Genomic DNA, 72,089 nt, shown 5'->3' with positions numbered 1-72,089 from the left:
ACAAATCCCGCCGGATTATGTGGGCCCTTCCCATCATCAACCCACGGCACCAGAGGTCACGGCTCCATCGGCTGCCTTGACAAGTGCGAGTGCACACTCTGCCGTTCCTCCGAGTACATTGGGGACTACTGGTGCACTATCTATGCCGATGGCGACCAACCCACAAATTTCAGTTGGGCAGCATAAACTGACAACAGATATGTTGGCATCGGCAATGTCGGGATTAACTCTTCCTCCCAACTGGTGGGGTTATGGTATGCCTCCAGAGTTGACGCCGGGAACATCACAGATAGCTGACATGAGGGGCAAAACTCCTATGACATCGGCACCTTCCAATGTGCCGGTGAACCAGAGTCCTCGGTATACCACAACTACTACTGCAAGGCCTCACACTGGAAATCCTCAAGATTCAATGTTCCAGATGCCCAACGCATCGGCAGAGTCAATGCTAATGCAACAGAGGCCTATGGCCCAGTCGGGGTATGTCAATTCAACGACGGTACCCAATTACCAATCATCGGCAGCATCTATGCCGATGAACGCTAATAATGGATGGCTTGGACAGCAAGCCTGTCCACAGTCGCCCCAGCAGGGTTATCAGACTACGGGGTTCCAGCAGGGGCAGGTTTATCCCGGGTTCCAAGGTCAGGGAATTCCCAACCAGCCAATAAATTTTGGACAGCAACTCGGAGGACAGCAGTTTGGTGGTTCGCAGGTTGGAGGACAGGTGACCAATACGATGTTCCATACAGGTCACATCCCAAACAGACACATGGAGGTTCGCCACCAAGCGCCAGATCCGCAACAGCCTCATCGGCAAGATGCCGATGCTTATTGGGCCGATAAGATTGCTGAAGTAATGAGGGAACAATTTGGGATAAAACCCAAAGTCAACACTTATTCTTATCGGACACCGTATCCTCCAGCGTACGATTTGATCCCACTTCCACATCGGTACAAGGTACCAGATTTTACAAAGTTTTCCGGACAGGACGATACGTCAACCATGGAGCATGTCAACAGGTTCATTATTCAATGTGGAGAGGCTGGTAACAGGGACGAATTGAGGGTTCGTCTATTTTCGTCATCACTGTCTGGATCGGCCTTTACTTGGTTCATATCATTACCTCCCAACTCAGTAATTACTTGGGCCGATCTAGAGAAGCAATTCCACAGATACTTCTTCTCGGGGGTTCATGAGAAGAAGATCACCGACTTGGTTAAATTGAGGCAACGTAATGATGAGTCGGTTGAGGGATTTGTGCAGAGGATACGAGAGGTCAAGAATAAATGCTATAGCCTGGTTCTGGATGATCGGCAGCTAGCCGATTTGGCTTTCCAGGGTTTGTTGCCACATATCAGGGATAAGTATGCATCTCAGGAGTTCGAAAGTTTAAGTCATTTGGTGCAGAGGATATCTGATCAAGACATCAAGCCTTTCGAGCCTAAGAGGGCATGGAATAAGAAAGTGTCATTTGTTGACGAAGCAACAAGCTCAGATTCCGACGAGGAACCAGTAATCGGTTTGGCAGAATGGGTAAAAAACAAGAAGCCGATGTCTTGTCCTTTTGGGCAGAAAGAACCAGAGAAGTTTGCCTTTGACACCGCCAAGGCCGATAGGATATTTGACTTTCTACTTCAGGAAGGTCAAATCAAGCTGTCACCTAACCATGTGATCCCGTCGGCAGAAGAGTTGAAGAGGATGAGATATTGCAAGTGGCATAATGCAACTTCACATGACACCAACGAGTGCAAAGTATTCAGACAGCAGTTGCAATCGGCCATAGAGTCAGGGAGAATCAAGTTTGACAGTTCTAAAGCCCAAAAGCCGATGAAGATAGACCAACATCCTTTCCCGACAAACATGTTGGACGCCAAGGGGAAGGCTAAGGTCTTAACATCGGAAACAGCTGAGAAGAGTGCATCGGTAGATCCTCAGCATCAAGTTACTACTGCCGATGCAAGAAGTAAGGGCTTGGTCCAGGAAGGAACTAGCTCAGGAAGGCTTCCTCGATCTGGCATCGTCATAACTCATAGAAGGCCTCGAGAGAGATGGCAACAACGGGAAGATCGGTATCGGCGCCAGCAGGAAGATTATCAACGAGAAGAAGAAAGACGCCGACAGGAGTGGAATCGGCACAAGGATCATTGGAATTGCCCATTCTTCATCCATTGTTGGGAGGAAAATATCAAGCTCCCTACTGTCAGAGACTGCCCTGAGTGCAACGGTTATGATCGGTACGATAGGAACGATCGGCGTTATCATGATGATGAACGGCGATTTAATGGGCCGATCAGAGGAAGGGCGTCAGTTCATGATCGGCTTGGGGGCAGGCTTAGCGTTCGCGATCGGCTCGGTGACCGTGTCCAGTATTTTCCCAGCAACCAGGAAGAGCTTGAGGAGATGGCTAATGCGCGGGTTCCCGATGAGTTTATATTTTGCAGAGATGCTAACACACATCGTATGGAGTCGAGGGAGAATCGACGCCCGGCAGTAAGGCAAAGGCCACTTCCTCCATGGTGCCCTCAAGGATTAACCAAGACACAGAAAAGGAGGTTGCAGCGAGAAAGGCAGGAGGAGTTAAATAAAGGAGAAAGTTCTGAAAGTCGGCAGCCGGCAGACACTAAGAGGGAAGGTCCATCGGCAGGCGTCAACATGGTATTCATGTTGCCGATGGAGTTTCTTGCACCAGCCAGTGACGATGAGTTGGGATTTTCTGATCAGATAGCGCAGTTGGCTCTGGATCCGATGACGGCTATCTTTGAGAAACCTGCTGATAACGAGAGGCAGCATCTTAAAGCTCTGTTCCTCAAAGGAAGGATTGATGGGCAGCCAATGACTAAGATCCTGGTTGATGGTGGAGCTGCTATTAATATTATGCCGTATGCAGTATATCGGAAGCTTGGGAGAGGGGATCAAGATTTGACCAAGACCGATATGATGCTCAAAGACTTTGAGGGAAACGTGTCTCCGGTCAAGGGGGCGATATGTGCAGAGTTGACCATCGGCAGCAAAACCTTGCCGACAACCTTTTTCGTGATCAGCGGGAAAGGTGCCTACAATTTATTATTAGGGAGAGATTGGATTCATGCCAATTGTTGTGTCCCATCTACAATGCATCAGTGCTTGGTTCAGTGGGTAGGTGACAAGATTGAGATCGTCCCAGGGGATTCTTCTTATGTTATCGCATCGGCAGAAGCGGATACTTATGAAAAGACTAGGTGCATTTCAGGAGAAGTTTGGGAGAAGGATTTTCTCAAAGTTGCCGATTATGAGATTCCACCGATCCAAGCAGTCGGTTCTGACGACGGTTTTTAATGGATAGATTCGCCGATGATGGAAAATTAGGCCAGGGATTCACATCGGCCGATGATTTGGTAGAGGTAGATATAGGTAGTGGTGATAATCCTAGGCCTACTTTTATTAGTGCTAAATTAGATTCTGAGTGTAAACGGCAGTTAACTAATTTGTTAAAGGAATATAAAGATTGCTTTGCTTGGGATTATACAGAGATGCCTGGTTTGGACCGATCAATTGTTGAACATCGGTTACCCATCAAATCTGGATTTTGGCCACATCAGCAACCAGCCCGCCGATGTAATCCTAATATTCTACCTGATATTAAGGCCGAAATCACTAAACTTATTGAAGCTAAGTTTATTCGGCAGTGTCGGTATGCCGAGTGGATTTCCAATGTTGTTCCGGTTTACAAGAAGAACGGGAAGCTTCGGGTGTGCATTGATTTCAGGAATCTCAATAAAGCTACGCCGATGGATGGATACCCAATGCCTGTCGCCGATCTACTGGTTGATGCTGCGGCTGGCCATCGGGTCATCAGCTTCATGGATGGTAATGCGGGTTACAATCAAATATTCATGGCAGAGGAGGATATTCCAAAAACCGCATTCAGGTGTCCTGGTCATGTTGGACTATTTGAATGGATAGTCATGACTTTTGGGTTAAGGAATGCTGGTGCCACTTATCAAAGGGCTATGAATTTTATATTTCATGAGTTCATCGGCAAGATCGTAGAAATTTATATTGATGATGTGGTGGTCAAGTCTGGAGATTTCTCGAAGCATCTTGCCGATTTACGAAGAGTGCTGGAGTGCACAAGGAAGCATGGATTGAAGATGAATCCCAACAAGTGTGCATTTGGTGTATCGGCAGGGCAGTTTCTTGGTTTCATGGTACATCAGAGGGGTATTGAAATTAGTCGAAGATCTATTGATGCCATCAATAAAATAGTGGCCCCTACCAATAAAACCGAGCTCCAATCTTTGATCGGCAAAGTGAATTTTATCAGAAGATTTATATCGAATTTATCTGGGAGAATTCGTGCTTTCAGTCCTCTTCTGAAATTGAGAGCCGATCAGGAGTTTGTCTGGGGAGAAGAACAGCAGTTGGCTCTAGACGAAATCAAAAAGTATCTAGTAAATCCTCCAGTTTTAGTTCCACCTCAACAAGGGAAACCCTTCAAATTATATTTATCTACCGATGGATCGGTTATCGGCTCAGCTTTGGTTCAGGAATTTGAAGGGAAAGAGAGAGTAATTTATTATTTGAGTAGGAGGTTGATTGATGCTGAAACCAGATATTCGGCCATTGAGAAGTTGTGCTTATGCTTACCTATTGTCGGCCGAATGTGCTGTTGTTTGCAGAGATGACGTGGTCCGATACATGCTATCTATGCCGATTATGAGTGGAAGGATCGGTAAATGGATTTTAGCGCTGTCGGAATTCGATTTGCGTTACGAATCGGCTAAAGCGGTCAAAGGGCAGGTTATGGCCGATTTTGTGACTCAACATTGCGGCCTAGTGGAAACCTTGGAAATTGCACCCTGGACGCTCTTCTTTGATGGATCTACCTGTGACCGGGGAGCAGGAATCGGCATTGTGTTAGTTTCTCCTAAGGGGAGGAAGTATGAATTTTCCTTACCGATTGTTGCTACATCAACTAATAATCAGGCTGAGTATCAAGCTCTGATCAAAGGATTGGAGTTGTTAAGAGAGGTTCGTGCTGATGCTGTTGAAGTATTCGGGGATTCCATGTTGGTTATAAATCAGTTGGCCGGAAGCTATGAATGCCGAAGTGAAGTTCTCATAACCTATTTCGAGAAAAGTATGCAACTGTTAAAGGAATTCAAGAACTTCCGATTGGAGCATGTTCCCCGATTGCATAATGAGGACGCTAATCGGTTAGCCTAGCATGCCTCAGGATATCAGCCAATGATTAATGCAACATCGGCAGTCAGTGCCGGTGACTGGAGGAAAGAAATTGTTGACTATCTAGAAGATCCATCTAAGAAAGTTGAAAGACGGGTTCGATTTCAAGCGACCAAGTATGTGCTCCTTGAAAATGAATTGTATTATCGAACTATCGACGGAATTCTTCTCCGATGCTTGGGTGATGATGAAGCCAGAAGTTTAATGGGGGAAATCCATGAAGGAGTGTGTGGAGCGCATCAGTCAGCTTTCAAGATGAAGTGGATGATTCGAAGGAATGGATATTTTTGGCCAACCATACTTGAAGATTGTTTTAGATATTTCAAGGGATGTCAAGGTTGTCAAAAGTTCGGTAATATCCAGAGAGCACCCGCATCGGCTATGAATCCTATAATAAAACCTTGGCCGTTCCGGGGGTGGGCCATCGATCTGATCGGTCAGATTTATCCACCATCTAGCAAAGGGCATAAGTTCATTCTAGTTGCCACTGACTATTTCACTAAGTGGGTCAAAGCTATTCCCTTGAAGAAAGTCACATCGGCCAATATGATTGATTTTGTGAAGGAGCATATTATTTACCGATTTGGGATTCCCCAAACGATTACTACCGATCAGGGCACCATGTTCACGTCAGGGGAGTTCGATGAATTCGCAATCGGTATGGGAATTAAGGTGTTGAATTCTTCTCCTTACTATGCTCAAGCCAACGGGCAGGCCGAAGCGTCTAACAAAGGAATTATCAAGCTTATTAAGCGAAAGATTGAAGAAAATCCTAGGCGGTGGCATACAGTGTTAAATGAAGCACTGTGGTCTTATCGGATGGCTTGCCATGGATCAACCAAGGTGTCACCCTATCAATTGGTGTATGGACATGATGCGGTGTTGCCTTGGGAGATTAAGGCTGGGTCTAGGCGATTATCTTTTCAAGATCAATTGGCTGCCGATGATTATGCCACTTTGATGACCGATGAGTTAGATGATTTAGCAGGACATCGGTTAAAGGCCTTAATGAGTATAGAAGAAAATAAGAAGAGAGTTGCTAGATGGTATGATAAAAAAGTGAAGGCTAAGGAGTTTGCCGATGGGGATTTGGTATGGAAGTTGATTTTGCCAGTCGGGACTAAAAGTTCAAAGTTTGGGAACTGGTCTCCTAATTGGGAAGGTCCTTATCGGATAAGACACTCAGCTCCTGGTAATGCCTATATTCTAGAAACTCTCGAAGGAGTTGAATTTCCCAGAGCATTAAATGGCAAATATTTGAAGAAGTACTACCCCAGCATATGGATCGACGCATAAAAGTTTAAGTGCCGATAACACTCCTATCGGCTGGATTTAAATGTTCAAGGGCAGACTTAATGTTTCAAAAGATGCCGATAACAGTCTTATCGGCTAGACTAAAAGCTAAAAGCGGAGAAACAAAGGTGTGTCGCCGATGAAAGCTTCAGATGCTCAGCAGCGCTTGGATTGCGGATATGGCGCGCGGCCGAATCTGGTTGGCTGTCTCTATCTCTTTGATATCATCATCGGCAGAACCTTCGATCGGCTTCAGCTTCCTCTTCAGTTGCAGCGCTTTGCGACCATGGACGTTTCGTTCCTGTTCAAGATGCTTGATGGTCTCCGGCAGTTGACTCTCTTCTTGCTGGGCTTGGGACAGAGCGTCTTCTACTTGCTTGAGTTCAGCCAGCAGAGCTTCTCTTTTTGCCGATAGATCAGACACTTTCTGCTTCAGTGCATCACCTGAGGACTTTAAGGTGCCGATGTTCTTATGTTTCTCATCGGCTAAGAGTTTTTCTTTCATCATCTCCTCAGAGAGCTGGATTAGAGCAGCTCTATCGGCAAGGCGTCGAGTAGCTCTCTGGTACTGTAGCTGGCGGCTTTCTAGATGTGCAGCGTGGAAGAGTGTTTCTTCAGCATCGGCAGGAATTTGGCCTCTAAGAGTCTTGAACAGGGCCTTGGCTGGGTCAGAATCGTTGACCAGTTGAGTTGTGTCTTGATGAAGTATGGCCGATAGCTCCTCCAGCTTAGCTCTGGTTTCTGCCGATACAATTCCAACTGCCCGAGAGGAGCTTGCTTCCTCGCCTTCTTCTTCGAAGATATCAATAGCGAAGGAGAACAAGCTGTTGGGAGAATCTTGTTCCTGAAAATGAAAATGAAATAGGTCAATTTTATGGTCAAAACTTCGGCAGACGATACTGATGGAAAAGTGGATGACTTACTTGCTTCAAGGCGATTTCTTGCCTTTGACTCAGAGAGGCCGATGGAGCTGCAGGTTGATCGGCAAATGTTGCCGATAGAACGATATCGCCTGAAAGAAGACAGGAAGGATTATAAGAATAAATGAGAATAAGTTTATCGGTAGGAGTATTGTTGAGATATGTTACCCGGAGGAGAAACAACAGTTGTTTGAATTGAGGAGACCGCCGATGATGTAACTGTACCTGCCGGGCCAGTTGTTTGTTCACCTACATCAGTTGACATACCTGCCGTTTGAGGTTCTTCCTGTTGGGGTTCTTCCATCTGTGGTGCTTCCTGTGTTGGTTGTGGAGATAGTACTTGCTGTGCCTGGACGTCTGGAGAAGAAGGGGAAGATTCCACCGGGATTGAAAACACCGGAGGAGGAGGAGGAGTTGCCACTTTCTGGCGCTTTGTTCCAGCCTTAGCACCGTGGATGCCCTTCCTCTTTGGCTGGCTAGACTGGGGGGCATCGGCGCCTTGGCGTTTGACTTTCGCCGATGCACCAGTTTGCTGCGACAACAAAAAGGAGTTTATGAGCACAGACAGCCGATACAAAGATAGTCAGCGTAAATGAAAAAAGGTTTTAACAGATTGCCTTGAAAGCTTGCGCCAGAGTGGAAGCAGTTACCGGTGGAGTTTTCCTGGTGGTAACTTTCTTGAGACGCGCACCCCGGTGCACGATGGAAGCCAGAGTGGGAGCATTATGGCCGATTGAGGAGATCGGGCCTGATGGGAATAAGTCGATCGGCTTGCCACTCCTGCTAACTGATGGGGGGTGTTGTCAATCTGCAAAAGGAATACAGGGGTAAGTTACCGATGGGAGTGATATTGGAAAATGAGACATCGGTTCAAAATACTTACAGTGTCATCAGGGACTTCATATTCGGGGTCGATCATGCCGCGGTATGAGAGGGCCGATCTGCAGAACAGATTCTCTTTCCATTCTGTCCACCATAGTTTGTATGCCTGGGTGATAAAGGCGGCTGGAACCCATTCTGACAGATCTACATCCGTATCGGCATTTGGTGGTAGCTGGGCTACTCGAGTCCACTCGAGGAGGTTGGCGATGGGTTCTCTCGGCTTTATTACATCGGCATAAGGAAGTGCGATCGGCAATTGGCCGAAAGCTAGCTGGCGAGCTAATGCCGATGGATTATAAAATTCATAGGTTTGGGGAGAGGTTTTCGTGCTGCCGAAGAAATTCACTGGTATGGCTCTGGGAGTCACGATTGCCATCATCACCTCATTGTCCCTATCAAGAGCTTCGTCAAACGGATTGAAGGTCAGAGGGAGCATGCTATCTGGGTCGTCATAAGCCAGCCATGGTCGTTCATCTCTGGCCAGACCCTCATACAGCGTCTCGAAGAATCGGCCGATCTGATCCGGAGTGTTCCCTGAACCGGGTAAAACTATAACAGCTTCGCCAAAGTTCAGGGGGGCACGTGTTGCCGATTCCTCTTCACCCAACACATGGTTCTCGGCTATATCTCTTGGGAAGTGCTGAGAGAACAAGTTGAGATCGAGGCGCTTGTGCAGGTGCAGATTGAGCCACATATTAATAAACCACCAAGGACCTCCCAAGTTGCCGATAGGTTGGCCGAGCAGGAGTTTCTGGACTACCTGATGAAGAAGGTGATAAACAGCGCCGAGCAAATAACGGCCGAGAGGAAATTGAGCACCGCTAGCCAGTCTTTCTGCTGCCGATAGATAGACAGAAGTCGGTCCTGCCGATCGACCACAGAATACAAACTTGTCTAGCCACATGTTCAGAAAGGTGGTTTGCTCCTTTATGGTGACAGGCCCTCTCCCGCGGTACTTCTGGATGTACCCTGACCAACCGCCGATAGCGCGAGTCTCCACTTTGGCACTGGGGGCGGTATCAAAAAAGTGGGTGCTATCGGCAGAAGATATATCTAACCCAGTAAGCATGGCTACATCGGCAAGGGTAGGAGAAGCAGGGCCGTGGCCAAAAACAAAAGCGTTGAGAGTGTCTGACCAAAAGTAAGATGCAGCTATCAGCAATGACTCGTTCCTGTGCATATCGGCAATGGACAGCCTAATGCATTGAGCTAATTTCCTCTCACCCCATTGAACTTCATAAGAGTTGCTGACCCTCAAGAACCAGTCTTTCCACCCTACAGTAGGGCTGGGCCAAGAGCGAAAGGTGTCCTTCCATAGATCTAAAGCAAAGTTTTCAGCTCTAAAGGGAATCCTGTTGGTTTCTGCATTGATAAGGTCGGTTGGATCTGGATCCCCTAGAGGGCCGAGGCATTGAAGATGTGGTTGATCGGTAGGAATGACAATTTTGTTGGATAACTCCTAGTGTTTTGGGGAATAAAGATACAAAGAAAAAGGAGAAGGAGAATATTCGGTAAGATAAATCGCAGATGAACAGGAATGCAGGAAAAAGGTACAGCAGATGAGATGGAAGTCTGACCTCAGGGACGACGAAGCCAACGGCCATCTTGTCGTGAAGGGGACGCTGGAGGGCGCCGGAGTTGATGAAGAAGAATGCTTGTCGGAGATCTTGAGGATTGAGAATGGCGCCGCCGCTGGAAAAGTGAAGTTGGATGGCAGAATGATGTAATGGGGGAGGAGTACCCAAGAAGGAACTATTTATAGGACAAGATGGACAAGGGCAAATCTGACTTATTTCTTTGCCGCATCCGAGAAGCCCGAGGGTACTCAAGTGGATATGGTAACTGTTCGCACGATAATCCAGGGATTGTGCAGGTGATTTGACAGGAAGCGGTCATTATCTAAAGATATTTTACTGTGCGCGATCTCCTGGTCGGTCCATCGGTGATATTCTATAACGGTCGTCCTGCCGATGGGCGGATAGAGGGGAAGTAACCGTTTTTTGCGAATCTCCTGGGCAGAGCATCGGCAGATCTTTGTAACGGTATTGTTGCCGATGTACGACTAAGAGAGATGCCCGTTTAGGAAGTTGGAGATTTCGAGGGATCTGCGGAGGATTAGGATCAGAGTTGTCCAGATTGAGGTTGTCGGTTACCAGATTAGGAGCATTAATTGCGGAGAAGACATCATTACTGCAGAGAATTTCGGAGCATTAATAGTTTTATACTCCGAAACTGGGGGGCATGTGTTGACACCATTTTTGGGCACGTGTCCAGGATGGCAGGACAGGGTGGCAGTACGATGCGGGTTGCTGGTAAGGATGGTTGCCGATGAGGGAAAGGTTGAATGTGACTAAGTCCTCAGGCAGTAATATGGTGCCGATGACCAAGTAAAAGGGTCTGCCGATGACTATGGCAAGGGGATTGCCGATGACGCGAAGGAGGAGTCCGGAAGCTGCCAGTTGTCATGTGGAGGAGTTTCGGTTTGTCACGAAGGATGGTTTTATTATTTCCTTAGTTATTCGCATCGTTTTGTATACGGGTTCCGTGTAATTTGGAATTCGAATTCTAATCGTGTCTGGTCGTAGCTCTTTGAGCAGGGTATAAATATAAGCCCTAGGACCTTGTAATCAGGACATCTATCAATCAATCAAATACACGGTTTTACTCATATTCCAGCATCTACTTTTTCGACGACTTCGTCATACTTTTTCCTTTTTACTACGAGTTCTTAGGAATTCGTCGACTTAAGCTCGGCGTGTTCTCAAGTTCCGCGTGAATACCTCTTAGCCGTGACATCCGGGCGCATCGCTGTTGTCAGGACTAAAGTATTCGAGTTACCACCTTTGCCGATAGTAAGGTTAAATCGGCTGGCACGCCTTAACGTTTGAATCGGGTATTAGCCCTTTGTGTTTGCAGATCAGTTTTGCATCAACAGGGAGTTGATTCACTAAGAGTTGTCTTGACTAGCACAGTGATCAATGTGTCAAATCTCTTGGGCAAGATTCTCAAGAACTTCATAGAAAATTGACTATCTTTTACTTCTTCCCCAAGTGCCTTGAGTTCATTCACTATGATGTGCAACCAATGAAACATCTCCGGCACACTTTCATCTTCTTGCATCTTGAAGCTTGAGAACTTTTTTTGGAGGATGTATGCCTTGGCGCTCTTAGTTCCCTTGGTGCCCTCGAATGTTTCTTCTAATTTTGCCCATGCATCATGAGCAATCTCAATGTTCTTGATTTACTCAAAGGTCTTGTCATCAAGAGCTTCATGAAGAGCACTAATGGCAATATCATTGCATTATAGCTTCTTCTCTTCAACCGGTGTTGGTGCATTCTCATTTGCAATCTCAAACTTTGTTTTGGTCACCTTCCAAACTTCTCTATTGATTGACTTGAGATGGGCAGTCATCTTGACCTTCCAATAAGCATAATTTGTGCCATCAAAGTAAGGTGCCTTCTTGGTGTTGTTGATATGCAAACTAAGAGCCATTTCTTCACCGTAGGTTGTTAAGCCTCAAATAAACGGTGTCTCAGCTCTGATACCACTTGAAAGGTCCAAATGACTAGAGGGGGGTGAATAGCCTATTTAAATTTTTTACAAACTTCAACTAGACAAGTTGATTAGTAAAATAAATGGTGAAGCTATTCTAGCACTAGCACAACTAAGCTATGCAAGCCACCTACACAAGTCTAGCAAGAAAGCTAAACACTAAGTTACTACAAGAAAGCACAACTAGAAGCTAGCTATACTCCTAAACAAGATAGCTAAGCTAAACAAACTACACAACTAGCAAGGTATGCACATAAGTAAAGGAGAGGGGAGTGATTGTTATACCAACATTGTAGAGTAGATATATAGCCAATCAATTAATCACAATTACAAGAGAATCCTTGGCAAGAGATGACACAAGATTTTTTTACCGAGGTTCACTTGCTTTCCAGTAAGCTACTCCTCGTTGTGGTGATACACCCACTTGATGGATCACGAGCTAATTGGCAATCCAAAGCCAAACCCTCAGCGGGTGTCGCATATCCACTCACAAGATGGGGATCCTCCAAGCCACGAGCAATCCACTAGAGTAGCCAATTGCGATATCCCGCAGGGAAGGCTCAAGAACCCCTCACAAATCACTTGGTGAGGCTCAAAACAATCTCCAATCACGAGCTCAACACCACCGCTGCTTCAAGCCGTCTAGGGCATCAGGAAACACCCAAGAGTAACAAGAAATTCGTAGCAAACTCAATAATCAAGTGCTACTAGATGCAACTCTCAATGCAATGCACTTCAATCTCACTCAATCTCACTAGGATTATCAATCAAGCAAGGAGATTAGTGGAAGGAGTGTTCTCTAGCTCAATGTATGCCTCAAGTAATCAAAATGTGCAAGAGAGAACCCCCAAAGCTGGCCACCTTCTATTTATAAGCCCCCTCAAAGAAATAACCGTTGGCCACTTTCATTGGACTGTAGTCATGCACACTGGACGCTCAGCAGGGTACATCGAACGATCGACCCCCTATGTCTGGTGCTCTGGGGTTGGCCACGTGTCCTTTGAATCTCGCACGTCAATCTCTAACGGTCATCTGCGGACCACCGGACGAGACCAAGTGAGCACCGGACGCGTCTGGTACTCACCGATCTCGTACGCAGAGAGTTCTGCAAACCGCGACCTCACCGGACTCGGAGCACCGGACGGTCCGGTGCTCACCGGACTCATGTGCAGAGAGGGTTGCAAGACGCCCTCACACCGGACGCACACCACCGGACGCACTCAAAGCGTCTAGTGCTCTCAGTCAGACAAGGGAAGCAGGGAGCGCAGGGCCTGCCAGTGATCCCCATGTAGATCACCCGATAGAGTAGCAACACACGCTTTATTTTGTACCCAAGCAACCCAAGCCGAGGAAAGAGGGCTATGTAGTCTGTGCAGGAGTTTGAGTAAACATATGTTCTGGACTCCCATGTCCTTGATTCCCAGCCCTCCCAACTCTTTTGGTCTGTAGACGTTGATCCAAGCCACCAGGTAGCTAGCGGGGGATGTGTTTCCATTCTTGTCTCCTGACCAGAGGAAAGCTCTTCTTCTCTTATCAAGCTGATGAAGCACGGCTGGAGGTAACTAAAGTGAGCTCATGAAGTACACAAGCAAGGAGTCAAGCACCGAGTTCACAAGCACAGCTCGTCCCATAGGGTTTAGCAAGCTTGCCTGCCAACAACTTAGGTATTTGTCAGTTTTTTTGAATGTACGGCATGAACGCAGAAACTGGCAGCTTATAGATGGATAACGGCAGACCGAGGTAAGGCTGAGGAAAACCATCCCGTCTACAACCAAGGAGCTAAACATGTGGGCCTTTCTTTCTTATTTCCTGATAACCCCCTGCAGAAACAGATAAACAACAAAACTCGTGGAATTCTGTCAGATCAAACCCTAATTCTAGGTGTTGTTTGTATATTGGTCCTTTCCCTTGTTTATTTGATAATTAAAATTGATACTTAAGAACCGTCAACAAATACCCCCATACTTAGGCTTTTACTCGTCCTCGAGAAAAGGATGGTTAAGAAAAATATCTGGGGTTAAAACATTGTAAAGCATTCTCTTCATACCTGCAGGGTGTTGTAAAAATTCACTGTGTACCGTAGTCAGGGAAATATATGGTTAAGAGTAGAGGTCCTTTCTTCTCAATCCTGTTATTTGGAGTTTTTTTGTATATTTTTTAAAAGAAATTTAGCATACCTTTATCCTCATAGGTTCTCTCAGATCACTCATTTATCTTATATCTCACTGAGGCTATTTTAATTTGCAAAATTTCTCAAGCATACTTACCTTGTATTTATTGCCTGATCAAAAACAGGATCCGAGGAGAGGAATGTCATACTCTTAGATCAAAGACTTTGGAAATTAAAAACTTGTCAACTCTTACTGGCATATTGCTTATTAGAGGGACCATGGGCTATCATTTTCTTTCTTTTCTCTTTTTCTTTAAGTGGATACCGAGGTACCCCAAATTCTACTGTCGGACACTTGTCCATTTTTCTGCGAGGTTGTCGAGCACTTGCTCCTTTTTATTTCCTCGAATTATTCATATTTTTGCATAGCCCATGCCTCTAACGCAATAATACTTCGGAAGAGTGAATCTTTCTAAAATAATGTCTTGATCTTAGGAGCATGATAAATCTCTCAACAAGGGTCTAACTCATTTTGAACAAACTTAATACAGAGCAGATAGCTTTTATAATTATCAATTGATACTTTCAGGTTTAGCAGGCATATAAAACATTGAGGATGGTAGCTAGAATTTTTAAAGATTTTGAAATAAATTCTCCAAGCAACAATGATATCAAGAATAAGGTGCTCATACTCTACCATCTCACATTCCACAATGGCTTAAGCAGCACAGGGTTTTAAAATGATTTTTTCAATAATTGCAGGTTTTCAGGAAATATCACAGAGTGAGATTAATCATGATTAGAAACATTTTGATCTTTTTAATTTATCATGTCGGAGACAGTATTCTGCATAATCCAATATATATATATATATATGTGTAAAGTGTGCAGAGTATGTACCTAAATCGTGGAGTGGTGTAGTCGAAGTACATTTGGCATGTCGAGGGATCTCCCCCATACTTGTTTTCTGCTTTCTTGCATAAAAATAAGTAGAGACACACAAGACATAATAATAATAATACTCTTTATTAATCTTGAGGCATTTATTACAAATGACTAGTAATGAACTGAAGATAATAGTAAATCTAAACTGAATTTAAAGATAAATAACTAAGATGCATTGTCTCAAGATCTAATCTAGATAACTTAGCGGCGCTCTAACTCCCTGATTTTCTTATTGGCACTAGCAAGATCATGCCTAAGACCTAGTATAATGGTGTTCTGGTTAGAGAGCTGCCTAGTGATAGAGTTAACCGAGGACTGGAGCTCTATGATGATCCTATCTAGCCTACGAACGTCCTCATCAATATCTACTATAGTCTTGCGACGCTTAGGAGGTGTCTCAAGAGCATTGAGAGCGTGCTTCGGGGCTGCCTTTGGAGGGATAAAACGGACTTTGGCTGCTCTAATCCCCTCAAAGTAAGGCCTCTCCTCCTCCGTAGTGTAGCGAATGCTACTGATCTCGCTGCTCTGGTTGGTCTTGACTCCAACGACCCTCTCATTGGGTCTAGGTGGAAGGATCCTAGTGCCGACTGGCACCTTGACGGTGGTTTCCTTCTTGGTTGATGGTCCCTTGAGAAGTAGGGGCTGCAGCGGTGCAGTGAGAACTGGTTGAGCATGGTAGGATTAGGCGGAGCTGCGCTGGCGTAATGGCATGGCTTCTAGCTGTCGCTCTGTGTTGGTCGGGACGAGAGCGTGGGCGTCGGGGTCTTCCTTGGGCTTCTTGTTGAGGTCGTAGGGGACGACTTCCCAATCGTCGTGAAACTCTTCGGCCATTGGAGTAGCGAGGGACTAAGCAAGCTCTAATTGAAGAAGGAGAGAAGGCTTGAATAGATTGGTGTTTGAAAACTGACGTCAGGGGTCTGTTTATATAGGGGTGAAAAAGTGCCTCTAGGGTTTGCTCGGGCTACTCCCGCCGCCGTGCGTGCGAACTTTCCATCTGTAGGATTATTTGGTTTACCATAAATGTGTTTATCGCGACGGAGGAAATGTGGACTGAGAGGGGGCAGGGGCTGGGCACCAGCCCTCTTCATTAGGGCGCCCGCCCTGTGCCTGGCCCCTCTGTGGGCCCGCTTCCTCGAGCGTGCTTCTAGATGCAGACTTTATTAGGAAAATATATACATGGCCCTAAAACGTCAGATTAAAAAGGTCGGGCTCTAAATCTCCATGGGAAGGTAAAAATGGATCACGTCTATCTCTTTTAATTCTTTATTGGGCTCTAAAAATAATTTAAGACGTTGACCATTTACCTTGAATAACGTACCTTCATCATTTTGAAGTGTGATAGCTCCGTGGGATGATGAATTGATTACCTTGAATGGTCCTTCCCATTTACTCCAGAGTTTTTCATGCCCAAAAAGCTTCACCCTGGAATTAAAAAGTAATACCTTATATCCGGGTGTGAACTCCTTCTTCTTGATCCTCTTGTCATGCCACCTTTTGACTCTTTCTTTATAGATCTTCGAATTGTGATATGCTTTCTCTCGCCATTCTTCCAGTTCTGATAGTTGCATTCTTCTATAATCTCCAGCGACATCTAGGTCCAAATTCCATCTCCTTATGGCCCAGTGTGCTTTGAACTCTAGTTCAACAGGTAGGTGGCAAGTCTTCCCGTACACCAATTGGTATGGAGACATTCCAATTGGGGTCTTGTATGCTGTCCCGTATGCCCAGAGTGCATCAGGTAACTTGTCCTTCCATGTTGTTCCCATCTTATTGACTGTCTTCTGAAGAATATTCTTGATTTCCTTATTGGAAGTCTCTGCTTGGCCACTTGTCTGAGGATGATAGGGGGTAGCGACATTGTGACGGATTCCATGTTTTGATAGATATTGCTTGAAGCGTTTGTCGATGAAGTATGCTCCTCCATCACTTATCACTACTCTAGGGACTCCAAATCTTGGAAATATAACTTCTTCAAACATCCTCTTTGAACTGATGTTGTCAGCGTGTTTGCAAGGTAATGCCTCTGCCCACTTGGAGACGTAGCCAACTGCCACCAAGATGAACTCACACTTCTTTAATGGGGGAAATGGACCCATGTGATCTATTCCCCAAACATCAAAGAGCTCAATCTGAAGGTTGTTGGTGAGGAGCATGGCATCCCTTGTGTTTATGTTTCCGTGCCTTTGACATGGCCCACATCTTCTGATATATTGCTTTGTGTCTTCATACATTGTAGGCCAGTAGAATCCACACTGGCAGATCTTTGAATGTGTACGAAATGCTCCATAATGACCTCCATATGGTGATCAATGACATCTGTCGATGATCTTCCATCCTTCCTCAGTGGTCAAACACCTCCTAAGTAAGCCATCAGAGCATACTCGGAAGAGGTATGGCTCATTCCATATATGTGAATGACTTTCTTGAATAAGCTTCTTCTTGTTTGCTCCTGGTGGTACATACCCTGAAACCATAAAATTAACAATATCTGCATACTAGGGGTCAGACATGTTAATCTCGTAGAGCATGTCGTCCCGGAGTGAATCATTGATGGGGGTTTCCTGTGGATTCTTAAAATACATTCTAGACAAGTGATCAGCAACAGAATTTTCTACTCCCTTTTTATCTTTTATTTCTAAGTCAAATTCTTGGAGTAATAAGATCGATCTAATCATGCGAGGTTTAGCATCTTTTTTAGTGAGCAGATATTTTAGTGCAGCATGATCAGTGTACACAATTGTTTTAGCTCCAACTAAATAAGATCTAAATTTATCAATTGCAAAGACAACAGCCAGAAGCTCTTTTTCAGTGGTTGCATAATTAAGTTGAGCTCATGTCAAAGTTTTACTGGCATAAGCAATTGCATGATGCTTCTTATTTTTAGTTTGTCTCAAAACTGCCCCCACAGCATAATCACTAGCATCACACATAATTTCAAAAGGCAACGACCAATCAGAGGGTTGAATGATTGGTGCAGAGATGAGTGAATTTTTTCATAAATTGAAAGATGTTAGGCATGCATCATCAAATTCGAAAGGAGCATCCTTGGCTAGCAAAAGAGTAAGTGGTCTAGCAATAAATGAAAATTTTTTTATGAATCTGCGATAAAAACCAGCATGGCCAAGAAAGCTTCGAATTCCTTTTATATTCATAGGTGGAGGTAGTTGTTCAATTACTTCAATTTTAGCTTTGTCTACCTCAATACCACTTTCAGGCACTAGGCGTCCCAGCACTATTCCTTCCCTAACCATAAAATGACATTTTTCCCAATTAAGGACTATGCTTTTCTTCACATCTTTGCAAAACCTTGTCTAAGTTTTCAAGACAACTATCAAAAGTTTTTCCATATACAGAGAAATCATCCATGAAAACTTCCATAATCTCTTCAATCGTATCAGAAAATATAGACATCATGCATCATTGAAAAGAAGCTGGTGCATTACATAACCCAAAAGACATTCTACGGTAAGCATAAGTTCCGTATGGGTATGTAAAAGTGATTTTGCTTTGATCATCGGGATGGATCGGGATCTGGTGATACCCTGAATATCCATCTAAGAAACAGAAGAACGAATAGTTCGCTAATCGCTCTAGCATCTCATCTATGAAAGGTAAAGGAAAATGATCCTTTCTCGTGGCTTTGTTTAGTTTTCTATAGACTATGCACATCCGCCACCCTGTGACGGTGCGTTGCGAAATTAGCTCGTTCTTTTCATTCGTAACAACAGTCATGCCTCCCTTTTTAGGCACAACTTGGACTGGGCTCACCCACTCACTGTGTGGCATAGGATATATAATCCCTGCATGCAGCAACTTTATAACTTCCTTTTTAACTACCTCTCTCATCGCGTTGTTAAGTCTACGTTGAGGCTCTCGAGAAGGTGAAACAGAAGGATCTGTCGGAATACGATGGGTACAAATCATAGGACTGATTCCTGTAAGATCTTGGAGTGAGTAGCCGAAAACTGAGTGATGTTTCTCAAGAATGGTCATTAATCAAAGAGTTTGCTCCTGAGTGAGTTTATCACTAATGATCATAGGAAACTCTGGATTATTGTTTAGGAAAGCATAGATAAGACCGGGTGGTAAAGTTTTAAGCTCTATGGGAGGTCTAGGTGTTTCTACAAACTCATCTAAGGGTTCAGGTTCAGAAGGTTCAGCTTCTTCTGAAGAACCTCTAGACATTGTATGTAGCATTTGTTTATGATCTTTCTGAAGACCTCGAAAAAAGTGAAATAAAAGAACAGGGTCTTCAAGATTAAGGTTTGGACCAGATTCTAAAAGATCAGAAAAACATTTCCAGGATTTTCCCAAAGTTTTATTATCTTTTTGTTTAAAAGATAGGACTCCGAGTCTAAGGTCGTCGATACGGTCGAGGAAATAAAAATCTAGAAAAAAGTTGGCTCGTAAAACTCTCCATTCACCTCGTTCTTGACTTACCTTCTGATTATACCATTGTCTAGCTTCTCCCCTTAAAGAAAAAGGAAAAAGCTTCCAACGTAAAGTTTTATCAGGAATGCCTTCAATGCGAAGACAATCACATGTTTGCTCAAAATCTCTAATATGAAGGTAAGGGTTTTCGTCTTCCTTTCCTGAAAAATATAGGTTTTGATCATGGCAATTAACATGGAACTTAACCTATGCTAGGATGTTTGGATAGGCTGTGATGACTCCTATGGTAAAAGGTCAATTTCTGAAGGTGTTGCAAATTGATAGATCGATTTAGAATCTTGGTTTTCCATAAGGTAAGAGTGAAGAAAATAAATAAAGAATATAAAAAGATAAGAAAAGATAAAAGTATAGATACAAGCTAGTAGTAAGACTCAAGGTTATCTCAGCAAACCGTCTTTCTCCCCGGCAACGGCGCCAGAAATGCTTGTTGATATTTGGGAACGCAATAAGGAATTGATCCGCAAGCGCACGGATATCGGTGAGCACTTCACCCGGGATGTTATCCAGAGTATCGTATTTATATTTTTACCACTAGGAGAAAGAGTGCATCTGACTAACCCGGTCTATTACTACTAACCTTTAGGCTACAAAGAATGTTTCTCGATGTGAGCGATGTATAGAGAAGACTACAACCGTAATCTCTTTCTAACCTTGGTAAGGATAATCTACTGTTCTATTGGGGAGGCTCACGGAATCTAGACACCACAGATGATGTTCAACCCGCACCTATAAACCCAATCGATCCTACTAACGGGATATGGGCTGCAAAGGTAACTCAAAAATGTCACGTTCCTCGCTACTACCACGGTCCAGCTAGTCAGGGGATATCTATGAGTATCCTAGCCCAAACACCACGTTTACGCTAGAGATGATTACTCTAAACTCTACGCGAAGAGATTAAAGTAAACTCATAAACCAAAGAACAATAAAACAAGAATTTACTAGTACTTAGAAGTCAAAATACTGAAGAATCCTAGGAGCAAGCTTCGGGTTAGGAGAACTTGATCCCGCAGGTACAACCTCGGAGTAGACACCGACAAGCCGGGCTTCCTCCGATCTACACCTCCACTCTATCTCTCTCAATCTAGTAGATCTAGTCTCCTCTCACATTGGATGCTAAGCCCTAAGTCTATTTAGAGGAAAGGTTATCCTTCGAGGGCACCTCTCAACTCTATGATGAACTTGTTCTCCTCCAGGGGCCAGGGGGTCTGCTTATATAGTCCCCTCAGGTGAACGTGGGGGGCCGTTGGATCAAACCGACATTGATTGAACGGTTATCCTTGATCCTTTAGGTCGGTGGAGCGTGATCCGCGAAGTTGAACGTGATTGGGCACAACACCAGGGCTGGCGCCCTAGGGGGGAGGGCGGGCGCCCTGCCCCGGGCCCGATCGTCTTCCCGTTCGTTCCCGTGGCTTCTGGAGTCTTCTAGATGGTAGAAAATTGCGCGGTGCGTTAATATCTCTATGTAATCCCAACATGTGGGCCTTTCTTCCTTATTTCCTGATAACCCCCTGTAGAAACAGATAAACAACAAAACTCGTAGAATTCTGTCAGATGAAACCCTAATTCTAGGTGTTGTTAGTATATTGGTCCTTTCCCTTATTTATTTGATAATTAAAATTGATACTTAAGAACCGTCAATAGAGAGGTGGTGCCCTGCTACACTGAGACCAAACCTTTGTCGCTGCTCTTGTCGATTTGATGCACGCAGCCAGCTGCCCGACGGCATCCGCATTAGTCGGAGTTTGCAGCCAACTCGCTAAAACAGTAGGGAAGGAAATTCTGGTTTTGAAGCCAAAAATTTTCGAACCTAAAGGTGCTGCTCTTAGGTCAGTTAGTGGAGAGTGCAAGTAGGAGTGGTGTGTGATCAGAAGTTGGCTTGGGCAAGGAGGACAGGTAGGTGAATGGAAAAGCGTAGTTGAGATCATTGTTCGTGAACACACGATCAAGTTTAGCAAGAATCGGGTGAGCCTGTAGGTTAGACCAGGTGTAGAGTCTGTCAGAGAGCTGCACCTCTGTGACACCAAGTCGCTGAATGTAGTCGTTAAAAGTCGTGGCCAATGGCGCATTGAGCTGGCCGTTATTTTTGTCTGCAGCACCACGCACCAAATTGAAGTCGCCAAGCAGAATCCAAGGACCAGAGATGAGGGGCAGCAAGCCCTCAAGGTGTTGAAGGAAGGGAAGTGAGCCAGTATGATCCGAGGGACCGTAAGTGTTGGTTAATTAGAAAGAAGTCGAGGTTGGTGGCATTGCAAGTGAAAGACGTCGTTAGGGTATGAGGTTTGACGAAATGGTTAACGAGGGAGAAGAGGGAGCTGTCCCAGGCGGTCAGTAACCCTCCCCTAGTTCCCTCAGCCGGTGCAAAAACATATGACGCTCAAAAATTAGGAGGTAGGAAGGTTTTGGCCTTAAACAAATCGAGAGTGGCAAGCTTTGTTTCTTGAATGCAGATGACAGAGGGTTTAGCATCAACCAAAACATTACGCACTAGATTGCACTTGTCTGAATCACCTAAACCGCGAACGTTCCACGACATAACAAGAAACTGGCGCGTGTTCGAATTCATAAAGAAGAGGTACAACACCGACACAGGCGAAAAGGAAAAAAATTACAACAGCAACAAGTAAAAAAGATAGATGCAAAGCCAATTTGAAGCTCCCAGCGGCTGTTGGGTTGGCTACGCAAGCCGCTAAGAAAGCAGTGTGGATGCCTCCTGATCATTCCGGCACGGTTCTCACCAAGTCGACGGTGTCGGCGGTCTTGCAGCTGAGCTTGGCTGCCGACACAAGCCTGCGCAGCTCCCTCCCCCCCCATCCCCAAGCAGGAGCTGATTTCGGGATAGGATGTCGCGTTTAGCGACGTGCCTCTTGAGAGGCTTTTAGCAGCCGGAGAGTGAGTTGAGCAGAGCTTTGCGCTGAACAGCTTGTGTCGTCATGTCAACGAAGCTGGCGAAGGCCTTGGCGGCAAGGCGGGAGCTGGAGCGCTTAGGCGCAGAGGTTCGAGCAGCAGTGCGCAGGCGGCGGCGGCGATATGTAATGATAGGGGGGCTGAAGCCTAATCTGTTTTAGAATCGAACTCTACACCATGCCTGAACATTTAACACGTACGGATATGGGAGAGAGTGGCAGACTATGAAAACACCTCATATTCCAACTCATTTTGAAATAGGATTCGGCACCGTGTTTGTATATGCTACTCTAGCTTATACACACACGAAAAAGATTGAGACCCAGTTTAGATTTGAGGTTTTTTTTGCCCAAAGAATAAAATTTTTGTGGAACTGGGGCTTAGAAACTAAACGGGGCTAAAAAATTTTAGGGCAAAATTTTTGGGCTACACAGTCTGCACGCACTCCTATGGAAGCCCACCAATGACTTTGGCCAAAGTGGTAAAAATTTTTGTGGTCAGAACTTTAGCTCAGAAGTCTGACGCACACGAAAAATTTTAGATGTTTAGTTTGACAAATTTTTTTCGGACATAACTTGGGCTGCATGCAGTTGCAGTTGTCATTGGTCGTCTTCCATAGGAGTGCGTACACGGTCCTGCAGTCCAAAATTTTGGCCCCAAAACTTTTTAGCCCCGTTTAGTTCCAAGGCTCCAATTCCACAAAATTTTTTCTCTTTTGATAAAAAAATTTTAAATCTAAACAGGCGCTAAATTTGATTGGTATTACGCTGAAAATAGATGGACCAATCTGACCCAGTTAGGCCCATCGCGAGAACATGCAAGTGGAACTTGTGACTTGTCCAACCATACGAGGACTGCTCGTTTTCAGATAGGACCAACTGTCCTTGGTACACCACCGCAGAGGGTAACTAGAAGTGTAGAACCAATTATCAGAATGTGATATAGACATGCACCAGGGTCCAACGCAACAAGCCAAACACGTAGTAGAGCGATTGCCGTGCAGCTGTCCTGCACTAGGTCATTTAACTGTGTGGGGGAAAGAAATGCATGCAAAGTCTTTGCTCAACGACTCCATGTTTCAATTCCCGAGAAAAAAAAAAGAAACAAAAAGCTTCATGTTTCAGTGATAAATGTTATGCGATCGATCAAATCGTACTTCCTCTATCTTATTCTAAAATTCTTGAACAATCAAAACATATCAAGTTTAATCAAATTTATACGATAAAATAATAACATTTATGGTACCAACGAAGTATCATCAAATTCTTCATTAATTATATTTTCATAGTATATTTATTTGATGTCATAAATCTTTGTGATCAGATGTTTTGACTCTCCAAGATTCTTGAAATAATTTATAATTTGGAGTGGAGGAAGTACCTAGCTTTGGATTGATAATTGCTATGTGCACATGCCTATATATAAAACATAATAGAAGAGTTCATGAGTTATAGCGTCTCCACTAGATTCTCTTTTATGAAATCTAAAGTAGGAGACTGAGAAAAGTGAATTGTAGTATATAAGGAATGTATGCTTCACTAGATTGAGAAAACATCATCCCCTTTATACATGAGTAGGAACCGTAACACCTATGAGTGGGGAGGTAAATTAAGCTTTCTAAAACTACTTAGGCCTCCAATTCTACTTATCAAAAGCTATGCAAGATATCTATCTATATGTGTGCAGTGTACTGAGATTTTGCTAAGTGTGTTGCTATCATTATCGCAAAAGAGTTATGTAATCTAGGTTCTAATCCTATATAGTAGCCTAACAAGCTAAACTACAAACGTAAGCAAAGCATATAATGTGCATAAGCTAAAATGAGATAGAGAAGCAAACTCCTATTGACGACGGTGATTTTTCTCGAGGTATTGAGAAACTCACTCTTCTGTCTAATCCTCGTTAGAGCTCCTCGCAAAGATGACCACACGAGGGCTAGGTTTTCGGTTGAGTAACTCTATAGATAGCTCATGGTCCTTCCCTCGTGCAAGTGGATCTCCATGATGGTCTTCTCCCATACCGTTCCCCACTATCTTCACTATCGTGTTTCCAACAAAAAAACCGTTGGTCATACATTTCATTTCATACATGCTCAACGACCTCTCCACATGTTGGAACTCTCAAAGATTACAAGCCCCTAGTGCAAAAGCAATGATGCACGCAAGCACCGGTTGGTAAGAGTAGAAAAAGCAATGTAATTTCTTTGCACAGCTTTGAGTTCAGAAATATTCATGAGGCTGCCAATTTAGTAAGAAAAGGGTGGCATGCCCTGCACCAAGTTTTATTTTGTATACAAGGAAAAGGAGGTGTGAACGACATTGCAACCTGGCGGAAAACCAAGAAATTGCCAATGATGTCTACAACTCTACATTTGACAAGGCGTGTGAAGAGATGGCACCCAAGTTAAGGATTGTTCAATGCCCTGAACTAATCATAGGTCTAATTGTTTACACTCCCTTCATTCCGTCGTTTTGATTTTTCTATATTTATAGTTTTTGTTAATGTATTTTTATTTTGTATCAATCATAGTGTATATCTAGGTGCATAGCAAAAACAATATACCTAGAAAAAACAAAACGAGTAGGATTTGGAATGGAGAGAGTAGCAGCTATAGGTTGCTGCAGTGTTTAGTTCCCTGCTGTGTTCTCCATTTTTACCTTGATTTGTTTGATAACCTTTGAGTAATCATCAACTTGGCTTGGCCATTTGTGTAGCACATAAACACTTGCAATTAAAATGTCATTCCGATTTCAATATTGCCCATCAGAAGTTATAGAACTCAAGATGTCGTTTAGCTAGGCCATCGGTTGTCCAACGTTCCAGATGACATGCATTACCATTGTTGAACAGCAAACACAGAAACACCTCAACCTGCAGTATCTCCACAACCAGCATTTCTTTTTTCTGCTCTCCCATAAATGGTAGAAATGAACTTCTCGAAGGCCCAGCTCAACCTTTGCTAACTGGGACTCCAGATTGAACCTATGCACTAGCTCATGACTTCTTGTCTTGCCTCCAATTGAACTTATTCCAGGTTACATATTTGAGTGAATCTACCATTCTATCCCTATTTGGACATGTCAGCTAGTACTCCAAAAGAAACAAATTGTGGTTAGAGAGGAGGGGAAGGGGGAGGCTTTTACATATGAACGTGACATCTACCACCTATGTGTTATATGCCTCGGCAGGGAAGGGAAGAGAAGAAGAGAAAGGGAAGACGGGCAGAGGAGGCAAGGAGGAGGAGGGCGGCACCTGCTGCCACCACCGTGCTCGGCCCCGGCGCCGTCTCCCGTAGCGTCGGGAGGACGAGGGAGAGAGCGAGAAAGAGAGGGAAAAGAATCTGGAAGTAGAAGTGGGAGCCACGGTTTCCAGATTCTAAAGAGAAGTGGGAGAAGGCAAGGAGAAGCGAGGGAAGCTAATGAGAAGCAGGAGAAGCCGATGGCGACGAGATCCAGATTCTAAAGAGAAGCGGGAGAAGCCAAGGAGAAGCGAGAGAAGCTAATGAGAAGCAGAAGCCGGTGGCGGTGAGAATCCGCTTCGAGCGATCTGAGCCGTCCAATGAGCTGTCCAATGCGGATAGAACGGCCAGGAGAATTTCTAGCGATGTGGACGCAACTTCTATTCGAGAAGCTGACGCAGTTCAGATTCTAAAGAGAAGCCAGAGAAGCGAGAGAAGTTAATGAGAAGCAGGAGAAGCCGGTGGCGGCAAAAATCCACTTCAAGCGATCTAAGCCGTCCAACGCGAGATCGAACGGCCAGAAGAATTTCAAGCGATGTGGACGCGGCTTTTATTCGAGAAGCCGACGCAGTTTGTAGAGTAGAATAAGACCTGAATAAGACCTAGAAAGGTTGATGTAGAGTAGAATAAGACCGAATAAGACCTAGAAAGGTTGAAATTATTTATTTTGGCAGTGGGCTACCAGGCAATGAGAGCATTGAAGCCTTTATTACATAGAAATCAACAGGAACCGTTATACTTCCTCCGTCTCTAGATAAATCAATTCCTAGAATTGTCTTGAGTTAAACTTTTATACTTTACTGGATTTATAGAAAAGAGCACAGATGTTTATGACACCAATTGAGCACCTTATAAATACATATATATTATGGTGTATCTAATGGTGATAATTTGGTTTCATAACTCTTGTGTTCTTTTCTATAAAATCAGGTCAAACTTAAAAAAAGATAGGTTTTTAAGATAACTCTAGGAACTGATTTATCCTGGGACAGAGGGAGTGTGTATTAGTGCATGACAATACATCTAGACATACAGTTATAGTAGTATACCACTTCTATGCAAAGTACGCATAAGCGAAAATACATGTTTTTCTCTATTCTACTGAAAACTACCAAGGAAAATTGCTCTACTGATTGCAGATGAAAATAGCCATTAATTTTGCAAATTACATAAAAATGCGCTGCAGCCAAAGTTTCCACTGTTCATCGGCTAGTTCTCACATGGTCGAACAAGGAATGATACATATCAGTCCTTTAGAAGAATTGGGTATATTGTTTGTTAAAAGGAAGTTGGCACACGCATGGAATGCTGATACAGTTTATATGAAACAGAGTTGGTTAAAGTTACACCATGCATGCCAAGTGAATACATATAATTTATAAATCATTGTTTGCTCCACAAAGAATACAACTTCTGGAATAATCTCAATAATGACTGAGTACCCAGAATCTAAGGGTGGTTTACATCAGACAAGCATGCATTGTTAACAGATTTCAAGAACAAAGGAATATGATGACCCAGCTACATCTTATAATAGGTTGCTCACCCTTGTCATTTGGTAACATAATAGTCAGCGACAACTATTTCAGAAATATTGAGGAACCACAATGAAATGGGAATAAAGAACATTATGATGCCATTACAAATGAATGTGCTTCTTACTTTTGACTTCCTTGCAGGTGATGGAGCTGTACCCTCATGCTTGTTGACGCCACTTGCAATAACTGATCAAGAAAAAAAAAATAAGGACCATAATTTGCAACACAACAGTAGTAGATGAGGCACCTATATCACTCAATAAGGTAGAAATTCTTACAGAATTGGGTATGGTCACAAGAATGAAAAGAATGGGCACAAGGGCAAAGCAAGCCTTAAGAGTTAAAACTGCTTGATCCCATCAAAAAAATTCATGCCAACTACAATTGGTTAGTACAACAGCCTGTATTTACGCTGGTCAGTGCCATTGCTTTGCAATCTCCTCATCGAGGATTTGGCAAGCCTGCTGCCTAGAACTGTCATCCAGAGTTCTATTGCTCATCAATAAACTGCGTAGTGCTCGCAGTTCATCACAATTAGCCCGCTGGAAGAGCCCCCTCAGTGCAATAAGCAATGGATCCTGAGGTGGCATATTCTGATTGTCTCGATTCTCAGTTGTAACATGGGACCTTGATCTCCAGTACTCTGTACAGATGTGATCTCTGTCCCGAGCCTCAATTGCCTGCCATTAAATTCCAAAAAAAATGTCAATTAGAACCATAAAAGAGCATTTCCACCATGTGTAACAGTGTATTGAATAGAATGTCAAGTGAATGCCAAGCATTAATGCCACACCTGAACTATTGCTGGTGTTAACAACCCAAACATTTCATGACCATCAACTGATCCTGGAGGCTGCAGTGTAGGAAGGTTAGCTCTTCCCATATTGATCTGCCTCCTTATTTCCATATTGAGCCTTTCACGAACCATGTTCCAGCACTTGGTAGGAGAGATATTTATGAAAATTTCCCCAGGACAGTTTTCTACAGTCACCTGTAAATGCAATAAAATATCAAGATACTGAAGAATGAATATAATATAAATATATGGAAGGCACAAAAAGCGAAAATTTACCATAAAAAGAGGTCCCTGCTGTCCAGCGTCCAATATTTCAGATATGTAGTATGTCATTTGTACTGGATCTACAACACTAAAGTATTTTACTCTGCTCTTAAACCCTGCATTAGCAAAGGGAAAACATGCTAAAAGAACATAACAAAATATGGAACAAAATGCAGATGAAATTCAAATCTCTTAATGAAGATATTCAGATAAGTAGATAACAATAAGGAAACATTCCAATAGCATGATAAAATCCAGAAGTGTTCACCCTGATATCATAAATGCTCAAGAGGTATATCAATCTGCCAAAACAAACCTTTTGGGAAGATTGCTTGACTTGAGGACCACAACTTCCCAGATAGCACAACACCAATTTCTATAGGTTCAACAGAGCACTTGAATCTATGTACAACATTAGCTATGCGAGGACCCTTCTGTACAACTCCATTTCTGCTGTGATTTTCCAGAGCAGGCTGCACTATCATAGCTGAAAGACCCCTAGCTCTAACTTCCACACTGGATAGAGAATCAGATTGTCTTTGATGCCATCTCTCATTTAGTTGCTGATTACCAACGGTTGGATGCCCAAGATGAGCACTGCCTGAACCAAAAACACCATATGAATTTTTCACAACTTGAGGATCTATGAGATGCTTTGGAGCAGTGACACTACAAAATGGTTCCTGAGACACATTTTGTGTCCTTGAAGCAGTATTGACAAACTGCTGGCTTGCAGTACGGGCCTGACTGCTATCTTTCTCAGTCATCACTGAGGTATTAGTTTCCGGTGTTAAGAATGTTTGATCCTTGTAAGAATGACATAGAGTTGCATTGAAGTCTGATGATGCCATCAACCTATGAGAATTGTCTAAGTTTTCCAGATCTGGCTTCATGTTAACTCCATTATCAATCATTGACAGTGGCCTGTTATGATACTCCCTAATTGTAAGTGAAGATGTACAGTCTCCAGTTTGGGAAGAGGTTTCTCTACTCTCTTTCAATACTGCCAAGACATGCGTACTTCTCATAGATTCACCTGAAGTAATTAAGGGTTTTGTCACAGCATTTGCAGGAAGTGATTGACCAGAAGGAACCATCAAGCTTGGTGCTGCAACTTTGTGGCCTACAATCCCTCCATTATGTTGTCGGCTGGTACCATTGCTGGTTGGACATGATAATTCATTCTTCACGCATGGTTCCTTCAGCTGTGAGTCATTTTCTGATTTTATCTGCTTTGTCAAAGGACACGCATTATTTGCCTCTGGACTTATTTTAAGTAAATTCATACCTGGACAACCTAAATCCAGTGTCTTATTTTCATTTTTTTTTGGTTCAGTGCTAACAGAAGAAGGAACCAACGATACTGTTGATGCCTGTGACAAGTAGGACCGTCTTGGGCCATCAGTTAATCTGCGAACAGTCTTGGAATCTTGGACCTTTTCCCGTTTGACACACGAGCTCAAACTTAATCCAAGATCAGAGACACCCCATCTGTGAATGGCACTTAGCTTTCCCGCTAAAGCATCAGCTAAGATATTCAACTCATTGACATCATAACGAAATAGGAAAAACCTTTTGTTCCAATCACATGAGCAAAGCTGTTTTGCATGTACCAGGCAAGCATATTTCTCTGGGGAGCATGGACAGCCAGAAGCTGAAAGATGCAGATCATAGTAACACAATGCACATTCCCTATCAGTAGAATCAAATTCGGTATCCATTTTCCTAGATTGACATGGAGAGGATATATTTTGTCTTTGGGCCAACTCCATTTCAATTCGTGCCTAAGTAGAGTAATTTAAAAATATTAGATTGCACTGAAATTGAAACGACTGACACTAATTACATAGTTAAATATTGTGGCTAGCATTTACCTTCAGTGTCTTGCATATTGTGCTATCAGGTCCACATACGCTTTTCCACCTCAAGTTATCAGCAGAATTCCTCTTGAGAAATAGGATGTCCCACTGAGCTCTTATTGCTTCTCTTGCAGCCCCAAGCAACAGCTTATCATGTGAGATAGTTATTTTCCGAGCTTGTTCACGATAAACCTCAACAGCATTTTGTCCAACTGGCAACCAATCAATGGGTGCCACATTAACAGCTTCTGCACAATTGAAGCCACAATTAAAACCAGCATGGTATGCCCGTGGGAATGTCAGGACAAACTCTCCCTCATGCTGAACACAACGGTAGACTGGTACTCCTTCAGATTTAAGCAATGATGGTGAAAACTGAGTAACCTGCAGAAGGAATTAGCATTTTCATTTAGGAATATATCTGATTGTAACTTGCATATACAAGGGAAGATCATTATTTTAAACGCCGTACAAAAACATAATCACAAAATAGCCACATAAGCATAATCCATAGTTAACCATTATCTGGGGAAGCTTATATACCTTAAACTATTGTTTGAGAAAAAAAAATCACCAACCACGAGAGAAAACTTACTAGATTGTGAAGCAAATCAGGTTGCTCCTCAAACAACTCAGGAAGATGTTTCCTCATTGCAGCCTCCAAATTCACAGCATCCTTTCCTGGAACTCCATACCACATCTTTGGAGCACCCCAATGCATGTAGTTCAGTGAGTACAAATGATGATCTTCAACATGCTGTCAACAGGCACAATTCAATCAATCAGTGAAATATCTCAGGATGGATACCATAAGTCCATAACAAAGCTTCCATAATCAATAGCATCAATCACAAACTATGAAACTAAAGAGAATATCGCAAGCATCTTACCCAGCAGAAAGATGAAAAACACATGCCGACATAAAGCCAAGGCACTAAAACACCAGAAATGTCGCCGCCTTCAAAAGAAAGAACTGAACCTTGTAGTCTAGGCAAATTATTTAGGTTCCACCCAGATTGTGCATATTTATCCTCCGCATCAGATTTCATTTCAGGACATAACTTTGGAAACCCACTGCCAAAAGTTCCAGTCTCCAAATCGGCACCATATATTACCTATATGAGAATGGATTTTCTGATCAGTTAGAAAGTAGCATAACTATTTCTGTATATGTAAACAGCAGATGCTACCAAGTAAGATATCACATGCAAGTGCTATGACTATTTAGAACTACATGCATATCAGGAATCATATACAACAGTAACAGCTGAACTGCAAACTAAACAAGAAATTCTCTTTTTTTTTGACAAGAAAACAAGAAATTCTCTAACAGGGCCATTATTGGAAAATGTCAAAAATCCAGGACTAACACAATTGCATTTTCAAAAGTTTAAATGCAATGGGCATAGATACTCTTTGCTAAGTTTTTTTATACCTCTATCTCTTCTGTCGGCCTTTCAACTATGCGCCAATACTCGCCTTCAATATCTTCCACTGACGGTGGTGAATCTCTGCATTTATCTTTCATAAAATACTGATCACTGAAGTCATCTGCATACTTCTGAAACATCTGTAGTGTGAACTCTGGTCCTGGTTCAAATCCAAATCTCTCTTGGTTTTGCTGCATCCCAATTTGATTGTGATTGATTTCTTCAGTCTCTGAAATCTTTCTACGCTTCTTCATCATTCCACCTCTTCTGCTCTTCTTAGACGATTTACGATTTTGGAGCTTGTCAACCTTCTGTACCCGAGTAGAAAATTTTGAGCATTCCCAAATGTTTTTCTCTTTAAGAAGGCATGGAGGCTTCCATGAAGCTGGTGGAACAATACGGCATATTCCATATGGTTCTGCCGTTGGGCGGATACTCTCAATGTATTTTAAGGTGTCCTGGAATTCCTGATCCATAAGAAGATATCATGAGATTAGTGTATGCAAAAACAAATTCAGTGCAGTGAAAGCACTGATGCAATACAATGTGGCAACAAACCTCCTCTGTAGGATAGTAAACAGGAGCCTCATCAAGAACAGGCCTACGTGCACCAGATGGATTCCATCTTGCAATAACCTGCGTGATGTGGTGTGATATAAGCAACAAATCAACGCTTTTGTGGAGGCTATCCATCAATTTCAGAATGACACAAACCTTTTGACAATCGGCACATTCTGGACATCCTCGAAGTACTCCTTTAGGGAATTGTTGTCTATGTTTCACTGAACTTGCACCCTATCCATAGAGTTGAGCAATATTGCGTGAGGCATTAACATCATGATAAAATTCAGGTAACTGGTGAAGAAATAAGGATGAAATAGTAAAGTGCAACCTTGTCTGCTACTTCAGCATCAGAATCTTCATATGCAATCTGATCAAAGCGACTATAATCTATTGGAGGTCTATTGCGCAGTGATTTCCTACAGGTATTGCTCCCAGAAATACTGCAACCTGTGTCACTCTGGCGATCCACTGAACTGGATAGACATTCCAAAATTTCCACATCGTCGTCGATGCTCTGTAATGCTAAAACAGAACTCGAATGAGCATCAGCGGGTTTAACATCATTTTGGATTCCCCATGATGCCGGGGCAGCGAAAGGTCCAAATCCAGGCGGAATTGAGGGTTCAGGGTCCTCGATGACTGTGGCTGCAATGCCTTCTGTTCCCATCATTGCTAAAAACAAATGAAAGAGACTTTGATCAGCACAGCACGAAATGCACTATATCTGAGCTAAATAGAACTGATCATACAAAAATGTGGTACAACTACATATACTGACTCAAGAAACTTGCTGCAATAAATACCATAAGATTAAAAGAACAAGCCCACATAGCAACAAAAGTGCACGGTCATGATCAAACAACCTAGTTCAACGTCATGAAAACAGATCTGAAACAAAAGGTGGAAAGGAACTAAAGACCAGCATCTTGACACAGTTGCAGACCACTTAGTCCCCATCCCAAAATGTTTTGCTATTATATTGCACTACATGGCTTATAATCTATACTACTCACTCAAAAGTAATATATTATACTCAACAGCGTAACTATAGTACATCTCCACAGCAAATCCAGAAGAGCACCAATCAAGCATCATTCATCAAGGATGTAACACAACCAATCAATTTTAACTCCACACCAACATACTAACTTCTAGATCATCCACAGGCAAATCCAGGAAACCACTAACCAAGCATCACCACAGGGGATCAGAATGCAACTAATCAAATCGCTTAGAGAAGAAGCAACCAAGCAGCGCAGCTGCCTCCCGGATGATCCAGCAGTGGATCTAGGGTTCGTTGGCCGTACTACGCTGTGCTGGTGAGACCTAGTGACGATGGAGCCGTTCGGAGGAGGGGACGGGGCGCGCGGCGGCGGAGGAGGTACCTGAGAGAGCATGGAGGCGCAAGGCGGCGGCGGGAAGCAGCAACCGGTGACGACGGATGAGGAGGAGGCTCGGCTGTGTCGGGGACTCCGCGGGGTTAGCTCGCGAGCCGGTCGGAAGTCGGGAGTGACTCGGCACGACACGAACTAGTTACTTCGGGGATTTTTTTTTTTAAGAATCATATTAAGTTACCATTTTGTATTTCTCAAATTAGATATGTCCGTTACACGAGAGCGGTAAATTTTCGCTCACACCTACAACCAAAGATTTTTTTAATTATTTTCAAAAAAAAAATGAAAAAACGACTTCCTCTATATCGAATTATAAGATATTTGATTTTTTTCCTTCAAGTTTGACCACTTATTTTATTCAAAAAAATTATAAACATAGTAAAATTTAGATCATTCTTGAAAAAGTTTTATTAAGAAACCAAGCCACAATAAAAGAAATGATATTTTACATAAATTTTTAAATAAAACAAGTGGTCAAACTTGGTATAAAAAAGTCAATCATCTTATTATTTGGGATAGATTGGATAATAAATTCAAGATACAAACATTTTTCAAAAGAAAAACAAAAAACAATCAGGACATGCACAATTGATCAAGTCATGATAGGTAAAGCAGCATGTTCGCTTGAGCTTATCAGTTAAATCTGCTAATCATTCACAGTGTTTTTTTTTTCACAACAAATCAGCCAACAGTACTGCTATGACTTATCAGCCAAACAAACAAGATATAAGTTTAATTAGTACCATAGCATTTTCGTTTTATTTGGTAATTAGTATCTAATCATAGATTAATTAGGCTCAAAAGATTTGTCTCATAAAATTATTACTATGTTTTTAGTTTCATAAATCTGACTATGTTTTTAGTTTTGTAAATAATCTATATTTAATATTTTATACATATGTTTAAATATTTGATGGGATAGAAATTAAAGTTTAACAAAGTCAACAATAGGGCCTAAGTTTTCGCGGAAGGTGTCGAAGAGGCCTGCCATGTCGAACGCCTGGACGGTGGTCTGCGCATCCGCGGAGCCGCCGCTGAAGAGCTGCTGGTCCAAGTCTTGGACCAGCAGCTCTTCAGCGGCGGCTCCGCGGATGCGCAGACCACCGTCCAGGCGTTCGACATAAACCTGACAGTGGGCTGAGATCCAAACCAAACCCACGTCAATCCAAAACATATATATATGTGAAAGTCAAATCCAAACCAAATTATACCATGACTTCAATCATCCACACCAAACCATACCACTTATGCGCTAGACCCATTAAAATACATTTTCAACCCACCATTTCACCGGCACCTCATGCTATTGTTTATATTTAGCCATAAACAAAAACAAAAAATAAATAGATAGAATAAAAATCATTGTAAACTCTATTATTTACAGTCAAACCAGTTCAGCCCACTTAGGCCTTGTTTAGACGTTGTCGGATTCACTTCAATCCATGTGTATTGGTGTGGATTAGAATGGAATTTAGTTCAAATTACACTCCAATCCACCTCAATACATGTGGATTGATGTGAATCCGACTACATCCAAACAAGACTTTAATAGGATCCAAACCAAACTGGCCCAGCGTGTTTAGGTCCAAGTCGGAGCAAGCCCATGTTCCGCAGCAGGTTCTTGTAGCGATTCGGAGGCCGAGATGATGGACCTTCCGCTCATGGACAAGGTGCTCAACATTGATGCTAGGAGAAAGGTCGTCACTAGTGCAGGTAGGGATCCATGTTGCAGAGGTAAGGAACGTGGACTCACGCTGCAGAACCTCAACCGGATCTCTTCTATTGTTTCTACTATGTTGTATAATCCAAATGCTTCATTGAGAACTGTCCTACATTTCCAGTTCTTGTAGGATTGCAAATGACAGAGAACTCTGATCCCATATCTTTCCTATTTCCGCGTGTTTGGAAATCCTGTGTTTCAAATTGGTGCTTCTGGAATTTACGCCCAAAGCTAGGAGTTGTAGTTTGTGAAAACTTTTGGTTTTTAACTATTATAGTAGTTTTGTTTGTATTTGATAATTATTATCCAATAATAGATAAATTAGGCTCAAAGATACATCTCGCAAATTACAGATAAACTATACAATTAGTTTTTGTTTTACCTAATATTTAATGCTTCATGCATATGTCCAAAGATTCGATGTGAAATAGAATTTTGAAAATTTTTAGGAACTAAATAAGGCCTCAAAGCTAGGAGTTTTTTTTGGGCTATAAATGTGTTCTTAAACTCGGACACCAACATAATCTCTGTAGACGGTCCTTAATGCTCACATTTAACCATCAACTAATCATGGAAAAGGATCCAAATACAACCAACACCTAGACTTAGGGTTTTATCTGACAGAATTCTACGAGTTTTGGTGTTTGTCTATTTCTGCAGGGGGTTATCAGGAAATATGGAAAAGAGGCCCACATGTCGGGTTAATGACGGGATATTAACTTGACGCGCAATTATCTACCATCTAGAAGAGTCCAGAAGCCTCGGGAGCGAACGGGAGACGTGACGGGGCCGGGCACTGGGCGCCCGCCCTCCCTCACTGGGCGCCCGCCCTCCCCCCTGGACCAATCAGGGCGAAGCTCGGGGATCGTGCTACACCGACCAAAGGGATCAAGGAAAACCGTGCGATTAATGTCGGTTTGATCCGACGGCCCAGATTCATCTGAAAAGACTATATAAGCAAGGCCACCTGGCCCCTGGAGAGCATACCTCTTCTACAGAATCAAAGTTAAGGTTTTAATTCTTCATCCAAGTAGAGAGGATCCCTCTAGTTCTTCTAGTTCTACCTCTAGTTCATCTAGATCTAGTTCTAGTTAGTTCTAGTTGTAATCTAGAAAATAGGGAGAGAGAAGAGGAGAGTGGAGGAGGAGCCGGATCTGTCGGATCTTCCTCAACATTGTACTTTTGCAGCAACAGGTTTGTTCTTCATCGTTCTCCAGGTTCTTCAATTCATAATCCTGAGTTCTTTAATTACTTTTATTTACATTCAAGTTATTTATTGGATTCCTGCTTGCATCAAGTGCTCTAATCTTTGCAACATTAGAGTAGTAATTAATAGATTAGACGTGGTGTTTAGTCTTGCAATTACCTGGAATTGCACCCAATCCTGCGGATTGTTGTGGTAGCCTTAGGGTAGTGACAGCCCTAACGGTCGACGTATTCCACCTCGTTTGGATCGATGTTTGTAGGACCGTAGTCAGACCTTCCTAGCCCCCTTCTCATCTCTTTTTGTAGTTAGTGCTCTGATGTCTCGATATAGATAATCTTGAAGTAATTCTTGATTCTTAGATCAACTAGAGAACTCTCAGGAAACTTCCTCTCTTCCCACCAAAAATAATTATATAGTTATCCTTAGGCGATCTTGGATCTTAATTAGTACACTCACGTTCTCTGTGGAAAATCGATACTCTGGAATACTCCCGGGTGAAAGCTACATCGGTATCCGTGCGCTTGCGAATTTTTCTGTTTGCGTTTAAAATACCCAACAAGCTTTCTGGCGCCGTTGCCGAGGAACGGTAGCTGTGCTAGTTTCGAACCAAGTCGTCCGTGTATCCTTTTTCTTTTCCTTTTTACCACACTCACCTTACCATTTTCACCACACCACATGGATTTCACTCCTATTTATAAATTCTTTGCTCCAAAGGGCGAGTTATTAGAGCCATCACCATCATCACATCCAATTCTTACAGATGGCTACGACCTCGGCCCTGATCTAATAGCCATGATTTAGGAGCAACCCTTCTCTGGGCGAGTAGATGAAGATCCATACACCCACCTTAGAGAATTCGAGCAGTTGTGCTCTTGCCGATCTATTTCCGGCATGACACAAGACACCCTTAAATGAAAATTATTTCCGTTCTCCCTTTTGGGAAGAGCAAAAAAGTGGTATGCTCATTCTGTAGGAGGCGTTAATGGAAGTTGGGATGAACTTCGGGACAACTTTTGTCTCGCTTTCTTCCCACTTTTTCGAATCGCTGACCTTAGAATTGAAATTCTTACATTCAAACAAAGAGAGAAGGAAACTTTAGGAGCAGCTTGGGCTAGGTTCACAAGCCTTACCAATTCTGGTCCAAACCTTTCCCTACCTGACCATGTACTGTACTACCACTTTTATCGTGGTCTAAACAAGGAAGCTGCTCTTCACCTCGACATTGCTTCAGGAGGCTCATTCACACACAAACTCACAAATGAAGGGAGAGCTATCCTAGAGAGAATTCTTGAAAATACCCCTTACATAGGCATTTATGATGAGTTTCCTAAAGAAGAAAAAGAAGTCGAGACTGATCCTAAACCAAAAGATGAGGAACTTGCAACCGAGTTAGAAATTCCACCTGACCCATCCATTAATTTGGTTGTAGAGAAACCTCCTGATAAGGGAATGCAAAACCAACTAAGGGATGATGAACCACCACCTTTAGAGCATACCTTTGAATTCGAGGAAGATCTTTTTGAAGATTATGGAAACACCTTGAATTTTTCTATCCAAACACGACCTCTAGCAAGGACCACTCAATCCATTCTAAGAGTAGAATCTATTGACATAGAACACATCAAAAGCCTTTCGGCTATTCTGAGTTATGAATGGCTAACAGAAGCAGAGCTGTCTCCTGAGTTAGCTCGGATCATCACTCCTTCAACCATTCTTCTATGCTAAATTAGAAGGTCCGCTAGGAAGGTCCACTACAATCCATATGTTGGGATAAATGTTATTTTCATGGAGTTAGCTGACACTCTTTATCCCAACGAGTCCATAACCCCATCTCAAAAACTTTTACAAAGTCCATCTGGATTAATTCTAGAAAGCCATGGGGTATTAAGGGCAGTTCCTGTTAGAATCAAGGACTCTGGAATATGTCTAGATTTTCACATTTATGACATACCGGAGATTCCTCTCTTGATTGGTAGACCAATCATGAAACTTCTACAAGAACAACCACAACGAGGTCATTTAGACTTCAAAGTTGGGAATTCCACTATTGTTGTTCCTCTTGCTAGATCAATTAACACGATAGTGGAACCCAAACTTGAACCAGATCCTATTGAGGAGATCTTAATGCTGACTCAAGAGGAGATGGCCCAACCATTCTTTAATCTTGAACACTTTGTTCAAGAAGAAGAAGAGTTGGTAGAACCCGTTGAGCTAGACAAAAATGAACAATCTTCACCTCCTTCGATAGAGTTAAAACCTCTTCCTTCTGGCCTTAGATATGTCTTCTTGCACAATAACCCAAAAACTCCAGTAATTATCAGTGACAAGCTTTCCGATTATGAAACACAACAACTTGTCACTGTTCTTGAAAGACATAGATCAGCATTTGGCTACTCTCTCGAGGATCTCACGGGCATTAGTCCCATTCTCTGCACTCATCGTATACCTATTGATCCTAATTTTACACCTTCAAGGGAACCACAACGGAGACTTAACAATGCTATGCGAGAGGTTGTTAAGAAAGAGGTCCTCAAACTCTATCGTGCTGGGATTATTTATCCGGTGCCACATAGTGAGTGGGTTAGCCCTGTCCAAGTAGTGCCAAAGAAAGGAGGAATGACGGTCGTTAGGAATGAGAAGAATGAACTCATCCCTCAACGAATTGTCACTGGGTGGCGTATGTGTATTGACTATCGAAAACTCAACAAGGCTACAAAGAAAGATCACTTTCCGTTACCCTTCATTGATGAAATGTTGGAACGGCTTGCAAACCACTCTTTCTTCTGTTTCCTTGATGGTTATTCTGGATATCACCAAATCCCAATCCATCCAGATGACCAAGAAAAGACTACCTTTACATGCCCGTATGGAACTTATGCATACCGACGAATGTCGTTCAGATTGTGTAATGCTCCAGCTTCTTTCCAACGGTGCATGATGTCTATTTTCTCGGACATGATTGAGAAGATCATGGAGGCTTTCATGGATGATTTTACCATCTATGGCAAAACCTTCGATCATTGTTTGGAGAATTTAGATAGAGTCTTGCAGCGATGTGAAGAAAAGCACTTGATCCTTAACTGGGAGAAATGGCATTTTATGGTTTAGGAAGGAATAGTGCTAGGACATAAAGTGTCCGAACGTGGTATAGAGGTGGACAAAGCAAAGATTGAAGTTATTGAAAAACTTCCACCTCCCACGAATGTGAAAGGAATCCGTAGCTTTTTGGGACATGCAGGGTTCTATAGACGCTTTATCAAGAATTTCTCTCAAATTGCTAGACCCCTAACTAATCTCCTAGCTAAGGACGCACCTTTCATCTTTAGTGATGAGTGTCATGAATCTTTTCAAACTCTTAAGAAAGCACTCATCTCAGCCCCGATTATCCAACCACCTGATTGGAATCTTCCTTTTGAGATCATGTGTGATGCTAGCGATTTTGCGGTGGTGCCGTTTTAGGACAAACCAAGGATAGAAAGCATTATGTCATATCCTACGCTAGCAAAACCTTGTCTGGACCACAGCTCAATTACACTACAACTGAAAAAGAGCTTTTGGCTGTTGTCTTTGCTATAGACAAGTTTAGATCTTACTTAGTGGGGGCAAAGATAATCATCTATTCAGATCATGCTGCTCTCAAGTACCTCCTCACTAAGAAAGATGCTAAGCCTCATCTAATTCGATGGATTCTTCTACTCTAAGACTTTGACATAGAAATCCGAGATAGGAAGGGAGTAGAGAATTCTGTAGCCGACCACTTATCTAGGCTTCAATATAAGGAAACACATGATGAGCTTCCCATAAATGACTACCTAAGGGATGACACCCTGCTTAAGATAACACATGCAGATCCATGGTACGCAGACATCGTAAACTTTATAGTAAAAGGCTATGTCCCACCTGGTGCAAACAAAAGGAAGTTGCTTCACGATAGTCGTTTCCACCTTTGGGATGAGCCATATCTTTTCCGAGTCTGCGCTGATGGACTCTTGAGAAGGTGTGTTCCTATGGCTGAGGCTACTCAAATTATAGAAAGATGCCATGCCTCGCCATATGGAGGACACTATGGAGCATTTCGGACACATGCTAAAATTTGGCAAAGTGGTTTTTTCTGGCCAACGATGTATGAAGATACAAAGGACTTTGTCAGGAGATGCCACCGGTGTCAAAAACATAGGAATATTAACTCACGAAATGAAATGCCTCTCACAAATAATCTTCAAGTAGAACTTTTCGATGTATGGGGCATTGATTTCATGGGACCATTCCCTATGTCTGGGAATTGTGAGTATATCTTAGTAGCTGTGGATTACGTGTCCAAATGGGTAGAAGCCCTACCTTGTCGATCAGCTGATTCAAAACATGTCAAGAGAATGTTCCATGAAGTAATCTTTCCTCGCTTTGGTATACCCCGGATAGTTATAAGCGATGGAGGTTCCCACTTCATTGACAAAATCTTCCAGAAGTACCTAGCCGACCATGGAGTTCGACACAACGTCGCAACACCATACCATCCTCAGACTAGCGGTCAAGCCGAAACATCTAACAAACAAATCAAAAATATTTTACAAAAGACCGTAGATGAGATGGGTAAGGGGTGGAAGGACAAACTTCCTGATGCACTTTGGGCATATAGAACTGCATTCAAAACACCCATAGGCATGTCACCTTATCAACTTGTATATGGAAAAACTTGTCATTTGCCTGTGGAAGTAGAATTTAAGGCTCATTGGGCACTCAAGAAATGGAACATGGATCTCCACCTCGCTAGCGAGAATCGTCTGATGCAACTATGTGAGCTAGAAGAATGGAGAGAGAAAGCCTACCATAATTCAAGGATCTATAAAGAGAGAACAAAACGATGGCATGATAAGAGAATCAAGCACAAGGAGTTTAAGCCTGGAGATAAGGTTTTACTATTCAATTCAAGAGTTAAGCTCTTTGGGCATGGTAAGCTACGAAGTAAGTGGGATGGACCATACAAGGTTATTGACACTTCAACTCATGGAGCCATTACCATCCAAGACGACATAGGTAACACTTTTAAGGTAAATGGTCAACGCTTGAAAATCTATCTCGAGCCACAAAACAACCTGGTAGAGGAACTTGATGTGATTGAGTTCATAGAATTTTCACATTAAGCTCTCATACGCTCTAGACAATTACCTAACCCTTAACATGCTCCACAAGTTTTGTTGTCTATTTGGGTTGTGCAGGATTTTGAGGCTTAAGAAGAGTGAGACCAAACATGCAGGCCACAAGAGTGAACGACTATGTCAATATCCAGCTTGGGGGAGACACCCCCACGTGTATCTAGATAAGTATTACTTTTCTTTCTTGGTTTTATTTACTAGTGTTCAGAAATAAATAAATAAATAATGCATAATCATGAAACCAAATAAAGTTTTTCTTTTGAGTAATATACAATAAGTTTTGTGTAATCCTAAGTTTTAGATAAAATAAAAAGAAAGTTTGATCCAAGTCTAGGTAATTGACAAACATGATATGAGAAGGTCTGAGCTACTATTTAACTTGTTCCAAGTTTTGCTAGAGTTCTGGAGATTTTATCTTTTAAAAATCTAAAAGTTCATAAAAAATGATGATCATAATACCTAGAGTCTTAATAGATATAAATATTAAAACTGTAGGCACTTGCTTTGTTCAAGCCATTGTTAATTCTGGTAGTTTTGGTTGAGAGAATTATCATGCTCTAAAGATCAAGATCCTTTTGTTTTAAAAATATAAAAGATTCACTCTTCCGAAGTATTATTGTGTTAGAGGCATGGGACTATGCAAAAATTTGATTTGAAAAAAAGAGTGAGACGAGAGATAAAAATGGACAAGTGTCCGAAGTAGAATTAGGGGTATAAAGATACCCACCTGAGTGGAAAAAAATGGACACGTGTCCGATAGTAGAATTAGGGGTACTTGGTGCCCACTTGAAAAAAAAGAGAGAAGAAAAAAATGATAGCCCATGGTCCCTCTAATAAGCAATATGCCAGTAAGAGATGACAAACTTTCCAAAAAGGTCAAAGGTCTTGATCTAGGAGTATGACATTCCTCTCCCTTGCTCCGAGCATTGACATAGCAAAATACAAAGTAAGTATGCTAAAACTTTTAAAGCTCTACTTATATATCTTTCGAGAAGAAGGCAAATGCCTCAGTTTTATTTTGCAGACTTATAAAAAACTCCAGAACAAAGGTAAGACAAAAGAACTTGAGACATAGTGCTTGACTTGATCGTTCTGTTTTTCAATCACTTAAGACCTTAGTGATAACTTAAAAACCCTGTAGTAAGAGGCATAAAAGTAACCCCTATTTTCTTGCTGATTTTAGCTTTGCTCAGGGACGAGCAAAGGTTAAGCTTGGGGGAGCTTGTTGACGGTCCTTAATGCTCACATTTAACCATCAACTAATCATGGAAAAGGATCCAAATACAACCAACACCTAGACTTAGGGTTGCTTGTTGACGGTCCTTAATGCTCACATTTAACCATCAACTAATCATGGAAAAGGATCCAAATACAACCAACACCTAGACTTAGGGTTTTATCTGACAGAATTCCACGAGTTTTGGTGTTTGTCTATTTCTGCAGGGGGTTATCAGGAAATATGGAAAAGAGGCCCACATGTCGGGTTAATGACGGGATATTAACTTGACGCGCAATTATCTACCATCTAGAAGAGTCCAGAAGCCTCGGGAGCGAACGGGAGACATGACGGGGCCGGGCACTGGGCGCCCGCCCTCCCTCACTGGGCGCCCGCCCTCCCCCCTGGACCAATCAGGGCGAAGCTCGGGGATCGTGCTCCCCCGACCAAAGGGATCAAGGAAAACCGTGCGATTAATGTCGGTTTGATCCGACGGCCCAGATTCATCTGAAAAGACTATATAAGCAAGGCCCCCTGGCCCCTGGAGAGCATACCTCTTCTACAGAATCAAAGTTAGGGTTTTAATTCTTCATCCAAGTAGAGAGGATCCCTCTAGTGCTTCTAGTTCTACCTCTAGTTCATCTAGATCTAGTTCTAGTTCATCTAGTTCTAGTTCTAGTTCCTCTAGTTCTAGTTCTAGTTCTAGTTAGTTCTAGTTGTAATCTAGAAAATAGGGAGAGAGAAGAGGAGAGCGGAGGAGGAGCCGTATCTGTCGGATCTTCCTCAACATTGTACTTTTGCAGCAACAGGTTCGTTCTTCATCGTTCTCCAGGTTCTTCAATTCATAATCCTGAGTTCTTTAATTACTTTTATTTACATTCAAGTTATTTATTGGATTCCTGCTTGCATCAAGTGCTCTAATCTTTGCAACATTAGAGTAGTAATTAATAGATTAGACGTGGTGTTTAGTCTTGCAATTACCTGGAATTGCACCCAATCCTGCGGATTGTTGTGGTAGCCTTAGGGTAGTGACAACCCTATTGGTCGACGTATTCCACCTCGTTTGGATCGGTGTTTGTAGGACCGTAGTCAGACCTTTCTAGCCCCCTTCTCATCTCTTTCTGTGGTTAGTGCTCTGATGTCCCGATATAGATAATCTTGAAGTAATTCTTGATTCTTAGATCAACTAGAGAACTATCAGAAAATTTTCTCTCTTCCCACCAAAAATAATTATATAGTTATCCTTGGGCGATCTTGGATCTTAATTAGTACACTCACGTTCTCTGTGGAAAATCGATACTCTGGAATACTCCTGGGTGAAAGCTACATCAGTATCCGTGCGCTTGCGGATTTTTCTGTTTGCGTTTAAAATACCCAACAATCTCTCGGTCCCTAAATAATTGTCACTGTTGGTGTGTGTATTATAATATCGGTGTTTGGACCAGTAGTCCTGACACTAACTAACGAATTTATCTCTGTGTGCCCTAAACCCAGATGATGGTGTAGGAAGAACATGGAAGATTTATACTGGTCCAGATCGAGAATGTCCAACGTCCAGTGTGAGGAGGAGATTTGTATTTTCCTGCACCTGAAGCGCTCGTAGTAGGGATTATAAGCGGGACGTGAGTGAGGGAGGGAGTCCTAGGTCTCAACCCCGTGTGTTGGAGTGTTTGTCGTGTGTCTTGTACACTAGTGTGTGGTGATGTCTCTGTGTGAGCCTATGCGAGTCCGCCCTTGAATGGGACCCTGCCTCCTTTTATAGCTCACAAGGGGAGGTAGGGGATACATGTATATGTGTTCTGATGTCGGGGTCTTAATCGAGGCAAGAGACAAAACATGGCGTCATACGACGTTATTGTAGTTCCCCATTCCTTGCGTTGTAGGCGATTGTGGTCGTCGTATGGGCATGCTTGCTCCGCAATCTTCATGTCGAGCCATGCCCACACTGTTGGACGGGATGCCCGTGCCTGTAGGAGTCATGCCGACCCTTGTTTATTGTCCTGCGTTGACTCCCAAGGCCTTCTCTCCACGGTCCATGCTTGGGAGCTCTTACGGATGCGTGGCTACAGGAGCTTGGAATGACGTTGGGCATCATCTCCGGGCTCGACCGTATGCACAGTGACGGGAGTAGATAGCACAGTGTCCATCATACCCTGTTCTGTGCGGAGTGGGTGTGGAGACGTGACTCGTGTCCCATCCTACCGTACCACAATCCTGTAGTAGGTGACATCATGAGCAGGTCCAGAGCGCTCCAATAGGGAAAAGGCATCCGAGCCCCGGGGTCGGGTGAGGAAGAAACTCTCCCGAGCCCTCAGGGTCAGGTCGGGCGAGTCAGAGGCAGTCTGATCTCGTCCGAGGCCTAATGGTTGGTCTTAGATAAGATGGAACTAGTTGACTAAGTCTCAACTTTACGAAGGCTTAGGGTGCGGGCCTCGGGTGAAGTGGGAGGTGCTTATTTAGTCTCTTTTGGCTTATTATTATTTTGTTTAAAACGAAAGGATTAGGTGGTACCCGACACATAAGTTTGACTTGATTTATAGAAAAATATATAATATTTATATCTCTAATAAATTTATTAAAAAACTAGATTCAAGGATCTTTCTAATGATACTAATTATATATCATAACTATTAATATTTTTTAGCATATAGTTAATCAAAGTTATTTCTCTAAAAGCAAAAACAATATTTAGGGACACTAGGGAGTATAACATTTACTACTTGTTGATGCATATAGCATAATCATGTATTATTGCCCGGGTAAACATAGAGAGCATATTCGCTTGGCAGAAAATCTATGGCTAAAAGTATTATTTGCTGATTTATTTTGAGAAAAAAAAACATTGCTGAAGATTCAATAGATAAACTCAAGCGAACAAAATATTCCCACATATTGGCATATTGGCATGGGCAATAGTAATGGCACCATATTTTTTTCTAATGATCAAAGCGACAAATGACACCAGCAACAGCTCAAAACATTGATGGTAATATTTACACTTGCAAATCTTGGGAACTTATTGTCAGCGGACCCGAGGCGCGCGCGCACACACACAACCAAAGCAAAAGAGAGATATTGACATCCGCACAACTCACAGGGTAACCACATTATGTACATCGGGGACAGGCATGGATGCTCTAGGGTATCTTCCTAAACTTAAGCAAAGTGGGATATATTACAAAACTTCCACGTGCCTGCGTGGTGGAAAAGATGAGTGGTAATTAAACCCTTATGTGTTAATTTACATAGTGTATGGCTTCGATGCCACAAATAATCTGTCCTACGATCTGTACACCTGCGCAGATGGATCAAAATGTCTGTAAGAACACATTAGATAATGCTGAATTTCAAAAGCATTAAAGTTCTGCAATAGCGAATCTCGCTTACACTGTACAAGCTTGCACCTCACCATTGGACGAGACTGGCACAGGACCTCCTAAACCAGTTGTCTCAGAGAGATGGTGTAAGGCACACCAAAGAATGAACTGACCACCAAACTCATCTCCTCAACGACGTCTATGATTGAGGGGGTCCCTGGTATTTGTACATGGATTCTTTCTTGTGCTCAGGATCAAGGCTGCAAATGTGTAAAAAAAGTTTTGCTAACACAAATTAGCAGCAAAGACATGATTCCTTTCACTAGGTGAAGGCACAATTGATCCTTCAAAAATATGTTTCTCGGTTAGCCAGATTATGACAAAAAACATCAAAAGTACTCCACTTCGTTGAATTCGTGAATAAGAAGTTCGACCGCTGACTTTATTATTTTCTGCTGCCGGATTATTTAACAGAATAAAGTAGAATATCAAGTTTATATGAGCTGGAAAATAATTTCTTGTGCGGTGTTTAAAATCTCCGCTGACAGATCCAAGCTCTTTGGTACTCATGTATTATGTGGATAAAACTCTATTGATGATCTAACTATCTAAGGCATAGTGTACAAATAACAACAGCACAAATACTAAAGAGTTGAGAATGTGCAAAAACTGACCTGTTCCTTAGCCCAAGAAGTGCATAATGTAAAGCACGAGCAGATGCCGAGACTGGAGCTACTGCAGCAGCTGGTGCTCCACAGATTGCAGTAGCCAGAACTGATCCGACACCAGCCCCTCGGTTATAAACTTTAATAGGATTGCCAATGAGAGCAGAGGCAGTCCTTCCAAACCCATCAGTTAAACTTTCATATGCCTGCAATTTTTTTAACAAATGTTAATGACGCTAAAGCACTACTACATGAAAGGTGTTAGTAGTTGTTAGGCCATTAGGCCTCAGGGCTGTTCGATGTTCAGACTTCAGAGTCATTCAGAATATATTTCAAACTTAGTTCCAAACCATAAATTATAGCTCTAAGTGATGCAAAGAGTTAAAAGTGGTCCCAAACAAGAACAGCTATGTAAGTAATTATCAAAGATTCAAATTTGTTATGGAAGGCAGAGGAACTCAGTACCTGTTTCATTCCTTGTTGTGCACTTTCAGGTTGGTTAGCTCTAATGTTGTGTTTTGTTCGTTTTGCTTCACATGAGGCTAAAGGTGGTGGAACAGTTGTAAGGGCATGTTCTGTCTTCACAAGCATATCATGAGCTCCTGCAGCCAAATGGACTCCAAGTCCTACTGCTTCAATGGTAACACTTCTAATAAAAGCAACTGCGCCTGTCAAACAAAAATTGAAACTCTGTCAATGTTAGTGGTAATGGAGGATGGTGTCACCATAAAGCAGTTCATAGTACCACTGCATAATCACAATTCCAGCAGAAATGCTAGCTGACATAATTTGTATATTTACACTATATATCTATCTTTACCTCTTTGCACTCCCTTGAGCAATTTCCGATCCTTCTTGTAGCTTTTGATGGGCAAAGAGACCAATTTTCTGGTCCCTGAACCAACAGCAACTAGTGATCTTATTGGAGGAAGCCCTTTTAGCAATTTGTGCACCTAGACAACAGATACTTCAGTTCAGACTACAGGGGGGTTTATTCATAAATCAAGTGGAGGTTTAGTATTTTCTCTGTATTTGCACAAGCAAATCTAAATATTATCTCTATTTATAGTAGACCTTTTCTGATATCAAGTTTTTACATGTTCCATGTTCCTCATGCAAAAGCATACAGCCATACATGTCTCAGACTACAGGTGCACAAGGGGAGATAAGGACCTGATTTTTCGAAATGTCTTCCAACCATTCCGCAGCTACTGTATCACCGATGCTGTTCCATCCATAAACACCCATTGCAGAAACATGCTTAAGCTTCAAATCAATTCCCTGTGCAAGAAATCTCATATCAGGGTTGTTATACATAATCATCAGAAAGTTTCTTTGCTACTACATGTGTTTCTTTCACTAGAGTTTACCTTCCATGGAAGAATGTTGAGAAGTTCTGCATAATTTCCCTTGCCTAGTGCAATCGGGTCAAACTGACGGGGTATATAATTAATATGCAGAACAAGCGGCTTTACATCAAATTTCTGGCATCAGAGAGGAAAAAACAGATTACAATGTTATATACTGAAGACAAATAGGCCCTGCGGCTTACAATAAAATGATATATGATTTATGTTTGTCACGTGAAGCAAACAAAATTAGCACTTGCTTGGCCTTTTGTCCTTGCTTCACCCGACATGTTTAACTTAAAAGAATACTTTTGTGACACAACATGATTGTGTGCTAGTGTTACACTCAGGTTTCAGTTCATCGAGTGCAATCTAATAATATAACAATAATAATAACAGTAACAATAACAATAAAAGCAGGAGCGTTTCTTCCATGTGTCGTCCCTTCCACCTAATGACAGGTGGGCCTGAGCCACTCATGCCCCTCACATGGCCAACCAGAACTCCACCAATACTGCTAGATTTTAAGATCATCTAATTGCCTAGATTAATTCAACCCGTAACAAATACGACAATCTGGCTTTGTGTTTGTAGTTCACTGAGCCGTCTGTTTAAGTAAGTGATGATGAACATGGAAATACCTGAAAGAAAGGAAGCAATGCCTCATCCACAACTGTATTGTTTCCATTGCTTGTGTTCTTCACATCAACAGTCTCATTTTCGCAGTGCAAATGAGCGTCATTGTTACATGAATCATTCTTGAAGAAATTGATTAGGAAGTTAAGTTGCTCTTGATCAAGATGCAACTGTAGAGGCAAAATCTCGAGATGGAGCCTGCAAAAATTAGGATAGTGCAACAGAAGAGAATCAATTGGAGTTGTAATATCAAGAGAGCACAAAATTGAGAAAGAGTATTTCGTATTGTTTCTATGAAGAGCTCTCTTAAATAAGAGCACTGAAACATGCTTGTAGGATGGTGGTAAGTTCTCTAGTTGTGAGGCTACGAATCAGGGCTCGAACCCTGGTAAAGTATGGGTTAAGACCCGGCTTTGTGGGCTGTGGCAACAATGCACCTGTACAGGTGAGAGCCGGCTTTTAGGTGGCCTTTTGTCGACCTTTCAAGCAATGTCTTTTCAGATGTCTCTCCTTTTTTTCTCCCTTTTTAAGCTACAACATACCTTTTAGACTATAAGCAATAAAAGGGGTCCCTCAAAGGCTCTCTACACCCTCCAATGTCTATGCCCTCCCTCTTGCCTAACCCTTTGCCATGCCAAGTACCATCAATGTCACCTGGGTAGTGGGTACAAATGCCTGCCTCAAACTCCAGTGGGATACATTTAGAGCCTCTGATGCATAGGCTCTACCATTTATGTTTACTCACTTATGCAAAAAGATAAATTAGCAAGTGCATCCGGCCTTATTCCATAAGTGATCTGCAGCCACTAAAAAGGTTTTTCAACTACAATCTACCTAGCTAAAGAATGTTTTCCTATAGGTATGAATGGCATAAATAATCTTTTGAATCAATTGAGTATGGCAAAATTCAGTATGGATTAACAGAAACAAGCTAAGGGTCTCTTTTTCATCATATGAATCCAACCTTATGTTAAAATGTAATACTTCATTTACCTGTAGTCTTCCAAAGGTGCCTGTGGCTCAGGCCTCACAGACTCCAGTTCTAACCTGAATGCACTGGAGCAAGACTCTCTTGGGTAATCCTTTGAGTTGTAACATCCAAGAACCTTTTAAAAGGATGAGAGCGATTAGAAATCATTAGTCATGGAACTAAAGCTAGTTTGTAAATATAACTTGGTAATATAGAAATACCAGTTTCCATGGAGCATGGATACTTTGATCACAAAGAGTTAAGTCCTCAGCAGCTACCGATAGCTTAGATATAGAAACATCCCCATCTGGATACATGTCAACTTGGATACTGAGCCCTCTCAAGGTAAATTCCAGTGAAGAGCTCCTATCTCTTTCATCTGTACATGTTAAGCTAGTTGAATCTTTCTGAGGTAATAACCAGTCATCTCCAGCATACATCCGCCACTTTACATCTATACCATGAATATGAACCCTTCCCTTCAGATTACGATATTCATCAGGATTCAAACTGCAAACAGAAGCCACTTCGTGTTGAAGTACTTGCTCTACTTGCTTGTTCTTCTTTTTCAAAACATGATTCTCAACTATTGTTAAGGGAACATTGTTATACCATCCAGCATCTTCACTTTCCAGGGTTCTACGAGAATTGTCGCCAGATGTATATTTATGCTCTTCATCACATAGAGTTGATAATGACTGATGAAGTTCAGGCATATAATATGAATCAATGATTTGATCAGGACAGGTGTTCCGTTCTAGTGATATTTGAGTAGCATTGCCTTCCGGAGTCGATCTAAGAAATTCGTGTGAAGAAGTGGCCGCATTCAGCTCAAATCCATCATCCGTCTCAATGCTACTAAATAAGTGATGGCCATTGCTCTCCCAAAAATTGTTGTCCAAGGAGTCCTCTGTGTAAAAAGCATTCTCAATAATATCATCAAGCAGTCCATCTGACTGGTAATCCCCAGAATCCTCTGAAATCTCCAAACTACTCTCAGACTTGTCTGATGCATCAGCAACCATATTTTGCCTGTTTGCCTGCTGAACACTATTCCACCTGGACTGTAGATGATCTAAAGCATCCTGCATATCTGGACCATATAGCTGCTGGAGTTGGGATCCCAAACCAATAAGACCATAGGTTGTGTCATGACATGTACCAATATCAAATTGGGAATCAGATATTTCAAGCTTCCAAAAAGAAGAATCTAATCTTAGAGAAGCTTCAATGAAGGTGTTTTGGGCAACCTTTGTATAACCTACTTGACGAAGGTAATCTACACCATAACTGCAAGTGGCATTTGTTGAGCCAGATGATTGAGAAATGAGGACCCCAAGATCACGTAGCTGGATATCAAAATCAGTAGCTGCAGAGGCTGATGCAGATTTATTATGGAGTTTAAATGATGATGCAGCTAAAAGGCATGAGAAAAACTTGCGGTCGGTTGCTCCAGCACTGAGAGTGGAATTTTTAAAATGAGGTTCATAGCTAACAGCAACATCAGCCAACTCAAGAAATAAAGATGATGAATAAGGTTCACCAGACTGATAGCTATTTACTGTGTTACTATCATGTGATTTTTCAGTTCTATCTGAACCTGAACTGAACAGCAGGCATATCGCATTGATCCAATCCATACGGCCACCAGGTGCCACAATTGTACCAGAACGAACATCAACAGAAGTGTAGTTCTCTTTTAGCTTTGGGTTCCTGATGTGGGTCACAGAACAGCCAGCAGCGCCAATAGACAGCACATTAGTACCTTCACCATCACCCCGCCTGCAGGCAGAGTCCTTGCAAGCCACTATAAGAAAATCTTTACTTTCTCCAGTGACTTTATCATTCTTAGCACTAACAGAACCCCAAAGCTCACCTTCACCATGATTCACCCAAAGAAAACTGGCATTGTTGAGGCCTCCAACATTTGAACAGGAGAAAAGAGAAAATTTTGAAACTTTCAACTTAAGAGAGTTCCAGGATCCTTTTAGTTCTGCCTGTAATAAAGGACCAACTTCCACTGTTTCATTTAATTCAGTGCAAATTTCCAAGATACTGCATTCAAAAAGGACAGATGTTTGAATGCAGATATCATTGATCCGAACAGATTGATCCTTGGAATTTCCAGAAATGCTTGTTTGTTCATTTGATATCCCCTCAATGACATGATCTAGCAGCTTATTCAGTAACTCGCAATCCTTTTTACTAAGTTGTACTGAGACACATGAAAGTTGTACATGAAATAAGAGCTCAGTGCTCTTAAGGAGCTCCTGGCGCATACTAGATCCTGTCTCTGCAAGATCATGTGTTGAAGAAGGAGAAATGCCAGCCCATTTGCTGTTCTTAGTAATCTTTTCATCATGCAGCTTTGGCAAACTCCAAGCATTGTTCAGAATCTCAGGGCCAGTTACAGGATACTTTCTCCTGATCAGTGTGATGCCAGAGTCATTACCACTGGCTCCAGTAACAGAAAGAATCTTCATTGTAGAGAAAGTTTGCCTACTTGAAGAACAGATTCTACCAACCAATACATTATTGACTGGCTTAACCAAATATACGTCTATATTCCCTAGAGCCAAATGGATTGAGGTACACGGCTTGCTGAGATGAACCTCATTTCGCATTTCATTTTGAGGGTGTGATGCAGTTCCTACCATGTTCAGACATGAAATGTGGTCGATCACCAGGAACTTATCCAGGACAGATGGGTGGCTCAAATCCCATGAAAACTCAGATGGAAAGCACAGGACGATTCTTGCTGGTGATAGGGATATCTGAACTTTTAGACTTCCACTTGAGGACATGTTTGTGCTGGTAGTCAATCTGCTTCCTTTTTCGTCACCATGCTTTTGAATTTTATGCTCTCCATGTGACAAATCAGACTCAACTTTACTTACAAAACTCAGTAGCATGTATATTGTATGAAAGTGCACCCATAAGAGCAAAGGAGCCAAACAAATTGACATAGAAGTTGAGCTTACTAAATTGCCATCTTGATCTTTGGTACTGACATCATAATAGAATGTGCACTCACCAAAAGTTTTTAGCAATTCAACTCTAGTCAATTCACTTGAACTGTTGCCACAAAATTCATAGGTTTCCACCGAGTGATCTCCAGCAGCAAACAGGCACTGAGGGAGGGAAGCTTGAACTCCTTGCCGCAAGTTATTGTTCAAGAAGTGGTTACCAAGGTTTGAATCATCTGACTTATTGTTTCCGGCACCGCAGTAGTATTCATCAAGCTTAATTTGGGCAATTGATGCCTTGAACCTTACATTTTTTGGATAAGTCTGCAGATATCAACACGAAAAAGTATTAAACACCAAGCTTGGTAAAACTACAATGATGAATGAACTAAGAAGAACTGCTGTACCAGTACAGACAAAATGAATACCTGTAGATCAAGGTGAATGTTCTCACACTTGGCTTTGAGATGATGCATATTTAAGCTGGAAACTGTAGCAGGAGATATAATTGATTTCTCAAAATGCTCCGAGGAAAGGCAGCTCGAAAACATTTCAGAATTTCTCATGTCATCCAATGAGCTGACAGGAACACTGGAACTTTCAATATCTGTGTCATCACTGAACAAAAGAAGAACAGATACCTCGGTGATGGAGGCTCGTAAGGTCCTCTCGACAACTGGTTCTGTTACCAAATGAAAAGTAAAATAAATATAGTCATATATATGGATGATATGATCATTTCAGTGGCAAAAGTAAACTACTATAACAACATGGTTCCATAATTGAAATAAATGCAATAGTTTTGCTCATGCCTCTGGTACTAACAGATGGCCATGATAGTGTCAGTAAGCTATAATTCTTAAGTCACTTCTGTTGCTATTCATAATAAAGAAGTGTGATCAACATCATAATGGGTGAACTTAGAACATGGTATAAGCTTTTGATGAAATGCAGTGTTTCTCCATGAATCGAGAACTGCGTCCAATGTTAAGGGTGTTTTTTCAGTACATTCAGTCAACTACTTTACTCTGTTAGTTAAAATCCGTTTTTCAGTTTATAATACTAATTTGAAAAGAAAAAAAAACGTTTTCTACCAACACCATCAACTGAATCAGAGGTCCAGAGCATGTTCCATCATCAATATACTTAGGTGCTATAACAGTCTGATACATATTCCAGTCACAGAAAAAAAGTTGCCCTTTTGGGACACACAAGCAGTAAATGAACTTTAAGCTTGACCAACAATGTCTCGATGAATGTTTAGAGTCTTAGACTTTAGAGTTTAGCATGTACAGATTCAGCTTGACAAATACTTTTATGATATTGTTATTGGTTCAGAACATATACATCAACAGAAATTGATGGGAAAAGCTGTGTTTTGGAGACTGTCCATGTAAAGGATGCCACTTTTTTTCCTAAGAAAAAAATTCTATTTAACATGGATAGTTTGAGAGTCAAAGAAAATGGCAGATGAAGAAGCCACATTATTCATTCATAACCAAAGCCAAGAAGAGTGGAAGGTATGGCATAACCATTAGTAAATTGAAAGTAATACACCAAAGTTGGAATGAATACCTTTAGGAACTTGATCAGATCCAGAAGCTAAAGTAGACGCAAAACTTATGGCATTGAACACTGAACACGTCCAGTCCCATATACCACTGTTTCCTAAACTTGACTGAGAGTTCCTCAATTCCTCAAAACATTCAAAGAACTGATCAATGCTGTCAGAAATAACAAGGGATTAGTAATTAGAACAGCCCCAAAACAACTTACTTTAAAAAAATAGCATGCTTCCCACAACAATACAAATAAATGAAACTTAGAAAACAGCAAGAAACTCTTATGGAAGAATTATTAAGTGCCAAAGCAAAGGGAAATTTATGCTAAAGCCAAAGAAGAGAACTAGTTTAAATACTCAAGAAAATAATATCATTTCTCTGCAACTTGAAATACTCAAGCAGATAATTGTTTTAACATTTGACCACTAAAACTCCTGGCTATACATCAAAAGGTGCAGAGAAATACTCAAGCAAATAATATCAATGGCCCTCTGCAAGTTGCCCTGTTTTATAAATTATAAATACAGGGCTTCAAAGAATGCAGTAAAGAACAATTCGAGAAAGAAGATAGCAATAAGTGGGTTCTATGGTGGCCACAAATGATTGAGAAGAAATGAAAGAAAAAGCTGTTTAGTGTTTACAGTTGGAAAGCATGGACAGACCAATGGACTAATTCTGAAGACCTTAATATTCATGAAATATATAGAAACAGAAGCAAATTGTGGTATAGCAACATTGACAATAATATGGCAAAATCAATTTCAAGGTGCACTATGAGAGTTAATTGGAATTTCAAGGAATGAAATGTAGGTCAGAAACAAACCTTTCATCACAATCTGAATCAGGGTCGCCTAGATCCTTACGGGCAACAGGCTCCATCCAGTCTGTTATCACATGTGCCCTTGTAAGGAAAGAATCCTGAATTTTATCCTTCCTGCTTTGAGAAAATGTGCTCTGTTCCACGTATTCACTGGTGGCTATCACAGAATCTGAACCTGGCTTCAAAGAGCTTGAAGCAGGTGGACCGAAGGCAGAGCTGGAAGAACTAATAGAGATATCTGCAATACTATGAACACAACTCTGTTCGTCTACTGGCTTTCTTTGGAGAGAATCCCACACATTCATGATCCACCGAATGCTGCTGAATTGTAGCCGTAATTCTAATGAATCAACTGATACATCTGCATCAATTTTCTCAAAGTTCAAGCACCCCTTATTCCATGGGATGCTCAAGTTCAACTTCCCAGAGAATCCGCCGATGGGACCAGTTAAGACTGCGGTAGTACTATGACGTGCTGAAATGTCAGCTATTCCTCTAACTGGATCATTTTGAAGCAGTGCGTCGACATCATCCATCTTCAAAAACTCGATGACCGCCTCATGGAAAGTTAAAAAGTTGTCCAGTTTAAATAGACCAAGTTGGGTTCCAAATTCCACCTCTTTAATTCGGAAAACTAGAGATCGACTAGTTTCTGGGAGTCTACTATTCAAACTGATTTGAGGATCAAATACGACATAGACATTCTTTAACTTGATATTAAAGCTTGTCAGAAACCATTTGACGGCACTGGCAATTCTCTTTACACCTTCATCCACATCTCGAGATACAGAAGTGGAACACTGATTACTATCGGATTCATTTCTTTGGGTCCTGACTAATGTCTGTGTGTCACTAGTACTGCCAGAGACAGAGCATTCATTATGCACATCATCAACTTCACTTGCAACAGATGGAGCAAGCACAAGCTCCAATTCTTCAACAACAATCTCGCAGCTAGCAGCGAATCTAACTAGCAGGGATTTTATCGATCCTTCTTTCAGCATAATAGGGGATCCTGATAACTGAAATAATACAGGAAATTAACTGATGATTTCACTTTAAGACAGGAAGCAAACAATTTAACTTCTGCAGGTTCCACAACTTTTTTTTTTGGCATTCGAATAAGAGATGATTGTGGTATACTAAGTACCACAATGAATCAAATTAGAAGAAAAATAGTAAACAAAGAGTATTGAAGCTACAAAGAACAGCAAGTAAAGTCATAGACTAACTGGCCACATGATACTTTCTGCTAAATTGAATTCAACACTAGCCAGCCACCCTTAGCATTTAGGTGTGTACACGCTTTACATTGTAATGTATTTTAATTTAGGATGCTTCGTATGAATGAACTGCAACAAAGGTGCATAGTCTCTTCTCCTGCCCCCAAGATCAGATTTTGCAGCTATTCCATAAACTTTTAGGTACAAACTAAACTAATAAAAAACGACTGAAGTATACAATAGAACAACAAATTGAGATTAACCAAAATTGACACAGACATGAATCAAAAAAAATTCTACAGCCCACTTCTTTTCCCCCCCAATCATCAGCTCCAGCACAAAAATAGCCAAAACCCCTGCCTCAATACCAACTAGAATTCGCGCCACAAAACAGTGGCCAATCATGGTCAGAATTTCAAATGAAACAACTAAACCCACCCGGCAATCAAATAAATAAATTATTCCTAACTTCAGTACCAAGTCGTTAACTTCCACACACCACAATTCGATCATCATCCAGAAAACAGGCGAGCGGCAGTCAAGCGATGGAACCATCACAACACCTAACCTCCCTCCGCGCCTAATCGGAACCTCGGACTGCGACGACGGCTCCAACAAACATGGGAGGGAGAACAGGACGCGGGAACCGCGAGAGCAGGCGGGGGGAGGAGGGGCGCGGAAGAAAAACGACGCACCTTCCGGTTGATGAACTCGGCGTTGAGGGCGAGGTCGTTGAGCTGCAGCGTGCCGCGGCCAAGCTGGATGTCGAACTGGTCGAGGTCGAGGTCGCCGAGGATCAGATCCCCAAGCCGCTTCTTCAGCAGCGACTTGCACACGCGCTTCAGCAGCGTGTCGAGACGGAGGCCGTCCAAGAACCCCATCGCTTCCCCCCTTCTACCGCAGCGGCGGCGGCGGTGGGAGAGGAGGCGGCTCGCCGGCGACGGAAGCGATAGTTTGCTTGCTTGGTTCGATTGATAATAACGAGTCGCCTTTTTTTCGTATTAGACCCCGTGGAGAGGCAAGAGTTATCGCTACTTGCGTCGGCCACCCTGGGAAAGGGTGTATTTATGCGCGCGCGCAAAGGAAGTCTGTGCCACTGTCCGGTGGGGCCAGCCACGTCGGATTCCAATCGGGACTCCGTTTAGACGATGGCGGGAGACGGCACGGCACGGCGCGGCGCGGCGCGGCGCAGGTCTCTTCCCGTCCCGCCCAAGTTGGTGCCGGTGCAGACCCTCCCCGTCGAGGTCGCTGCCGATGTCCAGCTCCCGCAGCCCGCAGGGCGGAGTTCCTCGCCGTCAGCGCGTCCCCGGGCTATGTGGCACGAGCAGGGCGGCGCAGTGGGGTGGGATGGGGTTGGGGGAGGGCGGAGGATGAGGGTGGGGGAGACGAAGGAGGAGGACGCGGTGGGGGCGGGTGCAAGGAAGGGCGGCGCGGTGAGGAGGCCGGAAGCGGAAGGGAAGGGAAGGGAGGGGAGCCGGGAGCGGTGTCGTGACTGGCCGCTCGCGAAGGTCGAGGTCTCGAGGAGACGAGACGCGGGTAACGGTTACGGAGGTGGAAGTGGAAGAGATATTTTTGACTGAAAATGGGGCCCCACCACAAACGGACCTATAACGGTGTAAATATTATATTACCATCCATGTCTACTGTCCCAACTCCCAATACCACAAGCCAAACAAAGAACAGGGTCCTATTCCACGTAATCGAATCCTGCAAAATATAACTTTAGCTTCTTGCTTTTATAAAAAAAAATATAAGTGGCATACATATATATATAGAATAATTTTTCAAGACAAATCTATCATATTTTCAAACTGAATGACTTAAAACCTTATCTAACACGGCTTTATTTTTAAGCATAGAGAGAGTATGAGAAGAAACAATCTCAAAATGAACATTTAACAACGAGTTTTAGATTAGCGGTAACATGTCGGCTGCAGATTGCAGTCTTAGAGTGACCAGTATATTTTAGTAAATTTTCTTGAAAAATAGTACAGTTAGTGAACTTAGAGTTATCTTAAATTATTTTTTAAAAATTTGATCAAATTTCTAGAAAAAACTTTTAAAATTTATAACATCAAATTAGTATCAATAGATAATACCATATAATTTATTTTTATAATACGCTCATTTCATGTCATTAAGATGCTACTCTTTCTTATAAAATTACTCAAACTCGAAAAAGTTTTACTTGCATGGATTTTAGAAATTGATTTATTTTAGGACAGAAAAAGTATATAGGTCTTTGACTTCAAGAGCCATTTAGAGTCGTTTTGTGCTAAATAGGTAAAAATATGGTTTCGTCTAGGAAGCGCCCTGAATCGTATTGTCACAAAGGTTTAAGGTGGGATGAAGCTAAAAATAGTCTTTATTTGGTTTCACCTCATTCTAACATTCTGTGAGAGCATGTTTTAAGAAACTCATATGTGAAGATTTAGCAAAACAGCTCTAGCTCCACTAATGAAGTTGTTTATGGAGCAAAACCTCCAAAAATGGCTTCACTAGTGAAGTGTAGCCGTGCCAAAGTGGGCTAATCAACTTTGGGTTAATTTCTTCTTAGGATAAAACAAATAATTAATTTATGATTGAAGCAGCCCGATAAGTCAATGCTACTTTTTTTAAAATATAAGCATCTACGAGTACAAGGAAGAAGAAAGATGTCATTCAAAATTTGTCTCGATCATAAAGCGTTCTTGTTGAATTAACTCTCTCAAAACATCAATCAAATACTACTTTATCATTAGTGTCTATCATTAGGCTTAAAATATAGTAAGCGCTCTTACGATTAAGAAGGGATACATGGTTCATTTATCTTATCGTATAATCAATTTTAAATAAAATTTAAACATAATTTTTAGAACGAAGGGAATATGTTTCATCGTCGTGAGGCTCTTTGCTTAAAACTTTGTTGGTTGAGTTGTTTGTCCATTCTACTGCCACTTAAAGTTTCATATCCACATCTTATGGCACATGATTTCTGGCGGCAAAATAAAAACATTATTGTACATGATTTCTAGGAACTATATCCCTGCAAGTACTTCGTTTACTTCTGCACTGACGACTCGCAATAACTCAAGACAAATAAAAAGCCCAAAATACTGTAAGTTCATATTTACATGATGTTGACTGGTATTTTCTTTGTCATAAAATTGTAATGTTCTCTCATTCGCATCATAAAAAATGGCTACTTTATAAGAATAAACATTGTGTTTCCTTTAAATAATATATATATAATACTAGGAGATACTAGTATATTACTCTCTCCATACATATAAAAAATCATGGGAGAATTGGCTATAGGACATGCAGAATGGTGGCTATTTGCCGGCGGACACTAGAAAAAATTAGATTGCTCAAAGACACTCCGTTTCTTGTCAAATTTGCTGGCGGACACTACGTCTAATCAAACATTATTACAAAATAGATATAAAATCATATAAGTGCTAGAAAATTATACTATAATTTTTTTTACACTCTACATGATGAGAACTATAGTGTAAAAATATTGTTTTGCACTAAAATGACCATTTTGCCCCTCTTCATAAATAGACAAAGATAACCATGTTTAATTAGTTAATATATTAGTAAGATACTAAAAATACTAAACAATATTTTTACACTATAGTTCTCATCATGTAGAGTGTAAAAAAATTTACAGTATAATTTTCTAGCACTTATATGATTTTATATCTATTTTGTAATAATGTTTGATTAGACGTAGTGTCCGCCAGCAAATTTGACAAGAAACGGAGTGTCTTTGAGTAATCTAATTTTTCCTAGTGTCCGCTGGCAAATGGCCACCATTCTGCATGTCACATAGCCAATTCTCCCAAAAATCATTTATGACAATAACATGGTTTCTAAAGTCTAACTTTGACTTCTTATTTTTATAAAAAATGACATATATATATTCTTATAAAAGTTTTTTTCAAGCCATGGTTTTTACATTTTCACACTCAACATCTTAAAAGTTGCTCATAATTTGAAATCGATGAAGTACTTCTCAAGTTGCTTGGGTCTTCTTATCCGGCACAAGAAACCTTGTCAACGTGAAAGCGAAGAAAGAGGCTGGCTGGCGGTGGAAAGCGCACAATAGGAGGCGGTGGTGTGGTGCTGAGGTGGACCAGGATCCCGTGTGGGCAAAGGATTCTGCAAGGCCTCGCTAAAAACCAAAAATTTTTTAAGATTCTCTATGACATCAAATTTTTTTGACACATGCATGAAACATTAAATATAGAAGAAAAAAAAACTAATTGCACAGTTTAACTGATCTTTTGATCCTAGTTAGTCCATAATTAGATAATATTTGCCATAAATAAACGAAAGTGCTACAATAGCGAAATCCAAAATCTTTTCGCATCTAAGGCCTTGCTTAGTTCACCCAAAAAACCAAAAAGTTTTCAAGATTCCCCGTCACATCGAATCTTACGGCACATGCATGAAGCATTAAATATAGACGAAAACAAAAATTAATTATACAGTTTAGCTGTAAATCACGAGACGAATTTTTTGATCCTAGTTAGTCCATGATTAGACAATATTTGTCACAAACAAACAAAATTGCTACAGTACCAAAATCCGAAATCTTTTCGGAACTAAGGCCTTGTTTAGATACACCCAAAACCCTAAAACTTTACAAGATTCTTCATCACATCGAATCTTGCGGCACATGCATGAAACATTAAATATAGATAAAAAAGATAACTAATTGCACAGTTTACCTGTAATCACGAGACGAATCTTTTAAGCCTAGTTGCTCTATGATTGGATAATGTTTGTCAAATAAAAACGAAATTACTGCAGTGTCAAAATCCAAAAAAAAAATGGATCTAAACAAAGCCTAAACAAGGCCTACATAACGGAGCCGGAGGTCAGGGCCTTTCGGCGGGGGCCATACCGGTCCCGGCCCCTACCTCAGCCCGCAAGATGTGGGCCCACAGGAATATTTGGCCCCTACCTCAGCCCTACCTGCTCGTACGGGACTGCCACAAGCGCGATGACAGGTCACAGGTGACGACCGGCAGCCAGGAGAGCTTGCTCGGCTGTCCTTTAGGGTTACTTTGGCAGCAGCAGCAAATTAGCCCCGGTAAGTTTGCCCCCGACGTGGATTTTTTTGGATATCTAATTCCCGCATACACTTCGGGGGAGGTGTCCACGTATGGGAGAATTTCTCTGCTGTTACTTGGCAGATTGCTGTCAGGGGAGTTCCTAACTGCTGTCGGCGCGTCTCAACTGCAGCAGCAGTGCAGTTGCGCGAGCGTGGCTGATCGGGGAAATGCTCCCGGCGTCCTGGCTCGTGGATTTCTTTCGCGTGGAAAATGAAGGAAAGCGGGTCTGTGTCGCGGCGTGAATCGGCTTCCAAAGAGCGCCGCAGATTGGCTCGGGAAAAATTGGCACGTGCTTTCTCGGCCCGGGGAAGGCGCGGGGAACCCTCCGAGATCCGCTGCTGCCAAAGTAGCCCTTACGGTCATTGCAGCAGCAGTGCTGCATATAGCCCGTGCTCTATTATCGGAATAGGTTTTTTTTATTCCTGTGATCAACTCCAAACTATTATTTTCAGAAGCTAAAAAAAAACTATATTTTCAGCTCCATCTAGCACCCATTCGAGCGAGACTTAAGATTCGAGATGAGCTATTTTATTTTAACCCTTTCAGAAAAAAGAATAGCTTCTAAAGTTGCTCTATAGCTTTTCCAGTGGCTTCAAGAGTTATTTAGAATTGATTTTTTGCCAAACAAGTTAAAATAGAATAATTTATTAAGTGAAGCTCCTTAAAACTTGGTCTCACATGGGGTGAATGGTGAATAGAGCTAAAAATACCAGCTTCTCTCAGCTCCCCTCTCTCTCTCACATACACACACACAAATGTACCATAACAAATTATTTTATCAAACACATTTTTTTTTAAAAAAAAAACAGCTTCAGCTTCAGTGGAATCGAAGCAAAAAAACTCCACCAATAAACAGAGTTATGCCAAACATGACCTTATATTATCATTTACCCAGGAAAGAAATAAAAAAAGAGCATGGGTTGCTTCCTTCACACAAAAACAGTAATACACAACATTATTTACCGTGTGTGTCAAACGTGCACACACATGTACCAACACGATATTAGGTCATACTCCATACCATGGGCACGCCTCGTCTCCCTTCTCTCCACATGTGTGTGCCTCGTTTCTCTTGTCATTAAAGGCAGTGGTAGATCCAGGATGGAGACAAAGAGGAGCTAAACAATGAATATTTAGGATTAAAGTTAGAAATTAATAAAAAATTAAGACTAATAAACCCTAATTTACGGGAATGAAAATGTTATTGGCCGAAAAAGGTGGGCGGGCGCCCTAAGGACTTGGGCGGGCGCCCTGTCCCTGACTCCGTTCGGTCTCCACTTCCTTCCCGTGGCTTCTGGAGTCTTCTAAATGTAAGATAATTGCGCGGCACGTTGATATCTCTATGTAATCCCGACGTGTGGGCCTTTCTTCCTTATTTCCTGATAACCCCCTGCAGAAATAGACAAACACCAAAACTCGTGGAATTCTGTCAGATAAAACCCTAAGTCTCGATGTTGATTTCATTTGGATCCTTTTCTTTATTTATTTGATAGTTAAATTTGATACTTAAGGACCGTCAACAAACTCCCCCAAACTTACCTCTTGCTCGTCCCTGAGCAAGGATAGACTCAGCTATGGATCATAAGTTGTTGCAATATCTTTAAAAATTGACGGTACACATGCTTTTAAATGAGGTCTCATCTCTGAGTTAGAGTAAACTGTCAAGACTTAAAACTTACTTACTTTACCTTTCACCAAGGGACTTGTAACCGTCACTTCTATCTTGAGTGGTTAAAAGATAGAACAGTCCAGTCAAGTGCCATGTCGCTTATTCTTGATCAGCTATAGCTCTGGAGTTTTTGCAGATTTTCAAATAAAACTCAGAGATTCCTTTGTATGACTCTCTCATATCTCTCTTTTGTGGTATTTCTGGATCCTTACCAAGGCAGTGATGGTATATGCCTTCTCTCAAAATATGTGGTATTTGTGGTATAAGGGATAGTGACATTGTCTTCTCTCTCACCCTACTCTAATAAGGCTTTAATATCTGGAGCTCATAGGTGGGAGATAAAATATACATACTTACAAGACATTTATTGTATAGTCAAACCATAGATCCAAAGAAACAAATCAATAAGCCAAATCAAGATGTGCATGTGAGGCGAATGAACAGTGTATGGTGATGATGGTGATAACAATGGTGAAAGTCTAATTCTACTTTTGCTCTTTTGAGGGGATACATACCTTCCTTACTTTTTTGAAACTTTATGAGGAGAATGAGATGCTCTTCTTTTTCTTTTCTCTCAGATGGGTATCCTGTACCCCTAATTCTACTGTCGGACACTTGTCCATTTTTACCTCTCGTCTGACTCTTTTTCTTTTCTTTCGAGGTTCCGGGCACTTGCCCCTTTTTATTTCCTCATTTTTTTTTCTTTTCTTTTGTTTTCTTCTTTTTTTTTCAGAGCACTCATCTCTTGAGATAATATAGCAAGTGGTAGTAGCAAGATAACTTGAGCATTTATTTCACAAGGGAAAAACACAGATGTTTTTGGCTATTCTCTCCCGAATTAGGAGTAGAATATTTTTAGGTGATTCTGGAGATGGAAATGGATGGATATATGTGGATGGTACTTCCAGAGTAGAAGTAGCATATATATGAGTGAACGTGCAAGTGAATCTTGATTTAACCACATGACAAGCTCCTAAGGGTCTACACAGCTTGACCACACTCAATGCTCATAAGCAGTAAATAATAAATGTGTGGCTCAAAGTCTAGCAAGCATGTATATATAGCTGTGGTAGGAATTTAAACTTTCATCATACAGGAACTCATCATGCAACATTTTAAAGATTTTTCAAAGATAAAATTCTCCAGAATTCTAGCATCTCTAGGAATAGATAAACAGCAGCTCAACCTTCCCATATCATATCCGTTAACAACTTAGATTTCAGATCAAGTTTTCATCCCACAAGTTTAGATCTAGAGCAAGCTTTAAATTATAACAGTTATGTCTAAACTTGAGAGAGAACTTCAAATTTGCAAATTAGGCAGAGCAACTATTCATCATATCCATGCTAGAGTTTTATTATTAAGATTCAGATTAGCATAGCCACTTTATTTATTTATTAAACACACTAAGCAAAAGATATATATATAAGCACAAAATCTTTATTTGGTTTTTCATAGTTTATGTATTTTAATATTCTAATATAATATAAGTATAAAGATAGGTAGAAATACTTAGCGAGATAAATGGGGGTGCTCTCCTCCAAGCTGAATTTTGACGTAATTTCTCTTGATGTAGCTAGCAGGTGGTAGAGGTGTATTTGAAAGTCAGCAGCATTATGACAGCGATTAGAATGTCCTCCGTCTGCTAGTCTTCTTGATTCTTAAATTTTGTGGAGCTCAAATAGGCAACAAAGCTTGTGGAACTAATTAAGTGTTAGCATAAATATCTAGCCTTCATCACGTTGAGCTTCCTCAATAAATATTACTCTCTGTTTTTATATTTTTATTTTATAAAGTAGAAAAGAAATATTTATTTTATTTTTATGCCACCACAGTGAAGGTACTTATGGGTTTTATGCCACTCGTATACTCACATGGGGCTTAGTATTTTTTAACATTTTTATTTTCTTTTAAAGATAGCATGATTAACTAATAATCTATTTAAGGAAAGTAAATAATTAAATGGAAAAGGGAATGCAGAAAGGATAAATATGGATAACTACCAATCTTACCTTTCGGCGAGGGTTCAATGTTTTAAGTCTTCTTGTCAAGACTTCTCATCGTGTTCATTCTTCAGGTGCGTCATTTGATTTAGGTGCGGACCTTGACGTCTGCACCTTTTAATACGGTGTCACCCATGTTCTTCGTTTGCCCAGCAGTTCGAAGTGCGGTGTTAGCAGTATCTTGCTCAGTGTGTTTGTGCTCGTAGTGTACCTGCTCATAGAGACAAGGCAGAGATCAAGTGCATGGGCCCTGTTGGTGGAAAACACCAACAGAACCAAAAGTGTATTTGTTCTTCTCTAACCTTAAGCATAGTGAGCAAGACAAGTTGATGGATGATAAGTTCATGATTGTAGCACTTATAACATTTGTCAGATCAGATCGCTCAACCTTATGGAAAGATAATCTATCTATGTATATGTCTTTTTCTTTATATCTCTCAATGATTGAATGTGTAACATTTTAGCTCATATGATTAGGAGTGTGGGATCATGGAGGTAGTACTAAGAACAAGGATTAAAGGACTAAACATGTTGAATCAGTTGGGTTGGTTAATCTAGAGTTGTAAATCATATACGTTTGTCTCTTTTATTTATATGAACGCCAGAACCAAGGAGAAGCTTATAAAAGTGATAGTCAAGTACCTTAAGATGTTACCTTGCTCGAAGAGTGATGGTACAGTATCATCTTGTGGAAGCTTTCCTTTCTTAGCGGTTGTGCGTCGTGTTTGTGGCACCCTCCATGGATCATCTCTCTATGATGAATGAGCTATGTCCTTCTTGTGCAAATTATTAAACTTCATGTGTCACTCTCTTCGTCTCTGATGTGAGTTTATCTCAGTACTTCCCAAATCGATATTGAAAGTTTTTCTGCAGGGGTTAGTCCGACAAAATATACCAATATCTACTCAAGCAGTTTTTTTAGTTCAATAACCAAACTAGACTCCATGTCTAATCAGATTAAGGAAGGCTATTTAACCTAAGCACCATGCTTAATTTAAATGCCAATGGAAGTATGGCGAGTACTTCCAAACCAACACTTGCTAGTAAATAGACAAAGGTAGCATGACAGCGTTTATAGAGATCTACTCAAGTGAAGATGAAGTAGTGTGATTAGTATTTAACAAATTGAGCATGTCTCAAAGGTAGGGACAACCAGCATAGCAACATGGCAAAGGATGTTTTTATGTAAAGTACTCCCCCAAGCTTGAATTTTGCAAAATTCAAGTTTGGATGAATTTAATTCAATGTTGTATGATGATTGGTTGGACATACCTTGTGCTTGTCATTCATCCGATCTTCTTGCTCCAATCTTAGAAAGGTTAGTGACAAGAATACCCGAAGGAATATATTTTTTTACAATTATCCTTATATACTCAATACACAAGGTAATGTTGCAAATAATTAAAGGCTCATGTTACGATCTGATCAATGCTTATTTTAAGACACTAAGCTTGTCCTTGGGAAACCATCAGTTTACGTTGGCGAAGTGGTTTCCCCTTCGACGCCAACCTATATCTAGATCAACTCAACGAGATCTGCAATATTTATTATAGACATATGCATCGACAACCGCCCTTTTAAAGTTTTTATAAATAGAAAGGAAGAGGGGGTTGGACATCTCAAGTGTGGTGATGTCGGAGAGACCAATAGATTGGGAAGATGTTGCATATGAGCATGGAGTAAACGAAGTGGCAATGAAATAAATTCCATGCTCATTAATGTTATCTTCGTCTCTAATCTGAATGTTCGGAGTTTCTCCTGGATTGGTCTCACCTATGTCCTCTTCTGTAGTTGGATGAATCTCATCTTCAAAGGGAGTCAAGAACTCACCATTTGAAATTGAGACAAAGTCAGAACCTATTAAGGCTTCTTCCTTATCCATCCATTCTACACATTCTAGCCATTTAGAACTTGTGATCAAAATAGGGGAGGTGTTAGAATTTTCTATATGGCTTAGCTCTCCTTCTATGGCATTACTTGACATGCCATCCTTATGGTCTTCATGACTCCTATGGTTTGGTCGTCTTGGTGAATTGCTAGGATCATCATGAGACTGAAAAGAAGAGGGATAAGAGGGATCTCTAAGGTCAAGGATGGATTTAGAACTTGTGAACATGGAAGGGGAGTAGATAGAATTGTCTATATGGCTTAGCTCTCCTTCACTTGATATGTCATCCTCGACTTCTTCATGATAGGAACCAGGACATTCTCTAAGAGAAACATTATTGCAATGATTTGAATTATCCCTGCTTGAAGGTCTCTTATAGAACCAGAAGTCTAAACCATCAGCATCTAAAAGATTTAAGGTCGGAATTCCTTCCTCCCTTGGAGAATTTTGGGGTATTGATGGTTTAGGATCGATAGCTAAAGTTTGGGATTGAAATGGTTGTGGTCTGGCTATCGAAACTTCTTCTTCTTGTCTAGGAACTGGTTCTTTCTCTTTCTCAGGGATATAAAAGCTAGGAGACTTTCCGCTCATTAAATCAATCAAATTCCAAGCTTCACTAGCGGATAGGTGGTGGAAAGATCCTCCAGAGGCCGCATGAAGGGTTTGCTTATCTTCCCTACTAAGGCCCTCAAAAAAGTGAATTAGAAGAACTTCTTCTGGAATAGAAAGTTTTGGGCCAGTGAGAGTAAGGTTAATAAAGCGGTCCCATGATTTGCGAAGAGATTCTTCTTCCAGTTGTCTAAAAGAAAGAATCTCACGCCGAAGTTCCACCACTTTGGAGATTGGAAAATATTTAGAAAGAAAACTACTATATAACTCCTTCCAATCTCTATGAACACTCCCTACTTTGAGTTTATACCAATGTCTAGCTTTTCCCGTTAAAGAGAACGGAAAGAGCTTCCATTTAAGGGTCTCATCGGACATGCCTTCTATGCGAAGGAGGTCACAGACTCGATAAAACTCTCTTAGGTGTGTGTATGGGTTTTCCTCACCTTTTCCTGAGAAAGGTTGTTTTTGAATAAATTCTATGTATTCGGGGTCTATCTCAAAACTAGATGCTATGATAGGCTTTGAAGATTTTGGTGGTTCGAGATGTGTGCCCATAGGTCTATGAAATTCATAGATAGACATGTTTGAATTCATGATAGACCAGAGATCAAGGATTAGATAAGAAGAAAGATTAGCAGAGATAAGGACTTGGGCGGGCGCCCTGTCCCTGACTCCGTTCGGTCTCCGCTTCCTTCCTGTGGCTTCTGGAGTCTTCTAGATGTAAGATAATTGCGCGGCACGTTGATATCTCTATGTAATCCCGACGTGTGGGCCTTTCTTCCTTATTTCCTGATAACCCTCTACAGAAATAGACAAACACCAAAACTCGTGGAATTCTGTCAGATAAAACCCTAAGTCTCGATGTTGATTTCATTTGGATCCTTTTCTTTGTTTATTTGATAGTTAAATTTGATACTTAAGGACCGTCAACAACGGTCCCTTGAGAAGTAGGGGCTGCGGTGGTGCGATGAGAACTGGTTGAGCATGGTAGGATTGGGTGGAGCTGCGCTGGTATGATGGCATGGTTGCTAGCTGTCGCTCTGTGTTGGCCGAGACGAGAGCGTAGGTGTCGGGGTCTTCCTTGGGCTTCTTTTTGAGGTCGAAGGGGACGACTTCCCAATCATCGTGGAACTCGTCGGCCATTGAAGTAGCAAGGGACTAAGCAATCTCTAATTGAAGAAGGAGAGAAGGCTAGAATGAATTGGTGTTGAAAGCTGACGCTAGGGGTGTGTTTATATAGGGATCAAAAAGTGCCTCTAGGGTTTGTTCGGGCTACTCCCGCCGCCATGCGTGCGGAACAATCCATCCGTGTGATTATTTAGTTTACCATAAATGGGTTTATCGTGACAGAGGAAACCGGGACTGAGGGGAGGCAGGGGCTGGGCGCCCGCCCTCATCATCAGGGAGCCCGCCCTGTGTCTGGCTCCTCTATGGGCCCGCATCCTCGAGCATGCTTCTAGAAGCAAAATTTATTCGAAAAATATATACATGGTCCAGAAATGTCAGATTAAAAAGGTCGGGCTCTAATTCTCCATAGGAAGGTAAAAATGGATCACGTCTATCTCTTCTAATTCTTTATTAGGCTTAAAAAATAATTTAAGACGTTGACCATTTACCTTGAATAACGTACCTTCGTCATTTTGAAGTGTGATAGCTCCGTGGGATGATGAATTGATTACCTTGAATGGTCCTTCCCATTTACTCCGGAGTTTTCCATGCCCGAAAAGCTTCACCCTGGAATTAAAAAGTAATACCTTATCTCCGGGTGCGAACTCCTTCTTCTTGATCCTCTTGTCATGCCACCTTTTGACTCTTTCTTTGTAGATCTTCAAATTTTGATATGCTTTCTCTCGCTGTTGACGGTCCTTAATGCTCAAATTTAACCGTCAACTAATCATGGAAAAGGATCTATATGCAACCAACACCCATACTTAGGGTTTTATCTGACAGAATTCTACGGGTTTTGGTGTTTGTCTATTTCTGCAGGGGGTTATCAGGAAATACGGAGGAAAGGCCCACACGTCGGGTTTACATAGAGATATTAACGTGCTGTGCAATTTTCTACCATCTAGAAGACTCCAGAAGCCACGGGAATGAATGGGAAGCCGAGTGGACTCAGGGACAGGGCGCCCGCCCTACTCTCTTGGGCGCCCGCCCTCACATAGAGTCCAATCAGGACTCTCTTTCGGGATATTGCTCCACCGACCTAAAGGATCATGGATAACCATTCAATCAATGTCGGTTTGATCCAACGACCCATATTCACTTGGAGGGACTATAAAACCAAACCCCCCTGGCCCCTGGAGATCATACCTCTTCTACAGAATCAAAGTTAGGGTTTTAATTCTTCATCCAAGTAGAGAGGATCCCTCTAGTTCTTCTAGTTCTACCTCTAGTTCATCTAGATCTAGTTCTAGTTCATCTAGTTCTAGTTCCTCTAGTTCTAGTTCTAGTTGTAATCTAGAAAATAGAGAGAGAGAAGAGGAGAGCGGAGGAGGAGGAGGAGCCGGATCTGTCGGATCTTCCTCAACATTGTACTTTTGCAGCAACTGGTTCGTTCTTCATCGTTCTCCAGGTTCTTCAATTCATAATCCTGAGTTCTTTAATTACTTTTATTTACATTCAAGTTATTTATTGGATTCTCGCTTGCATCAAGTGCTCTAATCTTTGAAACATTAGAGTAGTAATTAATAGATTAGATGTGGTGTTTAGTCTTGCAATTACCTGGAATTGCACCCAATCCTGCGGATTGTTGTGGTAGCCCTAGGGTAGTGACAGCCCTAACGGTCGACGTATTCCACCTCGTTCGGATCGGTGTTTGTAGGACCGTAGTCAGACCTTCCTAGCCCCCTTCTCATCTCTTTCTGTGGTTAGTGCTCTGATGTCCCGATATAAATAATCTTTGAAGTAATTCTTGATTCTTAGATCAACTAGAAAACTCTCAGGAAACTTCCTGTCTTCCCACAAAAAATAATTATATAGTTATCCTTGGGCGATCTTGATTCTTAATTAGTACACTCACGTTCCCTATGGAAAATTGATACTCTGGAATACTCCCGGGTGAAAGCTACATCGGTATCCATGCGCTTGCGGATTTTTCTGTTTGCGTTTAAAATACCCAACAAGCTTTCTGGCGCCGTTGCCGGGGAACGGTAGGTGTGCTAGTTTCGAACCAAGTCGTCCGTGTATCCTTTTTCTTTTCCTTTTTTTACCACACTCACTTTATCATTTTCACCACACCACATGGATTTCACTCTAAGCATTAATGAGCATGGAATTTATTTCATAGCCACTTCATTTACTCCATGCTCATATGCATTGGTCTCTCCAACATCACCACATTCGAGATCTCCAACCCCCTCATCCTTTCTATTTATAAAAACTTTAAAAGAGCGGTTGTCGATGCATATGTCTATATTAAATATTGCAGATCTCGTTGAGTTGATCTTGATATAGGTCAGCGTTGGAGGGGAAACCACTTCGCAGACATAAATTGATGGTTTCCCAAGGACAAGCTTAGTGTCCTAAAATAAGCACTGATCAGATCATAACATGAGCTTTTAATTATTTGCAACATTACCTTGTGTTTTGAGCATATAAGGATAATTGTAAAAATATTCCTTCGGGTATTCTTGTCACTAACCTTTCCAGGATTGGCGCAAGAAGATCGGATGAATGACAAGCACAAGGTATGTCCAACCAATCATCATACAACATTGAATTAAATTCATCCAAACTTGAATTTTGCAAAATTCAAGCTTGGGGGAGTACTTTACATAAAAACATCCTTTGCCATGTTGCTATGTTGGTTGTCCTTACCTTTGAGACATGCTCAATTTGTTAAATACTAATCACACTACTTCATCTCCACTTGAGTAGATCTCTATAAATGCTCTCATGCTACCTTTATTTGCTTTAGTATATGTCTAGGTTTGGAGTAGTTTCATTTATCTCTTAATTAAGCATGGTGCTTAGTTTAGGGTGATGATCTTACTTCCAAGGGAGTTTAAATTAAGCATGATGCTTAGGTTAAAATGCCCTCCTAAATCAAATTAGACATGATGTCTAGGTTGATCTTTGAGCCGATAGTATGCTATAGTAGATATTGGATATTTAGTTGGACTAACCCCTGCAGGAAAACTTTCAATATTGACCTGGGAAGTCCTGAGATAAACTCAAATTGGAGACAAAGAGAGAGACACATGAAGTTTAACAATTTACACAAGGAAGGCATAGCTCACAAGAGATGATCCATGGAGGGTGCCACAAACACGATGCACAACCGCTAAGAAAGGAAAGCTTCCACAAGGTGATATTGTACCATCACTCTTCAAGTAAGGTAACATCTTAAGGTACTTGACTATCACTTCTATAAGCTTCTCCTTGGTTCTGGCGTTCATATGGATAAAAGAGACAAACATGTATGATTTACAACTCTAGATTAACCAACCGAGTCGATTCAATATGTTTAGTCCTTCCACCTTTGTGATCCCACACTCCTAACCATATGAGCTAAAATGTTGCACACGCAATCTTTGGAAGATATATATATATATATATATATATAAATTTATAGATAGATTATCTTTCCATAAGGTTCAGCGATCTGATCTGACAAATGTTTTAAATGCTACACTCAT

At 41.7% G+C, this 72,089-nt stretch overlaps 2 protein-coding genes across 2 annotated transcripts; both read right to left on the bottom strand.

Annotated features, from left to right (window-relative positions):
- LOC110431008 (lysine-specific demethylase JMJ703-like) lies at positions 26,932-33,513 on the bottom strand. Its single transcript, XM_021449454.1, has 13 exons — positions 33,363-33,513; positions 32,306-32,649; positions 32,128-32,208; positions 31,972-32,049; positions 31,419-31,880; positions 30,874-31,098; positions 30,579-30,740; positions 29,999-30,367; positions 28,441-29,908; positions 28,137-28,240; positions 27,858-28,055; positions 27,343-27,744; positions 26,932-27,250 (listed from the first exon to the last, which is right to left on the bottom strand). Exons 2-12 carry the CDS (start codon positions 32,645-32,647, stop codon positions 27,481-27,483), a joined length of 3,753 nt encoding a protein of 1,250 aa, XP_021305129.1. The 5' UTR covers positions 32,648-32,649; positions 33,363-33,513; the 3' UTR covers positions 26,932-27,250; positions 27,343-27,480.
- On the bottom strand, positions 45,576-57,200 carry LOC8065783 (autophagy-related protein 2). The gene is made up of 14 exons (XM_021448999.1): positions 56,871-57,200; positions 54,956-55,974; positions 54,146-54,294; positions 52,999-53,252; positions 49,826-52,894; positions 49,628-49,740; positions 48,640-48,832; positions 48,020-48,133; positions 47,823-47,930; positions 47,470-47,602; positions 47,115-47,317; positions 46,659-46,855; positions 46,055-46,244; positions 45,576-45,962 (listed from the first exon to the last, which is right to left on the bottom strand). The coding sequence occupies exons 1-13, from the start codon at positions 57,054-57,056 to the stop codon at positions 46,184-46,186; spliced, it is 5,799 nt and encodes a 1,932-aa protein (XP_021304674.1). The 5' UTR covers positions 57,057-57,200; the 3' UTR covers positions 45,576-45,962; positions 46,055-46,183.

This window comes from Sorghum bicolor, chromosome 10 (assembly GCF_000003195.3).
Source record: "Sorghum bicolor cultivar BTx623 chromosome 10, Sorghum_bicolor_NCBIv3, whole genome shotgun sequence".
Taxonomy (NCBI): domain Eukaryota; kingdom Viridiplantae; phylum Streptophyta; class Magnoliopsida; order Poales; family Poaceae; genus Sorghum; species Sorghum bicolor.
Note: the sequence above shows the minus strand (reverse complement) of the source record. Positions and strands in the feature narration are given on the sequence as shown.

Coding starts and splice junctions, on each gene's coding strand:
- LOC110431008 (XM_021449454.1), bottom strand. CDS start 32,647: ATGATGGGAACAGAAGGCATTGCAGCCACAGTCATCGAGGACCCTGAA. Junction 31,881..31,971: donor TTTACTATCCTACAGAGGAG/GTTTGTTGCCAC, acceptor CTTATGGATCAG/GAATTCCAGGACACCTTAAA. Junction 27,745..27,857: donor TAACACCAGCAATAGTTCAG/GTGTGGCATTAA, acceptor ATTTAATGGCAG/GCAATTGAGGCTCGGGACAG.
- LOC8065783 (XM_021448999.1), bottom strand. CDS start 57,056: ATGGGGTTCTTGGACGGCCTCCGTCTCGACACGCTGCTGAAGCGCGTG. Junction 49,741..49,825: donor TCCATGCTCCATGGAAACTG/GTATTTCTATAT, acceptor TCCTTTTAAAAG/GTTCTTGGATGTTACAACTC. Junction 47,318..47,469: donor GCTCAAGGGAGTGCAAAGAG/GTAAAGATAGAT, acceptor TTTGTTTGACAG/GCGCAGTTGCTTTTATTAGA.